The sequence below is a fragment of the Lynx rufus genome, unplaced genomic scaffold (assembly GCF_022079265.1).
Source record: "Lynx rufus isolate CCGP_SWC_20201006 ecotype Redwood Valley unplaced genomic scaffold, mLynRuf1.p SCAF_2, whole genome shotgun sequence".
In the NCBI taxonomy this organism is placed as follows: domain Eukaryota; kingdom Metazoa; phylum Chordata; class Mammalia; order Carnivora; family Felidae; genus Lynx; species Lynx rufus.
The window spans coordinates 80022532-80094620 of NW_025814834.1; the positions used below are offsets into that span (position 1 = coordinate 80022532).

General features: G+C 38.8%; 2 protein-coding genes across 4 annotated transcripts; both read left to right on the forward strand.

Moving 5' to 3' along the window:
• Window positions 1–2690: 2690 nt before the first annotated feature.
• NMI (N-myc and STAT interactor) lies at window positions 2691–21613 on the forward strand. Of its 2 annotated transcripts, XM_047083953.1 has the most exons (9): window positions 2691–2734; window positions 3025–3185; window positions 9132–9220; window positions 9931–10026; window positions 12521–12683; window positions 17040–17146; window positions 17234–17420; window positions 20024–20130; window positions 20881–21613. In XM_047083953.1, the coding sequence occupies exons 3-9, from the start codon at window positions 9137–9139 to the stop codon at window positions 21064–21066; spliced, it is 930 nt and encodes a 309-aa protein (XP_046939909.1). In that variant the 5' UTR covers window positions 2691–2734; window positions 3025–3185; window positions 9132–9136; the 3' UTR covers window positions 21067–21613. The 2 variants fall into 2 exon arrangements, with proteins under 2 accessions (XP_046939909.1, XP_046939910.1); XM_047083954.1 differs by lacking the exons at window positions 2691–2734; window positions 3025–3185 and adding an exon at window positions 3744–3831.
• A 5197-nt stretch (window positions 21614–26810) lies between these two features.
• On the forward strand, window positions 26811–38552 carry RBM43 (RNA binding motif protein 43). 2 transcript variants are annotated; one of them, XM_047083952.1, is made up of 4 exons: window positions 26811–27264; window positions 33355–33571; window positions 36471–36559; window positions 37342–38552. In XM_047083952.1, exons 1-4 carry the CDS (start codon window positions 27097–27099, stop codon window positions 38089–38091), a joined length of 1224 nt encoding a protein of 407 aa, XP_046939908.1. In that variant the 5' UTR covers window positions 26811–27096; the 3' UTR covers window positions 38092–38552. The 2 variants fall into 2 exon arrangements, with proteins under 2 accessions (XP_046939908.1, XP_046939906.1); XM_047083950.1 differs by lacking the exon at window positions 26811–27264 and adding an exon at window positions 30547–30882.
• The last annotated feature ends 33537 nt before the right edge of the window (window positions 38553–72089 follow it).

A 72089-nucleotide genomic window follows, 5' to 3' on the forward strand; every position in this document is an offset into this window, starting at 1 on the left:
GTAGCATGTCCTGAACCCCATCATTAGCAAAGCATCACTCAAATTGTACCATTAGAAACTCTTTAAGATTTTATTTTTTTTTTAACTTTTTTTTTTAACGTTTATTTATTTTTGAGACAGAGAGAGACAGAGCATGAATAGGGGAGGGTCAGAGAGAGGGAGACACAGAATCGGAAACAGGCTCCAGGCTCTGAGCTGTCAGCACAGAGCCCGACGCGGGGCTCGAACTCACGGACCGCGAGATCATGACCTGAGCCGAAGTCGGCCGCCCAACTGACTGAGCCACCCAGGCGCCCCTCTTTGAGATTTTAATAGCTGCTTCATGAAAAAAAAAAAAAGGATTTAGTGGTCAAATAAGTTTGATAAATTCAAGATTGAATAAAGTTAAACTTTTTAATTTGTAGTTTAATTTCTTCCTGCAATACTTAAAACTCTTAATTTTTTTTTAACATTTACTCATTTTTGAGAGACAGAGTGTGAGTGGAGGAGGGGCAGAGAGAGAGGGAGACACAGAATCTATAGCAGGCTCCTGGCTGCACAGAGCCAGACGTGGGGCTCGAACTCACTGACCGCGAGATCATGACCTGAGCTGAAGTCGGACACTTAACCGACTGAGCCACCCAGGTGTCCCAATACTTCTTAAAACTTAATGTGCTGATGTGCATTGTGAATCTCCAAAAGTGAATCCAGTATGCAACATTTTTCAGTCATATTTGGCCATAGAATTCTTTCTTCTCCAGGCACCATAGAACACAGTGTGGAGACACTTGATTTCATGGCCGAGGGTAAAATATGATATCGATGTCATCACATATTAGTTGCTTGATTTTCATCACCTCTTTAAGCCTTAGTGCCCTCATCTGCACATGCAGGTAATACCCGTATCTCATATTATTGGCAAAATAAAAAGGGTTATAAAATGTCCAGGAGTTCTCTGTAGATGTTAGCAGTTATGATTGTTAATAATAATATGTCCACAAGCTGACTATGTTCATCGTTCGAAGTCCCATCACTTTGCAGGGGACTGGATCTGAAGACTGTTACACATGACTCAGCTTTAGTATGCAGGTGGCCCAAAGGCTCCCCTACTACCTGTATCTTTTGCCCTTTAGCAGGATGAGTCAATATTAGATCAGTCTTACTCTGCTTATCATCTTCTTATGAAAAACTAAAATAAGATCAAAGAAGAAATGGTTGCTGTTTCCGATTCTGTGTCTCCCTCTCTCTCTGCCCCTCCCCCGTTCATGCTCTGTCTCTCTCTGTCCCAAAAATAAATAAACGTAAAAAAAAAATGAAAAAATAAAAAATAAAAAAGGGGCGCCTGGGTGGCGCAGTCGGTTAAGCGTCCGACTTCAGCCAGGTCACGATCTCGCGGTCCGTGAGTTCGAGCCCCGCGTCGGGCTCTGGGCTGATGGCTCAGAGCCTGGAGCCTGTTTCCGATTCTGTGTCTCCCTCTCTCTCTGCCCCTCCCCCGTTCATGCTCTGTCTCTCTCTGTCCCAAAAATAAATAAACGTAAAAAAAAAAAAAAAAAAGAAGAAATGGTTGAACTCAATAACCTCTAGAGTTCACGCTCTCTAAAATTCTAAGGTGGGACAGAAATAATTCTCAAGCTGCGACAGATGGAGTTTTTGTACTTTCTAGCTGGGCTGATGAGCACAAAAGTCCTTGTCATGCACTAAAGCAACTTTATTCCCATTGTATTCTTGACATAAATGAATTCGATTTTTGTACATCTGTTATTTTCAACCACTGTGTCGATTGTTATATATGACTGTATAGTGCTATATAACCTAGAATGTATGCCTGGAAATCGTTTTGATACATCTCCTCCTGGACCTCTATTTATGAGCAAGTGCAGCTGTGGGATGGTTCTTTGTGTAGGATTAAGAAATACGGCAGTTCTTGAAATAAGCCAGATGTTTTTGTTTTCAAAGGAAAAGATCACACTTAGTGAAGCATTTATTTACAAGTTTCACAACAAAACAAAAGATTGTAAGAAAGCTTTCAAGGGACATGGGTCACAGAAACCAAGCGAACACCACAGCTTTTTCCCAACTTCATAGCCTAGAGGACATTGCAAAAGACACACAAAAATTGACCTTGTGCTGGCTGTAAATATTTATAGATTGAGATTATAATGACCAATGACTTATCGTGAGAGTTACTATCTTGAAGAGAGACTTCCACTTTGACCTTATTTGGTTTCTATCTACTTTTCCAACAACATGTCCAGGAATATACACATAAAAAGGGCTATTTTTAAAAATACATCCTGAAATTAGTGCTTATGCAAACTTCAGGAACACTTGGCAGACAGACTCCTTTCAAACAAAAGCAAAACAGCCACTTTTTAAAAAATTGAAGTATAGTTGACCTACTATATCCTATTAGGTTCAGGTGTACATGACAGTGATTTGATAATTGTATACATTACCAGGAAATGATCCCCGTGATAAGCCTAGTTACCACCTGTCACCATACAAAGTTATTAACGATATTATTTACTATATTTCTTGTGCTGTACGTTATATCCCTGTGACTTATTTATTTTATAATTGGAAGTTTGTACATGTTAATCCCCTTGACCTACTTCACCCAACCCCTCTGTGCTTTGGTACCTGACAGTTTATTTTCTGTATCAAAAGAACCACGTCTTAAAAATCGAAACTGAAAATACTTACAACTTGTGAGTAATTCATCATTGGAGACACCACATTTGGTATTCCAACAGTGGTTAGTTTTTTTTTGTTGTTGTTGTTTCTCTTTGTTTTTGTTTTTCTTCGCGTGAAAAAAGGTGATTTCATTAAGCCTCGGGGGACAGGACCCAGGGGCAGAAAGAGCTGTGGGAACAGTGGTTACTTTTAACGAAAATCTCCATATGGGCAACAATTTCGTCTGTCTTTTCCTTCTCTTCTCCTTCCCTCCCTTTCCCTTTTAACGTCTTTTGCTTTTTTTTTTTTTTTTTTTTTTTTGCGGGGGGGGGGGTGACGGCGGGGGGGGGGGGTGGTTGTTTTTGGTTTTAGCAACCAAGCTGTTGATCCGAACTACGAACTACGAGCATTTGGGAATAAGGCAGCCCTTGCGTGCGACCCCGGGACTTCTGGCTACGCTCCTTCCGCGCTCAGCCCGGTGAAGTTTCCGGAAGGGCGCCCTCGCTGGGAGCCGCGTCCCACCGGAGAGGCGGGTGAGTGGCGCCCTGCCCCCCCCCCCCCATCCCCATCCCTGCTCCTAGAGAGGCCCTGGATGGGGAGGGAGGCGGGTTCCGCGGGTCCCGGGGCGGCAAGGGTGGAGGCGGCCGGCAGCGAGCCGAGGGGTCGCTACGGTGGCACAGCCGCCAGGGTGCGTGCAGGGCGGGGGTGAAGCGGGCCGCGGCTGTCTCACCACCATCCCCTCCCCCGCTCTGGCCTCTGACCCCGTCCTCTTAGTTTGCTTAATTTGGGAAATTGAAACTTAAAATGGTTGGTGTTTCCTCAGTGTTCCTGTGAGAGTGTCTCGATGTAGTTCTTAGGGGAACTTGATTCCTTAAGATTTACTCTCCTTGTCAGGTGCAGGGTTTGGCAGTTGTGCCTCACTTTTTGGAATATGCAAGGATTTTCTTGAAAGAGATCCAAAGGAAAGCACGCGGTTTTTCTGTCTCTAGAACGGCATGAGTTTGTTTTGTTTTGTTTTGTTTTAAACTATATATGTGTACCGCCATTGTATTAAAAACGACTTCCTTTCTTCCTTCCCCTCATTTCCTGTCATTTGCTGCGGGGCAGGCGTATGGAAGGATTCCATTCTATCAGGCCTGGCACAAAGTGATATGAGTATATTAGGAAAATAGGTGGTAGGTGAGTGGTGATGATTTGCATTGGATTTTTCATTCGCTGTCGTAAGAATTACCATAGACTTAGTGGCTTAAAAATCGCAAATTTATTATCTTGAAAGTCTGTAGGTTATTGTGCTAAGTGAAATAAGTCATACGGAGAAAGACAGATACCATATGTTTTCACTCTTATGTGGATCCTGAGAAACTTAACAGAAGACCATGGGGGAGGGGGAAAAAAAGAGGGAAGGAGGGAGCCAAACCATAAGAAACTCTTAAAAACTGAGAATAAACTGAGGGTTGATGGGGGGTGGGGCGGCGGGGAAAGTGGGTGATGGGCATTGAAGAGGGCACCTGTTGGTATGAGCACTGGGTGTTGTATGGAAACCAATTTGACAATAAATTTCATATATATTAAAAAAAAATAAAGTCTACAGGTTAGAAGGCGAACCTGGATCCCATTGGGCTAAAATCAAGGTGTCTGCAGAGTTGCTTTTCTTTCTGGAGGCTTCTGGGTGAACCTGTTTTCTTTTTTTTTCCCCCAGTTTCTGTATGCTGCCCTCCTTCCTTGGCTTAGTGATGTTCTTTCTCCATCTTTAAAGGCAGCATCACTGCATCTCTCTGAACATTATTCTGTAGTCACATCTCACTCTGACTCTGCTCTTTGGCTTTCCTCTTTTACTTTTAAGGGCCTTCATGATTATATTGGCCCCATGGATAATCCAGAATGATTTTCATATTTTAAAGTCGTCTGATTAGTGACCTTGATTCAATCTACAACCTTAATTGTAATCTGACATATTCATAGATTCTGGGGATTAGGCATGGGCAACTTTGAGAGGGTCATTATTTTGCCTACTATCTGATGGTATAAAAGGAAGCCTATTACTGTACATCCCACTAAGCAAAAAGGGGAAGTATCCAGACACTAAATATACCAAAAAAAGTTCTGGGAGTATTATGTAGTAGACCATTTATATGAGTTAAATATATTGAGAGTCTTTATTACAAACTCTTAAAAATATTGATTTTAAAAAAAGCAGTCAAACAAATAATGTTGCCATTTCTGCTTTCCGGAAATGTAATAAGAGAACTTCACATGTATGGAATGTCCTGAGCAGAACAAATACTAGTTAAGATACCACAGTTGTCAGTGTGTATTCTTATATTGTGCTCTGAATGGATGCAAGGAGGAGTGGACATGGCCCTTGGCCTCAAGGTCATAAACATCTAGTCATGGAAAATGACACAGGCATACAAATAATTAAAGCTCTCCAAAAGAGATAAGAGAGGGAGAAGTAATGTCCTTTAGGGGAATCAGAAAAGGCTTTAAAAACTTGGGGGAAATTTGGGATGGACCTTGAAGAACAGTAGAATTTCATTAAGGTTGAGAGGAGAGGAAGTATATGACATATTGAGGGACAGGAGGGAAAGGAGGGACCTTCAAGTGTTCAGTATGGTTAGGGTGCTTAGTGTAGAAGTTGTCTGAATAAGACTAGAAAGTAAGTTTTGGTTAGATTGTGTAAGACCTCAGATGACTGTTGAGTCTCATTAAAAGGATTCTGTAGTTGGTGCAATAGGGAGCTACTAATATATTTTGAAACCATCTCATACTTATAGAAAAGTTGCAAGTACAAAACAAACAACTTTCCTTTTTCCTGAATTATTTGAGAATAAGATTTTAACTTCAAGACCCATTGCTCTGGAATTCTTGAATATATATTTCCTACACAAAACATATTCTCTACCTAACTAAAATTCAGTCATCAAAATCAAATTAATATTGATACATTACTGCCATCAAATCCTTGGATCCCATTCACATTTTGACAGTTGTACTAATAATATCCTGTGTAGCAAAAAGGCCCAATTCAGAGTCATGTACTGCATTTAGTTGTGATGTCCCTTTAGTCTCCTTCTGTCTGGAAGAGTTTCTCAGCCTTTCACTGGCTTTCATGAGCTTAACACTTTTGGAGAGAACAGGCCAGTTTATCTAATGTTTCCTCATACTGAGATTCAGATTACGTATCTTTGGCAGGAATATCATAGAAGTCATGCTGTGTTCTAAGTGCACCCTATCAGATGGCAGATGATTTTGGCTTACTTCATTATTTACTTTGTTTATTTTATTATGGTGGCATCTGCCCGGCTTCTTCAATGTAAAGCTACTTTTTACCCTTTGAAATTAATATGTTGTATGGAAGTATTTTTTAATTTTTTTAACCTTTATTATTGACAGAGAGGGGGGGAGGGGCAGAGAGCGAGGGAGACAGAATCTTAAGCAGGCTCCAGGCTCTGAGCTGTCAGCACAGAGCCCGACATGGGGCCTGAACTCACAAACCGTGAGATCATGAGCTGAAGTCGGACACTTAACCGACTGAGACACCCAGGTGCCCCGGTTGTGTGGAAGTATTTTGAAACTAACTGGATGGTCTTTTTCTTACCAAAATTTCAATTTATGTATGTATGTGTGTATGTATGTATGTTGGTATGGACTCATAGATTTTTAATTTACTCAGTGGACATTTTTTTATGCTTAATTCATAATGATACTCAGTGTCATTATTTATTTTTATGCTTTATTTAGTCCCAGATTTGGCCAGTGAGAACCTCCTCAAGCTGGGTTTCATGTCTTTTCGACATGCCCTCATCATTCTTTGAGCACTTCTTTGCTTTCTGGCAACATTAGGTGCTTATTTTGTATTTTTCCTGTCCCAGTCCTGGTATCAACCATTTCTCTGAAAATCCTTGGTTCCTTGTAGTGGAGGATGGTATCAGAAACCAAATTCTGGGGGCTAGGTGTACTCATTGCTATTGTCTTTTCTTCCAGGCCCTCTCAGCAGACAGAGCTAGGTGTATATATACAGATAGATATGTACAGCATGTATGTATCTTTCTGTCATTCTGCCTATGGATATCATGAGATTACACTGATATCTCCATTTCTAATCCATAGCATTCATTCTAGTTTTCTTTCTATATTTATAATTACCTTCCCTGGCAATGAAAAACCTGGCTCCTTTTATCTTCTGTATATTTACTTACTTGAAAAACCCCCTTTATGTATGTTTGACCATTGGAAGCTCCAGGCTTATCTTGTATATTTCTTGTCCCATAGGTAGAATCAGCCATTGTTGCAAGGAGCCCTGGTTCTGTTTATTGGAGAATAGATTAGAAACCAAGATCCAGGTGCTACGTGATTCCCTCTGTTTTTGGAAACTGCTAGTGTTCACACTATTTTTTTTTGCCAGTCTTCTATTTTATTTAATTAATTAATTTTAATTTTTTAAATTTTTAATTTTTTAAAAAAATCTTAACATTTATTTATTATTGAGAGACAGAGAGAGACAGAGCGTGAGCAGGGGAGGGACAGAGAGAGAGGGAGACACAGAATCTGAAGCAGGATCCAGGCTCTGAGCTGTCAGCACAGAGCCCGATGTGGGCTGGAACTCACAAACCGCAAGATCATGACCTGAACCAAAGTCAGATGCTTAACCGACTGAGCCACCCAGGTGCCCCTAACTAATTAATTTTAAAATGTTTATTTATTTATGTTGAGAGAGAGGGAGCAGGAGCAGGGGAGGGGCAAAGAGAGAGGGAAAGAGAATCTGTGGCAGGCTCCCTGTTAGGGCAGAGCCCGATGTGAGGCTCAAACTCACAAACCATGAGATTATGATTTGAGCTGATACCAAGAGTTAGATGACCAACTGATGGGGCCACCTAGGCCCCCCAGTCTTCTGTTTTATTTTTAAGGAGGGATAAATATTTTTCCTGTTTCTTCTACAGGAGTAGTGAGAATTTAGCTCTTGAAATTTTAGAGGATTATATTATATCACAAACTGGTTTTTAATATGTTTTTAAAGCAATAAAAATAGTTGTTATATTATTCCTTGTCTCAATTTTGATCTGGGACTTACATCTGGTAAATTCATATGCAGGCAAATGTTTACTTTTTTTGTGCCATGGATTCCTTGCCAGTCTGATAAAGCCTATAGGCCTTTAAATTTTTTTTTAATGTATAAAATAATATATAGACAATTACAAAGGAAACCAATTATATTGAAATATGATTATCAAAATATTTAAAAAAGCAAATTTTTGATATAGTAATATACATCAATATATTACAGCATATCACAATACCTAGTAATGAGTTTAGTAGCTGCCATCATTTTGAAACAAGGTTAAACACAAACATATTTCAGGACTTCTGCAACAGTTACAATATTTCATGAAAATATTTGTGTCCTCTTGGTGACTTTTGTCCAGGTGCTGCAAATACTGTGTGGCTTGTTGCCTTATGTTCATATCTGAAGAGAGATGTTTCAGTGAGAGGTTGTTAGAAGTAAAGATGTAATTTTTGGGGCACCTGGGTGGCTAAGTCAGTTAAGTGACCAACTTTAGCTCAGGTCAGGGTCTCACGGTTCGTGAGTTTGAGTCCCGTATCGGGCTCTGTGCTAAGAGCTCAGACCCTGGAGTCTGCTTCAGATTCTGTGTCTCCTCCCTCTGTCTCTGCCCCTCCCCTGCTCCTGCTCTGTCTCTCTCTGTCTCTCAAAAAATAAATAAATGTTAAGAAAAAAAAAAGAAGTAAAGATGTAATTTTTTTCCTATTCAGGTGTCTGGACAGGGGAGGATTTGTGAAAATTCTGATAAGAATTTCCGTACATGCAGAGGAAGGGTGTTTGGGGCCTTTCTACTCCATTTACATTTGGGGAGTACAATAGGAAGAATTAGATAAATCAAAATCTTTGAAAAGACCAAAATAGTAATCTTTTAATATGGGGCACCATGTTATGATTAAGATGTGAACCTCAAAGGAATATTAATACCTGTTATTTTCTTTCCTTTTTAAAAAAATTTTAGACTTGTGTTTTTTTCTTTTAAGTTTATTTATTTGTTTTTTAGAGAGAGAGAGAGAGATTGAGCACACACATGAGCAGGGGAGGAGCAGAGAGAGAGGGAGAGAGAGCTGTGAGTGTAGAGCCTGATGCAGAGCTCGGCCTACTACCATGAAATCATGACCTGAGCCAAAAATCAAGATTCAGATGCTTAACTGACTGAGCCACCCAGGCACCCCTGTTATTTTCTATCATTGTGTTGAAAAGCAAAGGATTTCTAGACCCCTTTTATGTCTGTATAGGTATGAAAGTTATTTGAAATATAGGCATTGTTCAAATATAAGCCACATGATAATAAAAACTTTGATGATAGGGAAAAAATATAACAAAAATACATTTCTTCTTTTGTAAAAGGATAAAAGTTATTTCTTCTTGAATTTGTGTATATGTATGATTTTTAAAATATTTACTTTTTTGTAATAATTAGGAATCATGGCAGACAGTGGAAATAACAAAAGCCAAGTTCACGAGGAGCTTTGGTTAGAGGAAGAATTTATGAAAGATGAACAAAGAGAGGTAAAAATTACTGGGTACTATTAAAAATTAATTTATATCTATTAGTTTTGCAGTGAGGCATGTTTTGTATGTTTTTGTCCAACATTACTTTGAATTTTTTTCAAAAATTTTATTTCCATTATTCAAACCTTACAAAAAGAATCGTATTTCTGTTCTTTCTCTTACAAGGCTTACAACATTAGCTGTTTTCTTTCACTCCCTTCCTCCTTTTTTTGATTTGCACCCAGAAGTTAAGAGCTTTCTTAGCAATTATCTGATGAGACCCATGAGGGGATGGGGGTTCAGGTAGCTTAAGCCACTTACCCAGGGCCATATGTCTGGCATGTCAAGGCAGCTGTACTGTGGGAATCATAGCAAAAATTTTTTAAATTGCCTTTGAGTAACATATGTCCACAATTACAGTGCAATTTAAAAGTCATATTGTTGTCACAAATAGCCAGGCAAGGAGTTACACTGAAATGAGATTCAGGTCTGGGTCTCAATCCTTGCCCCACTATAAAAATGTCTGTGACCTTAGTCTAGTGTGAAAGGTAGTTTCCTTGTTTGCATGATGGAGATAATACTACTTGTCAGTGGTAGGAGAATTATTAGGTGATAACGATGTCTTTCTTTGCCTTTATCAAGATGATAGAAATTTAGCTTCTTTAATTTGTTTAGAAAAATGAAGTCAGGAGCTGTTTAATTTTTTGGTGCTGTTTGATATTTTTTAGAGATTAATTGATAAAATTGCAAAGGAGAATACTCAGTTAAAGGAGGAGATTCAAAGGCTTGAGGCCGAGTTACAAGAGTCCACCATAAACTCCCAGGTACCTCTTTATTTTGTATATCACATTCTTAACGGACACCATTTTTCCAAAAAAACAATTTAGTTACACAGAATTCACTTTTAAAACACTGTAAACATTGATGGCACCATTGTTTGTAATAGCCCCAAACTGAAAACAACTCAACTGTCCCTTCCCACTAGACTGAATTATTAATTTGGGGTGTATTCACACAATGGAATACCATACAGCAATGAGAATGAACAGGTCACAGCTATATGCAGCCACATGGATGGATTTCATAAACACAATGTTGAAGCAAAAAACATAAAAGAGGATATACCAAGTGCTTCCATTTATTTTTATTTTTATTAATTAAAACATTTTTTTAACATTTATTCATTTGTGAGAGACAGAGACAGAGCACGAGTGGGGGAGGGGCAGAGAGAGAGGGAGACACAGAATCCAAAGCAGGCTCCAGACTCTGAGCTGTCAGCACAGAGCCTGACGTGGGTCTCAAATGCATGAACTGCGAGATCATGACCTTAGCTGAAGTCAGGTGCTTAACCCACTAAGCCACTCAGGTGCCCCATATGCTTCCATTTAAATAACGCATAACAGCAGGATGTTAAAAGTTAGCATCCTGGTTGCCCTTGGCGGCAGGTAGGAACTGGAAGAGAACCCAAGAGGGCTTCTGGGTGTTGGTCATGTTCTGTTTATTGATCTGGGTGCTGGTCACATGTGTGTGATTGTTTTTGTAAAATTTCATCTGATTGTACGTTTCTGATAATACATTTTTTTATATTTATGTGTATGTTTTTAAATTCTTTTTTATGTATATGGTAATGCAAAACAAAACAAAATGGTCATTATCAATCACTTTGGGATCAAATTCTTCGTCTTCTCACTAAGTGCCTTTATTGTTCTCTTCATCCAAGTAACTTAAATGGATTTTCACAGTTTAAAAAAATTGGACATATATCTTCACCATTTAAATCCTCTCCTAAATTTTCCTGTATTTGAATTAGACATAACTTTCACTCCTTTTTCTCCATGACAACTCATACTGTTCCTTTAAACAGTTAAAATGCTTAAAGCATTGTCATATTTTGTTTCTGAAATGGGGGATAGGATATTGAATATCAGGAAGTGGAGTTCCCCATGTTTATGAGACTTATGGGACACTGTTACAATTGTAGTTACTTCTCAGACTGGAGATGAAATCAGCCAGTCCTGTCACTCAAAGGATCTTGGGAACCCAGCCAGCTCAGCTGATACAGTTTACAGAGGACTGAAACTATGGTCCAGAGAGCATACATGAGTTGCTCCTGGCCAAGTGTGCCCAAGACCAGAATCAGGCACTTTCATTCCAGAAAGCTCTCGACTTTTCAGGGTATATTGGGTATTTCCACATTATTGGGAAACACTCCGCCTATTATCAGACACTGCCAATTGTTTTGAAACTGGACTTACGGAAATCAGAGATTCTACTGAAGTTACATGTGAAGATATAGAACAAATGTGAAATTAGGTCAAATAATTCATTGAATATTTCTAACTCCTTTGCAATAACACACAAATTTTCTTTCAGCATGTAAAATAATCATGGGAAATAGAAATGCAAACAACAGATTCATTTGTGCATTTATGTGTAGTTGTATATGTCTGTTAATCCCAATGATTTTAAACAGATAAGTATAACCACTTAACTTTATCCTTCAGATTATGAATCTTGTTGATAGTGTCCCTTCACATTTTTATAAATCTAAGTTTGGTAATGGTTAAAAAGTTGATGGGCACTGTCCGACTTCGCTCAGGTCATGATCTCACGGTCCGTGGGTTTGAGCCCCGCGTCGGGCTCTGTGCTGACAGCTCAGAGTCTGGAGCCTGTTTCGGATTCTGTGTCTCCCTCTCTCTCTGCCCCTCCCCCACTCAAGCTCTGTCTCTCTCAAAAATAAATAAACGTTAAAAAAATTTTTTTTTAAAAAGTTGATGGGCAGGTGTTGGGGAAGGGGGAATTTAAATTTGACAATTATTAAATCATATAATTTGGGAGGCTTTCTTTTTGGATGAAATTATCTGGGTTTGCTATTAAAATAAACTTAGTATATATGCAACTCTAATTTATAACACTTTGCAATGAGAATAAACATATTGTCTTATGATTCCCTTGTAGGATACCCTATTATTGGTATAGTTGTTTAAAAGGTACTTATCTACAGCAATGATGTAGACTTTAGAATCGAACACCATCCAATATTGGCTAGTTTAAACATTGATTAGATAAAATGAGAGATTATATACTTATAATTTCATCTGGGAAATAATATTAAAGGATCAGCATCTGATTACTTTACTGAGTACTTACCTGGGAAGAAGTAATTACTAAAGATATTCACTAAGACCACACTTAGCATTCTGTGGGGTTCTGAAATCAGTGGAGAATGAATTATTGGATGATCAAATCACATTATGACAGGAAGGGCTTAAGTTATTTCTTGTCTTGATTTTAATCAAACATTTCTGTTTAAATTAGATTAAAGAGGATATTCCTGAAACAGAGATGAAATTCACATCTTTAGAGAATCCTGAGAATGACAGCCAGTTTTTAAATGTCTCCTGTTCATTTCAAGTGAGCTCGCAAGTTCTTTATGAGCTACAGAAAGGACAAGCACTTATCACCTTTGAAAAAGAAGAAGGTATGAGTAATGTTCAAAAATTCGATCATGTTACTTTTGGAAAGCACAGGCACTTTCAAAGAGCTTTCATAGATATTTGGCTATTGCTTTATAATTTTAATATTTGTCATTTCATCTCATCTCATAGTAACACCTTGGGGCAGGTAGGATTGTCCCCATTTTTTGATGAGAAAACTCAGACATTAAGAGCGTTGAGTGGGGTGCCTGGGTGGCTCAGTCGGTTGGGCGTTCGACTTCAGCTCAGGTCATGATGTCGCGGTTTGTGAGTTCGAGCCCCACGTCAGGCTCTTTGCTGACAGCTCAGAGCCTGGAGCCTGCTTGAGATTCTGTGTCTCCTTCTCTCTCTGCCCATCCCCCGCTTGTGCTCTGTCTCTCTCTGTCTCTCAAAAATAAATAAATAAATGTTAAAAAAAATAAAAAAAAAAGCGTTGAGTATGATCATTTGTTCAGAACATGACTCTGGGACTCAAGGTGTTGTGATGTCCAACACTAGTGTTTTTACTCCATCTGCTACCTCCAAATACTACTAGTAATACTTTATTTTTGAGAGAGAGAGAGAGAGAGAGAGAGAGAGAGAGAGAGAGAGAATTCCAAGTAGGCTCTATGCTCAGTGAGGAGCCTGATGCAGGGCTCGATCCCACGACCCTGGGATTATGACTTGACTCAGGGTAGGAGCTGAAATCAAGGATAGGACACCCATCCAACTAAACCCCCAGAAGCTCTCCCCCCTTTTTTTTAAAAATTTTTTTTTAACCTTTTTTTTTAATTTTTATTTTTGAGACAGAGAGAGACAGAGCATGAACGGGGGAGGGGCAGAGAGAGAGGGAGACACAGAATCGGAAGCAGGCTCCAGGCTCCGAGCCATCAGCCCAGAGCCTGACGCGGGGCTCGAACCCACGGACCGTGAGATCGTGACCTGAGCTGAAGTCGGACGCTTAACCGACTGAGCCACCCAGGTGCCCCAACTCCCCCCCTTTTTAACTAGTAATAATGTTTTAAGGTAGTAGAGCTCTACATGGTTCTCACAGTTCTTAAAGACATCTCATTTTATACTTACTTGACTCTGTGAAAGCAATATGATAGGAGAATTACTCTTTGCGTCTTATAACCAAGAAAACAGATTCTCAGGTGTTTAAGTGACTTACCTAAGGGCACATGACCAGTGAATGGAAAGAGTCCAAGAGTCTGAGGTTTAGGAATGGGACCTGATGTTTGCTAAGTCTGCCATGGTGTAGGACTCTATTCTCCTTAGTGAGGAGAATCTGGCTTTGTATGCCAGATTTTCCCATTTCTAGAAGTGTGATTTTAGTTGGGTTCTTCCTAAATCTCAGATTTTTATGGCAGTGGTAGTACCTATCTCATGGGATTTGCGTTGAGTATTAAATGAGAAATGTTGGTAAAATACTTAGCATGGTATCTGACACATAATAATAAACATAATAAACACTTCATAAATGTTAGCTGTCATTATTGCTACTTGTTGGGAATTTTCCAGATAAGGAAAGATAAAGAACTCACTCAAGGTTCATACTGTTAAAAATTGCAAAGCTGAGACCCACGTCCTTTCTCCTAGACCAGCAGTCCTCGGAGCAGGCCACTATGCTGGGCCTTCGTTCTTGTACTTGTCACATTATGGGGTGGGGCCAGATGGTCTTAAGCCCTTCCGGTGCTCAGGTTCTGAGAATCTATGGTTATAACTCGTGTCTCCGTACACCTGGTCCATCACCATAGTCTGCAAATAAATGTTAAAAGGAAAGACATTCTAGCAGGTTAGCATAGGCACATGCTGTTCGTTCACCATGGGTCCACCCTGGGTCTGCTTCTACAGATGAGGGTGCCAAGAGCCCTGTGTTGGCAGTCGGCAATGGTGATGGGGATATAATCAAAAGATGGAAGCGAGGATTTGGGAGGCAGGGATTCTGTGCAGGAATTACCTGGGAATGCTGGGAATAGGGTTCTCTTCAGAAACAGTTGCATCGCTGTTTCCACTCTTGGCCCAGCTCTGAGGTCTTGCTCCCCTGGGACAACTTTGGGCTCATACACAATTAAACAGAAGTTGGCTTTTGATAGTCAGAGTCACAAAAGCTGAAACGCAAGTGGTCCCTTTCAGCTGCGTCAGATCACCAGATGTTGGAGTTTGGGTGGGGGGGTGGGGTGTGGAAGGGAAAGAACATCATCTAACTGTTACTTCATTGACATTTTCTGTTATTGTTGCCTGTTGCCACTAACAAGAACGTAAGTTGTAATTCAAGTTATCCAGTCATATCTCAGTACAATGAGTGTGAATTCCCACAAGACAACGCCCTGCCTTTTAGCCTGTTTCCCTCTTCCTTCATCTGTGGTGTGTATGCTGTTCAGTTGTCATAAACACATGTGAGATTTATAGGACTGGGAGTGGGCATCTCTTATCTTTGTGACAAATTAGGTTAAGCAGCTCTGTATTAACAGTTGAGGTGTTACAAACTCTCATATCACATAATTAAAAATAAATACACACCCACATGCATTTTAAACTGAACTATAGTTGCTGTCTGGAGTTTTAATTTTTGGCATAATTATATTACTGAGCCTCTCCCATTTGCAAAAATAAATTAGATTTGATAGTTTTGTGATTGGTATAAGCTATCATCTTTTTAATGAATGATCTCCAGGGCATTTTAGCAAAAGTAAAATTCCTCATTAAATATGGCAAAAAAAAAAAAAAAAAGATTTGTACTTTGATATTCAAGCCCGTGTGGTCTTTAATATGGAAACCTTAAGAAAGACAAAAATGAGAATTTATTTCTTTGGTTTTTGACATATTAAAGAGAAGTGACAAATGATAAATAAGATTGTCAGAATGACACTGACACAAAAGTTTTTCCAGCTTACTTAACGTGGAAGAAGTTTCTGGCTGTGCCTTAATGCACTAAGGGAATTCTCTGGTCATTCTGTGAACCGTGGAGAGGAAGGGTGTGTGGCTGTGCTGAAATAATATATGAATTTCTAAAGAATCACCAGGCTTATCTCTTTTTTTTTAATGTTTATTTATTTATTTTTTTTGAGACAGAGGAGAGACAGAGCATGAACGGGGGAGGGGCAGAGAGAGAGGGAGACACAGAATTGGTTACAGGCTCCAGGCTCTGAGCCATCAGCCCAGAGCCTGATGCGGGGCTCGAACTCACGGACTGCGAGATCATGACCTGAGCTGAAGTCGGCCGCTTAACCGACTGAGCCACCCAGGTGCCCCCCCTTTTTTTTTTTTTTTAATGTTTATTTATTTCACCAGGCTTATCTCTTAAGAGCTGAATCTAGAACTTGATGAGAATTTCTTTTTTTTAATTTTAATTTTTTTAATGCTTTTACTTATTTTTGAGACAGAGAGAGACAGAGCATGAGCAGGGGAGGGGCAGAGAGAGAGGGAGACACAGAATCTGAAACAGGCTCCAGGCTCCGAGCTGTCAGCACAGAGCCTGACGCGGGGCTCGAGCTCACGGACTGTAAGATCATGACCTGAGCCGAAGTCGGAAGCCCAACCGACCGAGCCACCCAGGCGCCCCGATGAGAATTTCTACACTATCATTTGTTTCCAGTTTTACTGAGAAATAATTGATACATATCACTATGTAAGTTTAAGGTGTACAGCATGATGCATTGATCTACATGTACTGTGAAATGATGACCACAGTAGGTGCAGCCAACATCCATCTTCTCATTTATGTGCAATGAAAAGAATTCCTATAGCTACAACAAAAAAAAAAAAAGGAAAAAGGATTTTTTTTTGCTTGTCATGAGAACACTTAGGCTCTACTCTCTTAACCCCTTTCCTGTATACTGCACAGCAGTGTTCGCTGTAGTCACCATGTTGTACATGGCATCCCTGGTACTCCTTCATCTTATAACTGGAAGTTTTGTCATTTTTGCTGATGTATTTTGATATTTTAACGTTAATATATTTGTTTGTCGCTTTGGTGGCAAGACCGTTATCACTTAGAAGCCCTAAGAAAATTAAAAAAAATTAAATCCTTTATTTTATTTTATTTTATTTTAATTTTAAAAAAATGTCTTATTTATTGTCGAGAGAAAGAGAGACAGAGCATGAGCGGGGGAGGGGCAAAGAGAGAGGGAGACACAGAATCCGAAACAGGCTTCAGCCTCCGAGCTGTCAGCACTGAGCCTGATGCCGGGCTCAAACTCGTGAACTGCGAGATCATGACCTGAGCCAAAGTCGAACATTCAACTGACTGAGCCACCCAGTCGCCCCTAGATCCTTTAGAATTCAAGAAAATTTTAAATATTTAGGATAATTTGTTCTTAACCAGAAGTGAAAAAATTTATTGAAATATTGGAAATTAATACTCCCAAATTATTTTTCAGTTGCCCAAAATGTCATCAGAATGGGGAATCATCACGTGCAGATAGAGGATGTAGATGTGGAGGTTATGGCCAAGCCAGTTCCATTAAATTCGGGAGTCAGATTCCAGGTAACACGTTGATTAAAGCTTTTTAGAATTCTGTTAGATGTGAGCACTTTTCTCATCCATATTTCTGAATATGAAATGATTTCCCAGGTTCATGTAGAAGTGTCTAAGGTGAAGATCAATGTTACTGAAATTCCTGATGAATTGCCTGAAGATCAGATGAGAGACAAGCTAGAATTGAGCTTTTCTAAGTCCCGAAACGGAGGTGGAGAAGTGCTATGCGTGCAGTATGATAAGCAGTCCCGGAGTGCTGTGATTACATTTTTGGAAACTGGAGGTATTCACACATGTAGGAAGTTAAAAAATACTCTACCATTTATATTTATGTTTGCCATTTCTTAAAAAAATTTTTTTTAAACGTTTATTCATTTTTTGAGAGATGGAGAGAGACAGAGCATGAGTGGGGGAGGGGTAGAGAGAGGGATGAAGACACAGAATCTGAGGCAGGCTCCAGGCTCTGAGCTATCAGCGCAGAGCCCGATGTGGGGCTCAATCCCACAGACCGCAAGATCATGACCTGAACCCAAGGTGGACACGTAACCGACTGAGCCACCCAGGCGCCTCTATGTTCTGCCATTTCTGAAAGTATTCCTTTGCTACTTCTTCTGTTTGGAATTTATTAAGTAGAATAATAATAGATTTTTAAAAACCTTTTAAAATGGTGGAGTCCTGAGAATGATTTCTGTGAATGCTACTGAGAATAATATTTCAAGCACATCAACTTTGTGCATTCTCAGCACATGCCAGGCAAAGAGCCAGGTGTTCTATACATGTGTCTCCTCTTATCCATAGCACAATTCTGGAGACAGGTGTTGTACCCATTTTATTGATGTGGAAACTGAGTCCTAGGGAGGGTAAATAATGAACCCCAAATTATAGTGAGTATGTGGCAGAGAAATTTAGAAATACATATGTATAAACTATCACTTCCTATCCCACCTATTAAGATGGACAACGGTCTCTTAGTTGGAGGGAGTAGATTCCAGGGAAGGCAAGGCATGAATGGAAAGAACAGTGAGACATCTGTTCCCTTTTTAGGTAGAAATGGAGTTTTTACCAAATCATCTGAGGGGGCTTTACATTCTTATGATTAAAAATATACAATTTGGGATGCCTGGGCGGCTCAGTTGGTTAAGCATCTGACTTTGGCTCAGGTCATGACCTCACATTCGTGGGTTCGAGCTCTGCATGTGGCTCTGTGCTGACGCCATGGAGCCTGGAACCTGCTTCAGATTCTGTGTCTCCCTCTCTCTCTGCCCCTCTCCCATGCACGCGGTCTCTCTCTCTCTCTCAAAAACTAAACATTAAAAAAAAATACACAATTCTACAGCAGCTGCTTTTGTTAATAAGTTCAAGTGATTCTCAATGTAAAAATATCTTGCTCTAGTTAATCCAGTTCTTAGGGTTTCTCCTGGGTTGGCATATGTAAAAGAAAGCCAGGTATACAATTTAAAAAAAACATTGATTGATTGTTTATTTCATAACAAAGTAATACATGCTTTTTAAAGAAACTTGATAATAAAGAGCAGGGGCTCCTGTCTCGCTCAGTTGGTGGAATGTGCAACTCTTGATCTTGGGGTTGTGGGATCGAGCCCCCTGTTGAGTGTAGAGATTTACTTAAAAAAATAAAATTAAAAAAAAAAAAAAAGAATAGCATTAACTTAGTAAAACTGGAGACATTTCCTTAAACTTGCCTTTCTCCTACTATTTAGTTAGTTATGGTTACTTGAGTGGCTTTCTAGATCTTTCTGGAAATCCTGGATCATATGGTAATTCTATGTTTAATGTTTTGAGATGACATACTATTTTCCACAGTGGCTCTACCATTTTATATTCTTACCAGCACTGTACCAGGGTTTCAATTTCTCCACATCCTTGCCAGCAGGGGCCTGGCCTCTTAACCACTGCACCATATTGCCCATCCAACATGGACTGGTGAGAGGCGAAAAAGCATACATAGTGATACGATATTCTTAAGTACTGTTTCTGTTAAACTTGATGCAATCTGAAACATTATTTTTTTCCCCTCCAGGAGAAAAATGCTGCTCAAAATAAATCTGATTATTCTTTGTGCTGGAGAAAACTGATGAATTTTTGTTATTTGCCTTCAGTTTCTAGATAACGATCAAATCCCTCCCCTCCCTTGGTTAACATCATTATATCAGCTTACTGAAAAATATCATGTATTAGTTATAGGACAACTAAGTAATTTTATATAAAATTTTATGTATTGTAGTAATATAGTAATTATATATGTGTGTATACATGTATATTGTAAAATGTATATATACAGGATTCTTTTTTTTTAAGTTTCTTCTATTTTGAGAGAGAGAGAGTGAGTGTGTACAAGCAGGTGAGGGACAGAGAGGGAAAGAGAGAAAATCCCCCACAGGGCTCAAACTCATGAACTGTGAGATCATGATCTGAGCCTAAATCAAGTGTTGGATGCTTAACCTAGGGGAGCCACCTAGGCGCCCCTATATACAGTAATCATAGTTTTCAATTATACTTCTTGAGAAACTGGAAGACTCACAGTCTTGTTAGGATGGGTGGGCTACTTTTTGCATATGGTTATTGCATTTTATGGAGCTCAAAGTAGATCTGTCTGAGGACATCACAAACTTCTGCATTGACTGATTGCGGTGGATAGTTCAAGACAGAAGATCTATTTAAACCCCATTATTGTTTGGTCTTATATTTTCCAAAATTCTGTACTGCAAAGTCTTTAAAGTGGACTGTTGAATTTTTTGTAGAATTTTTAAAAATGTAATCACTAAATTCACTATTTACTGTGATGTTTCATTTGAAGAAAGTTTTAACTTTGGTTAAAAATGTTTATGATATTAAAAAGAAAATAATTTTTTTAAAATTTACTTCTAGTTGCTGACAAGATTTTGAAAAAGAAAGAATATCCGCTTTGTATAAATCAAAACTGCTATAGAGTTATTGTTTCTCCATACATAGAAACAGACTTGAAAAATTTTCAGGTAAAGTCATCTCTTTCCTTCATTTTGAGAACTTATTGCTTAACCCCACCTCACCAGAAATAAAGAAGTTGTGTCTGTTACTGTTTGAGACTTATTAGTGAGCAACATCAAAATAGTTTCTTCAGATCTGCTTGGTGCAAAATAAGTGTGTCTTTTTTAAAAAATATTTTAGTGTGAAATTATACCTTATTTAATTTATTACACTCTTTTTAAAAACTGAAAGTACTCAGGTAATGACATAATATTTTTGTATATGGAGACATAGCTACATATCTTTCATGTGTCTACTGTCATTGGGCATTAAAAATGATTCTTCCTGCTCATTTTCTCTGAACTCATTATCCATACCCCAACCTCCTTTTTTCTGTTCCTACTTAGGTACTAAATGGCACCCCAGTCTTACATAGTCCACCAACCTGAAAGCTACAGCTCATGCTTAATTCCTCATTTTGCTTCACCTCCAACATTCATTTGGTCATTCAGTCTTGTTACTTCCACCTCTGACTACTTCTGTCACTATGGTCCTTCTGTCCATAGGGATGCCCTTCTTTCCTCCATTTGTCATAATGCTGCCTGAGTTATCTTTCTGAAACTCAGATCCGACTTGGATATTCTGTTGCTTGAAAAGTCTTTCTGAGGCTCCTTGTCTCTTCTAAGATAAGGTCTGAAGTATTAAGCAGAGCTTATAAAGTTTTGCAATTCAAATGTCTTAGAAAAGTTTCTATTTATCTTTTGTATTTTCCTTCTTAGGCATTTTCAGGAATATCTAGGAGGACAGTGCTTCTCACTGGAATGGAAGATCTTCAGATGATGGATGAAGAAATTTTAGAGGATTTAGTTAACATTTACTTTCAACGGGAGACGAATGGAGGTGGAGAAGTAGAAGTGGTCAAATGTTCTCTAGGTCAGGCTTGCATAGCATACTTTGAAGAATAGAGGCATGGAATTAGATGAATATTAGAGCTTCTGAGCCCAAAGCACTGTCCATGTGTGACAAAAATGAATATCCCTTTCCTTTAAAAAATTTCCTTCCTAAAAAAAATTTCCTTTAAAAAATTCCTTTCCTTGAATTCTTAAGTGTCCATTTATTCTTAGATACAAAAATATATTTCCATGTTTTTGAATTCTTGTTTCAAACTCTGCTGCATGCTTACAAGTGCAGTAAATGTACTGTATTAAAAAGTTTTGTTTGTTCATAAATGATGTGGACAGGTGCCATGTCCATTGAAATCAATCATAAGTGATGCCATTGTCCCCCTGCTATGTTGGCTCATTCTGTCGTGGGCATGTGGGCCAATTCTCTTTTGGCCCCAGGTCCACCAACATGCAGACTTCACTCAACATTTCCCAAAGAACTGTTATATTCAGCTGTTTGTGATTTCTGTAGACTTTGAATTTCAAGGAACTTCAAGGGTGATCATTTCCCTCTTTCCCATTGTATAGCATTTTACTCCAGAGCCCCAAAGATATTTTTCAGAGCTGAGTGTGGTCTTTTTATTTAACACTTTCTTCTCCCAGAGTGTCAAGGGTCCCCTGATTCTTTCCAAGACACCTTCGTCAAATAGAACTTGTAAAGGCCATAATTGTCTTTCCTTTACACTTGTAAGGGGAAGAATAAGCTTAAGGGAATGACATCCTTAGAATAAAGGGAGAGGTGAATGCAAAGCTAGGGACTCCTCACTTATCATGCTGGATGCCGGGGAGTGCCTGAAGATGAAAGCACGTGCCTTTGAGTTTGAGAGAGACCCAGTTCCTTAGCATCCCATTGTTTTAAGTTGTAGAAACAAAACAGTAAAATGCAAGGTTTCTATTCAGAGAAGGTAAAATTCTTTTTGGTAAAGAACATGTGAACAGCTTTTATCCTAATATGGTATGTTTCATAAGGAGCCAATGGCAGAAGTAAGTTTATATTAAAATGCTGGCAGAAATAAAAAGCTTTAGAAAAAGATTCTATGCCTAAACTTAACTCATGCTGCCTGCCATCTAAAATAAAGGAAAGGGGCACCTGGGTGGCTGAGCCGGTTAAGCATCTGACTCCTGATTTCAGCTCAGGTCATCATCTCATGGTTTGTGAGTTTGAGCCCTGAATCGGGCTCCATGCTGACAGTGTGGAACCTGCTTGGGATGCTGTCTCTCTCTTTCTGCCCCTCCTCTGGTCGCAGTCTCTCTCCTTCTCTCTCAAAATAAATGAACTTAAAAGAAGATCTCGTTGCTTTCACATTTCTCTTTAGAATGAGAGATGGTGCCTAAAAACTGGAAATTTATAATAAATCTTCATATTCACTGTTTTAGGGGGAAAATGTCTCATATATCAGTTCTTTGGGAATAGTAAGCTTATTTCAAGCTCAAAATATTGAGAAAAACTTGAAGAACCTTATTTAATTTTCATTGGTACAAAAGGTATGATTTTTAGCCTGTGGCAGACAGACAATCAGAAAGAATGTTTTCCTAATATTTAAGGCAAGGTTTGGAATAGTCACTTTTGTTTCTTTTGGGAGCATTTCTTCAGCAGCAAAATAGATAATTTCATTCAATTCTAAATATTCACAATTTTTTGATAAATGTTTTTGATAAATGTTACTTACCATAGAAAATCAGACTTGGGCTCCTTTCACCAATTCCACCCTTGTGTGATCTGCCCAGATCTCAGAAATCAACCATTGGCTCTCCTGTCTATTTTTAGAGTTTTAGAGATTTTACAGGAAGAAAGTTTCCTTTGAGAATTTGCCAAAAGATATCGACTCTTGCGTATTAAGTTAGGAAGCCTTAGATTGTCTAGGAAGAGATAGCTCTACTTAATGTGTGAAAAGACACTGTCAGCATATAAGTCAGGAAAGATAATTATGTGAAATCATGAATCCCTCTTGCCCTTTGTAGATTTATCAGTCAGGATAGCTTAGGTTCTGTTGTATTAACAACCTCCCAAATCTCTGAGGCCTAATGAAACAAAAGTTTAATTCTCATTCATGTTGAAAGTTCAACACAGGTTGGTAGGGGGAGTCTTTTGGTCCTAATCACTTAAGGCCCCATCTCAAGACATGCTTCCCAAATCATGGAGGTGGAGAAAAATGAAGTCTGCAGACTCTTGCACCAGCAATTAAATGTGGTAATTTAGAAGTGCTGATGTCATTTTGTCTCACATCTCATTGGCCAGAAATAGTCATATGACCTCACTGAAAGAGAATGGAACTAGAAAATTATATCTTGTAAAAATGAGAAGAACCAGATATAGTTGAGCCAAAATATCAATGAATGTAGTTTTTCCTGTCCTAGAGATCATCAATATTTGTTGTTTTGTTTGTTTGCTTATAGTTTTTTCAATGTTTATTTCTGAGAGAGACAGACAGACAGAGACAGAGACACTGCACAAACAGGGGAGGGGCTGAAAGATAGGGAGACACAGAATCCGAAGTAGGCTTCAGGCTCTGAGCTGTCAGCACAGAGCCCAACACGGGTCTCGAACTTGCGAACTGCACGATCATGACCCGAGCTGAAGTTGGATGCCCAACCAACTGAGCCACTCAGACGCCCCTGATCATCAATATTTGGATCATTCTTCTTCATACACAAAATGCACTCACACCAAAAAGTTGCCCTAAGTCATAGCATCAAACTCAAAAGTGCATGAACTCTAGGCGGTGTGTGGTAGTTTTTATAACAAGTCTGAATGTTACTCCTCTTTATCCAGAGACCCCCCCCCCCCCGCCGGTATTCAGTAGTGGAACTGGAACAAGATAACTGCAATAAACTCTCTCATTTGGAGAAAGAGATCAATAGGAGACATATAGTGGCCTCTAGGCCAAAGCCATTCTGCCATCTCCTTGAGTAGATATATACTCCATACACCCTGGGTGTGGAATTTTGATTAGGCCATGATTCCACTCTGGAAATTCTTCTCTTGCTCATTGTCCTCATAGTTGCTGGACATTCTTCTTTTTCCATTATCCTCCTTTACCATATATAGAATATATCCTTCTTGGAAGCTGAAAAGCTTGCTTACTGTGTACACTGTGATCAATGTGATCAATGTTTGGGACCAACGTTTTTAAAGTTTTGAACCATTATAGTCTCTTTACTCTGGCTGGTGGCTAGTTGGCTGGTACAGTTCAAAAACTTGGTAGGCGGCTTATCTACTTTTTGGGGTGAGCTTACCTGTGCTAACAGCCACACTGGCAGCTTTTTCTAGACTTCTTACAGTTGCTGTAATTCTCCACTTTCTTCCCTGTTCTTTTCTCTCCCTATCTTTACTTAATTATAGGTATCAGGCCACTTTTAGTTTCTTTTCCCTTAGCTAGTTCGTCTAGTTGAAAGGGTTATTGAATTCAGAACATTAATTGTTTGTTGTTGCTGTTGTTGTTGTTCTGAGGGACCTTAACCTGTTCAGAGATCCAAAGCTTGATTTGATCATTGATTTGAGCCTCCCAATAAAGCAGAGTTATAATCAGTCTTTGTTACTCAAAGGTGTTATCATTTGGAAATGAGCAGTATTTTTCCTTCCAATCCTACAAGTTCCCATATTTCTGGACTTTCTCTATTTACTTTCATTCTGGCATTCAAAATGGCTGATTCTTTTCTAAGCTCATTTCTTTTTTATATTACTTTGTCAAATGCACTCAGTAGTAACAGACATATGCTACGAATTTTGTTTTTCACACCCTGTTTCAAAAAAAACAACAAGCTAATTAGGTACATATCTGCCTTCCAAGCTATCACATGTGACAGTTTTACCAAATGTTTTCCACTATATAATATGGATCGCCATCCTTCTAATCTCTGATAATTATTTTCTAATCACTTGCCAATTGTCCCTAAACCAAAGCCATGTATTTTAGATTGTGTTGTGGATTGTCTCCCCCATCCCCCCCCCCCACTTTTGGCTAAAGCAATACTCCACTTCAGAATACCAATTCTGTATCAATCAGGATAGATTACATGATACTCATGTGCCAAGTTATCTCTAAATTTCAGAGACCAAAACACAAAATTTTACTCCTTGCTTATGCTACATGTCCATGATGGGTCAACAAAAAGAATGCTCATGGTAAACACTCAGGCACCCAAGCTAATGGCAGCCACCATCTTTATTGATGTATAGCATACCAGAGGAAAAGAGCTGTGAAGGGTCTTGAAGTGGTAATTAAATTCTTGGTCCAGAATGACCCTTTCATTCTCAACCAGAACTAGGTATATGGCCCCACCCAACCGTAAAGGAGCTTGGATGTACAATCCTATCATATGCTTGGAAGGCAGAAAGCCAAAACTGTACAGTAAATGGCATTAATGATATCTGGTTGGTATTGAAAAAAAAAAGATGCTCATACTTGAAAGATACACAAAATATAATGAAAATAATAAAAATTGTCAAAAATTCACACCCACATAATGGTAACATTTTTATGTCCTCCTTTCCAATTTTTTTTCCTAACCATATATCACATTTTATTTTGTGAACATACCCTATTTCTAGGGTTACTATTTCCCTATTGTAGGATATTAAGATTGTTTCTAGTTTTTCACATGTGTATGTGCTATGATGTGTATACATCCTTTTATATCTTTTAATATAAATCTTTTTCTGCAGTTCTGATCCTATTTCAAGGTGATAATTACTAGGTTCATAGGGTGAAGGTTACAAATTCTTTTAAGGATCATGATGTGTATGGATACAATTGCTTTCAAGAAAGGCAGGCATTGGTCTATATTTTATTAAAAATGTAATAAGGACTATTTTGTTGCTCCCCTTTCAGCATTGAGTACTACTCCTTTAAAAGTGACTTTCTTTTTATGCTGTTTTTAGAAATCTTCACAATGTATGCTACATCTTTTGAAATTAGATAATTAACAAGATAGAGGTGAAATATCGATAATGGGTTTTGTTTTTGTTTTTTGGTATCACAAAAATATCCAGGAAAGTGTCAACCAATTTGATTTTACTTAAGCTATGATTCAGAGAAAAGTACAGTGAGATGGGAGGCCCCATAACTGGGGCTGTAAGGGATTAAAATATTTTTTTGGATGCAGTTTCAGTAATAAGCTGCTAGAATTATTTTGGCCACATTTGGAGTCAGGCTTCCTCAAGGATTGTTTGGCACTTTAGGGGAGGAAACAACCCTCCTAGAGTCCTTGGCTGGATCTGGAAATTAAACTGACAACGCCAGATTAACAGGAGAAAAGCACAGAAATGTATTTAATATAAATTTTATGTGATGTGGGAGCCTTCATAAGGGATGAAAACTTCCACTTGTGCACTGTAACTTCAGTTCTTAAAGTGCAACTGCTAAGTGTTAGGATATGTGCATTTTCACACTTCACTACATTTTGAAAGGGGTCAAAATCCTTAGAAATGTTTGCACCTGTCAATACTTGCAGCAGTATGGATTCTTCCTCACACTCTGGCCAACACTGGGTATTACTGCACTTTTTAATTGTTACCAACCTCATGGTGGAAACAAGGGATCTCATTATAATTTCAATTTGTATTTCTTTACTTAGGAGTGGAACCGAGCTTCTTTGTATTTGCCAGCCATTTGCCTTTCTTCTTCCTGCTGTCTTTGACTTTGAAGCCATGTATGTAGATTACTCGTGTCCCCCTAGGTGCCAGACTCTGAAGTCCGAATGGCTTGTGCAAGGTCAGCTAGGTTGACAGGGACCGAGCGCTTTTCAACCCGTGCCCTGTGCACCTGGCCGCCGCGCGACTGGCCCTGGGCTGGTGGGGGGAACAGGTGTGGCGTGGTGAAGAGTCCCACGAGTGAGGGGCTCACGAGTCCCACGAATGGGGGCGCAGAAAGGACGGTCCAGATTCCACTGAGCGCGGGACAGACACAGCAGCGGGAGAAGCCCCGGAGTACTGCCGGGGATTCCTTCTGGCCCCTCTCCAGCGTGGTTTCAAAAGTTATGGGACTACAGAGGCAGCAGCCATCCCAGGTCTGAGCTTCACCCGGAGGCCAAGAGGCGCAGAGCAGCGGGATGCGGTGGAGGGGCAGGTTTTTTTTTTTTTTTTTTTTTCCACATCGTCTCCAGGCCAGCGTCAACAAAGAACTGAAAGCAAAACCTTCTTCCGGCCAGCCTTGTGGCCTGTGCTCCGCTAGGTTTGGGCCCTGCAGGCAGCGGAAGGCGCGTCTCTTCTCCGCCATGGCAAGTTACTTTTGTTCTGGCTTTTACCAGTCAGTGTCTTTCCCGTCCCGTTATCACGGTCCCAACAGGAGCGCGCGGAGCCGGGCGGGCGGGGGTGAGAGGCTGTCGCCCGCGGCGCGCGGGGAGGCCCAGTGCTGGCGGAGAGCCACCTGCCGCGGAGGCCAAGCCTCCGGCAAAACTTGCCCTGACTTTTCTGCACCTGCTCCTGTGGCAGTGTCGCGCGCGCTTGAAATTCATAGCAGGCTGTGCGAGACAGGCACAACTCCAAAGGGACAGAACGCCACGGCCGCCTCCCTCACCCAGTGTCTCGTAGTCAGGGACACAGCTGTCTCGTCGAGGAGTAGTTTCGCAGGCTGTGTTTGGGCTTAACTGTTGCCTCCCACTCCTCCCACTCCTTGGGGAACAAGAGCGGAGAAAATTACCCAGAAATAGAGGCCGCTGTTTCCTTTTGAAAAGGGCCAGCAAGAAGGATTCGAGCCAAGGACTCAAGTTGGGAAGGCATCCTGATGTCTTGTCTGCATTAGTGGGAATTCTCTCTGGTGGCCTTAGTTCTTTTTCCAGGCACAAAGGGCTCTGTGTTTTCGCCATCTGTGCTGGCTAGCAAGAGCAGTTAGCAAGTTCAAGATTGAGCCTTCTGTGTTCTTTCCATCAGGCGCTTGAAGGCAGTGGCAGGGCCTTTAGTTATTAGGGTCCCGGAAATGCCAAAGCAGTTGCTAGATTCCAGTATGATTTTGTTTATTGGTAGCAGTAAAGGCAACGTCAATGAAAATAACTGATTTTTTAAAAAAAGAAATATACATGGATGCAAGGAATGAATCTAATTATTTCTGTCTAGTGCCTTACTTACAAAAACAAAACTAACAGTTTTTCTTTATATCTTCTGGCTTTCTGACACTATGGTCGGAAGTGTCTTAAAATATATCATTGATACTGGAAAATGTCATCACCTTAATACCTCTTGGCCAAAATGCTGGTCTTGCTTCAAAATCCTGTATCTCTGTGGTGACTGTTGCAAGAGCTATTTTCAAGACATCTCTTTTTCTTATTGCTGGACAGAAGAGGTTAATAGCTGTCAGGGAGAAGTTCCTTTAATTTCAAGGATAAATTAAATGCAGACACTTGAATAAAGAAATAATGGTGTTAGTATTGATGAGGGCACAGGTGGAGTAAGATTTCCTGAATTTAAATTTATTGAAAGTTTTTCTTTGACGTTGATGAAAAGCAAAAAGGAAGCTAATTTACTAGCCATTTAACCATTGAGGTTGGTGTGGACTATTAGAGCCAGATGTTGTATACAGACAAATCTCCTGTGAAGTAGAATTCCTGAAAAATCTCTTGTCATTTCTTTTCCTCTGCTAGGAAGAACTATTTTGGGATAATTATGTCATACCAGTTGGGACTAGGATGGAGGAACACATATATTTTTACTATTTCCTATGCAATCTAGTTGTGAATATTTGAAGAAACTATGTTTTCCTCCATTAAAAGTATCTTTTGTAACAAATACTTGATAGATTATTATGAGTTTCATTTTTAGGAGACACTTTGTTTTATATGTCTCAACATGAGCCATTTTCATTTCCTATTCCCTTTGCTATTCCCTCCTGTCCCTTTGCTATTGTTGTGAACTCTTCTTTTGCATTTTTAAATTAAATTTGACCATTAATTAAAATTTGACCTCAGCCTTCAAGGCTTTTCTTTCATGAAGCTTTCTTTGACTGCTTTAGCCAGAGTTAATCTTGCTTCCGAATCCTGGATGGTATCTATTGTATATTTTAGCATTTTATTTTGGATGGTCTTGTATCCTTCTCAAATCGTCTGTTTTCCTGTGTAGAGAAATATGTCTCCTTTTGTGTGCCTACCAAGCTCTGTTGAAATGATGTATTTATGTGTCTGCCTTTCTCATCCCTCTCTCATCCATAAGGTAGAGGCCTTTATTTTAAATATTGGTAATCCTAAGGCCTATCCAAGGCTATCCCCACATAATAAAGCTCAGTAAATTTTTATGGGGGAACCAAATTTTAGGGCACGGGGTATGTTTTATTTCTTTGTATGTGTCATCTATGGTACCCATTATATTGCCAGACATAGAACACATGCTTAGTTATTACTGTATTTGTTAACTGATTAACTGTATTTTGTATTACTGTGTTATATTAACTGTAGTTGTATTACTGTATTTGTTAATTGACAAGACACTATATAGTCTAAGAAATTCAGTGTACACTGTGAACTTAAAAACACTTTTTCATCAGGTGCATTTTTGCCACCTGATTTTAACACTTTTTTTTTATTTTTAGTTTTTTAATTAATTAATTATTTACAACCAAAATCCACCAATTTTTTGAGAAAACGTAAATGCCATAAAATGAAGTGCAAATATCACCAAGTGAAAGAATCAACACCTAACAAAAGAATTACTAGAGCACACAGATGATTTTTAAGTACCTTGCAACATACTACTCAACACTTTTTAAAAAAATGTTTATTATTTATTTTTGAGAGAGAGAGAGAGAGAGAAGAGAGAGGCAGAGCATGAGTGGGGGAGGGGCAGGGAGAGAGAGAGACCTAGAATCCAAAGCAGGCTCCAGGCTCGTGGCGCTCTAACTCACAAGCCATGAGATCATGACCTGAGCTGAAGTTGGACTCTTAACTGACTGAACCACCCAGGCGCCCCTTGCCACCTGATTTTGACAACTACTAGCTGAAATACCAAAGAGATGCTGAGAGAGTATTATATCCTGGGGGCAGGCATCATTGACTTTCATCATTTTCTGTTGAATTCCTACTATGATACATGAGGATTTCACTTAAGTAATATCTGCCTTTTCCTATCTTCCAAGTTTGAAAGTTTTAATATTATTTAAAAATTTCCTATGGCATATTTTTTTTTTTTAATGTTTATTTTATTTTTGGGACAGAGAGAGACAGAGCATGAATGGGGGAGGGGCAGAGAGAGAGGGAGACACAGAATCGGAAGCAGGCTCCAGGCTCCGAGCTGTCAGCCCAGAGCCCGACGCGGGGCTCGAACTCACGGACCGCGAGATCGTGACCTGGCTGAAGTCGGACGCTTAACCGACTGCGCCACCCAGGCGCCCCTCCTATGGCATATTTTTATAGCTTCCATAATATTCTTAAAATTTTGATAGAATGACATGCTTTTCAGTAGTGTAAGAGGAGATTATTTTTTTCTCAACTTCTGTTAGTTCAGCCTTTATTCTTAAATTGGCAGGGTTGAATGTTTCCATTTTATTCTGTAGTCATACTTAAATCTTAGTATTTCAGAGACTTAACAAAATTAGTCTAAAGTTGGTTTAAAAACCAATAGGAGTTTTTACATTATTATGCAAATAGTAAATACTGTTTATAGCCGTGCCTAGTACTGTGCTGTGATTACTTTTTCTCCTTTTAGTCCAATGTCATGTGTATTTTTCCTTTTCCATTTGACAGGCAAATGTTCCCAGCAGCAGTGTCAATTGGACTGGCAATTTTTGGTACTGTATAAATTAATTCAAATCGTGCCACACTTCAGTTTGCTTATGATCTTTAGGTTGGAGTCCCTTCAAATGCCAGAAAGCAGTGGAGACTTGCTATAGGTGCCAGCACCCATACTAGCAGGTCAGATTCTCCCTAAGTGTTCATTTAGTTTTTTTTTTTAAGGTAAAATAATCTTTAAGTCATTTGCCCCGGCCCCCTTCCACCCCAGCCACAGGTTGTCACCCAGCTGCCTTCACTATCCTCCAGTGTGTGTGTGTGTGTGTGTGTGTGAGTGGGTGTGTGTATGTGTATGCAGGGAGGGTGAGGAATGTGGAGAGACAACTGGAGAAGTTGTTTTGCCACTAGTTTTTCAACTGATCTTTCTGGTTTTGGTCCCTTTTTTCATTTCTGTTGTCACCTTTCCCGTGAAACCCCCTTTCCTTGTTCAGGGTTAGATCCTTTTCTCTCTCTTATCCTTCTCATACTTCTATATATTTTCAGTCTTCCAGAAATGTGTCAACTGGGCTTATTCTCCTTTTTATTCTTATTCTTTACTTTTATTGTTTTACTTGCTGTTGGGATGGACAGGATGCTGTGTACTTAGACTGTCTTCTTGACCGGAGGTCAGAAATAGCTAGCTTACACCCAGCGAAATCCTATTCTGAGTACAGAGTCCTCTGAACTGACAGCCCGACACATCTTTGTGATCTGTTAGCCTTATGAGATATCCTGTCTTCCCTGGAGGTAATTTAGGATAGATTAAGTCTGAGCTGTGTTATAATCAGGCTGGACTACCTATGTAAGCACTGAGAACAGCTGATAGGCCCACTTCCCTAAATGGGCTGGGGAACAAATCAAAACATTGAAACCAAAGCCCTTTACCTGAATAATGTAAGAAGTTCGAAGAGAGTGAGCTCAGGGAAGGGTCTACTTGCAGTTGGTGCTCTGTGCTCAGCATAGTGGCGGGGTCTTCAATAGCATATGCTCTTAGTTGTTGAATTCTATCTCACGTATGTGCCTGAAGGCAGGATTTACTTCACTGCAGCCCCACTGTTATGGCCAGGGTTTTATTTATTTATTTTTTATGGGGCCCTTTTTTTCTAATTCTGACCAAAAAAAGTAGGGGATGTGTTTCGTAGTGGGTTATGTGCTTTGGACTGTACAATTGAGAAAACATCTAGCCAGACACAAATAGACACTTTTCTAAAGAAGACATACAGATGGCCAACTGGCACATGAAAACATGCTCAACGTCACTCCTCATCAGGGAAATACAAATCAAAACCACATTGAAATATCACCTCACACCAGTCAGAGTGGCTAAAATGAACAAATCAGGAGACTATAGATACTGGAGAGGATGTGGAGAAATGGGAACCCTTTTGCACTGTTGGTGGGAATGCAAACTGGTGCAGCCGCTCTGGAAAACAGTGTGGAAGTTCCTCACAAAATTAAAAATAGATCTACCTTGTGACCCAGCAATAGCACTGCTAGGAATTTACCCAAGGGATACAGGAGTGCTGACGCTCAGAGGCATTTGTATCCCAATGATTATAGCAGCACTTTCAACAATAGCCAAATTATGGAAAGAGCCTAAATGTCCATCAATTGATGAATAGATAAAGAAGATGTGGTTTATATATACAATGGAATACTACTTGGCAATGAGAAGGAATGAAATCTGGTCATTTGTAGCAACGTGGATGGAACTGGAGAGTATTATGTTAAGTGAAATAAGTCAGGCAGAGAAAGACAGCTACCATATGCTTTCACTCATATGTGGATCCTGAGAAACTTGACAGAAGACCATGGGGGAGAGGAAGGGGAAAAAAAAGTTACAGAGAGGGAAGGAGGCAGACCATAAGAAACTCAAAAACTGAGAATAAACTGAGGGTTGATGGGGGGTGGGAGGGGAAGTGGGTGATGGGCATTGAGGAGGGCACCTGTTGGGATGAGCACTGAGTATTGTATGGAAACCAATGTGGCAATAAATAATATATATATTGTATATATATATAAATATATATAATATATAATATATAAATACTACACATATATAAATTATATATAATAAACATATAATATAAATATATAATATAAATATAATAATATATAAATATATAATATAAATATAAATTTATTTATAAATTTATAAATATAAAAATATATAATATAAATATAAATATATTTAATATATATACATTGTATATATAAAGAAAACATCTAGCCATCTTCAAACTACCATATTTTGTGGTTGGCTTGACTTGTTTTCAAACTTAAATTTTTACAATGTGTATTTCTTGATCTCTTCCTTTGTGATTGCTATTACTTTTAGGCCTTTCTAAAATCAGGCAAATATTAACTAATGTGTTCCATTTAGAAAAAAAAATTGAGTTCACTTTTTACATTGTACCCCTCAAATTCATGTGGGGTTTATGTTGGTATATGACGTGAGGCAAGGATCTGTCCTTTTTTTTTTTTCAAGTGTCTGATCAGCTATACTAGCACCTTTATTGAATAAAATATCCTCTCTTCCACTGGTGTGTGATAATGGCTATATTAAGGAGAATCTTATTTTTGTATTTAAAGAGTATCCTACTATTGTTCTTACAGGCATCAGTTTTGAAAGGCAAGGACTCCAAAGCTTCTGAAAGAATGGTTGAAGTTGCTGGTCATCCGCTTGGCCTTTTTAATGATCAATTACTGACCACAGTAGTGAAGACTCACTTTCAAGATATTAAGAATAAAGGCGGAGTTGTTGAACATGTGATATATCCAACAAGAACCAGGGGCAAGGGAGTTGCAAATGTGACATTCAAAGAGAAAAAAGGTATTTCCAAATCAAATTTTGTAATTTTAGAAATACTTCTGTAATGAAATCAAGAATTGAATTTCATTAAAATGATTCATGGGATTGGTAGAGTTTAAAGTAGCATTTTGAAAATATTATTCTATTCTGAATATATTGGTACAATATTGTATTAACAAGAATGTATGTGAAAATGGCTCATGATAAAGTTGTTAGCAACTGCCAAATTCTTGAAGACTTCTTTCTATATTTAGAATCTGTCTGGATCTTGGGATGAAAGTGATACATTTTATTGTAGAAAACTTGTAAAATACAGAAAAAGAAATGAAGCCCCCAAGAATCTATAATCTCACAAATATGATAACTCTGAATTTTCAAGTGGCTTCAGCAATATAGTCATACCATTAGCTTCTCTTTGTTCAAACCTACAAAAAGATATTCTGATATAGCATCACCTTTATCACCGGTAAAGTTGGATTGGATGAATAGCTTGGATCTGAGATCAGATTGAGCCATTCTGTTCCTATCCCATCCCTGACATAGGTGAGGAGGTTGGATCTGCAGGGGATATTCATCCCTCCAGCCTCATGGAGAGGGGCAGCCTTCTTTACAGCTTAGTAACTGGCAAAATATATTGCCAAAGAAAGATGAGTCTCCATGCCAGCGTCTTGGAGGTAAAATACTATATGGGGTTAGAAGCAGAAGAGAACTTGCTTTTCCTGAGGGAAGATAGGTTCTAGAGAGAAACCTAAGACTATAGATTATAGCACCTTTACCTGTCACCATAGTTAAATCATTCCTTCTCAATGGGGATGTTATGGTAGGGAGCATGGGAAGGGCTCCTTATTATTTCTCTCAGGGGATTGTTGTGTTTTTGGAAGTTAATATTTTAAACGTTCAACTGGTAACATTGAACCAAAGAGAGAAAGGGAAGGCTCATTCATTCATTTGTTCACAAATATTTTTGACTGCTTATTATTTACCTGGCACCATTCTAGGCCTTCAGGATACGGCAATGAGTGAAGCAGGCAAAATGTTTTCTTTCATGAAACCTACATCCGTGCAGGTGGACAGATAATAAACTAGCAAATAAATGAATATATAATATGTTGGGTGCTTGATTAATTTATATATTTATACATTATATATTTATCTTTATGTTTATACATTTATTTGTATATATTAACATGTAATGAGTGCTATGAAAAATATAAAACAGAATAAAGGGATACAATGTGATGGAGAGTACTGCTTTATTAGATAGAGTGGGTGGGGAAGTACTCTTTAGGTGACATTTGAGCAGAGACCTGAATGAAATAATGGAATGACTCATGCAGATAAGGGGGAAGAACATTCTAGGCTAAGGGAAGGACTAGGAAACATTTTCTGAGAGGGTAGCATGCTGGGCATTTTAAAGACAGCAAGGCAGGGGCGCCTGGGTGGCGCAGTTGGTTAAGCGTCCGACTTCAGCCAGGTCACGATCTCGCAGTCCGTGAGTTCGAGCCCCGCGTCAGGCTCTGGGCTGATGGCTCAGAGCCTGGAGCCTGTTTCCGATTCTGTGTCTCCCTCTCTCTCTGCCCCCCCCCCCCGTTCATGCTCTGTCTCTCTCTGTCCCAAAAATAAATAAATGTTGAAAAAAAAATTAAAAAAAAATAAAGACAGCAAGGCAGCCTGAGTGGCTGGAGTGGGGTGAGCAAGGGAGAGAGGAAAAGGAGATGTGGTTAGATGGGTAGCTGGGGACCAGATTATGTTAAACAGCCTATAGGTCAAGGCAAGGTGTCTGGATTTTATTCTGGGTGAGATGGAAAACCATCAGTGGGTTTTGAGCAGATGACTGATAAAATGTGACTGCCCTTTCTTCGGTGGTGGCTCTGGCAGCCACGTGGAGAGCATGAGTTCCTGGTCATCTCTGGTTTTGACTAGGGTGGTAACAGGGCTGTTGACTGGGAACTGGTGGCCATTCAGGATTTGCTGATGGATTAGGTGTCATTTTCTGAGATGTGGAACACTGGAGGAAGAGTACTTTTGGAAGGGGAATAGTTATCAAGATTTGAATTTTGGTCATTGAGGTGTTTATTAGGATAATAAAGTAGAGATTTCCACTGGCAGATGAAAGTGGAGGCCAAAGAGAATTTGGAAATGATGCATTAAAAAAATCTTTTTTAAATGTTTATTTATTTTTGAGACAGAGAGAGAGAGAGAGAGAGAGAGAGAGAAAACATGAGTGGGGGAGGGGCAGAGAGAGAGGGAGGCACGCAATCTGAAGCAGGATCCCGGCTCTGAGCTGTCAACACAGAGCCTGACGTGGGGCTTGAACTCACAAACCGTGAGATCGTGACCTGAGCCGAAGTCAGATGCTCAACCAGCTGAGCCACCCAGGTGCCCCAGAAATGATGCATTTAGTGATAGTATCTAAAGTGGTGGGATTGTTGAGATAAGTCTGGGATTGGGTGTATGTTTGCAAAGAGGTATAAGTCCTGAGGCCTGGGGCATGCTAACATCTAGAGAATGAGAAGAGAAGGAGAATTAGCAAAGGAGACCGTGAATTAGAGGAGAACAAAGACAGTGTGGTATTCTGAATTTAAGAAGGTGAAGTCTCCTTATGGCCATAATTAATAGAGGGAGGATTTACTTTTAGGTTTTTGTTTTCTATTCATATATACATTCATATATATACACACATGTATATATATACACACACTTGTGTGGTTTTAAAAATATGATTAGGATCAAATGTACACATGAAATCAACTTTAATCTGTTAAAGTAGAAGGGAAAACTATTTAAGTGTTGAATTTAGAGGAAAATGAAAAAAGAATCTTAGGCATGTTGAATAATAGAGTTGAACATTTCTATTATTAATAATTAATTATTAGTGTGTCAGGCTGCAAACACTTCTGATGGCAGTGTTTCCACTTAGGTGCAAAGAATGTCAGCAGAAAACAGAAACACTGTCAGGCAGAAAAGGTTGGACCTGCTCAATTCACAGTCTCTCATTTTGGTGAAAAGGTAAGGTGTGATGCCTACAGTCCTGGATCCTGTTTCTTCTGTGTGTTCCCTACACAGGAGACACAGAGCACTCTCATCTCACGACTCCTACAAAAGGAAATGCCAACTTGCTAACCTGAGTGCTAAACGCCAAGCCTGTGTCTTGAAATTTTTGGTTTATTGCCTCATCTGTTTCATGTTCCTATGTGTGCCTTTTGATGCTTTCAAAGTGACGCAGAGTTTTTATGCTTATATGGAGGATGTCAGGTAGATACCTAAAGACTTATTTTCAGGAAGAAAAAAAAGTAGGATGAACATTAAAAAGGAGCTTCAAAGAGGCAGGAAAGGTAGAATTAAGAGGAAAAAGTTAAAATTCATTGGTCTGAAACTATTCACTGAGAAACGCAGGGTTCTGGGCCGTCATCTGATGACCTTAAGTTGGAGGACTCTCCAGGGGAACTCCTGTCCATAGAGAAGAACCAGAACATTGTGTATCTGTACCTCATAACAGTGTATGGATTTTGCTTAAGACTTTGGTTCAAATAACATTCTGCCTCTAAAACATATTTGACTAGCTCTTTTTGGGAAATGCACTGAGGGACCGGGAATCCCAAATTGAACATTATGGCCTTGATGGGGTTGTGAGATCCCTGCTGTGGCGCGAGAAACTAGTCTGTGCTAGGCAGGCGGGGTTTGGTTTAGGGCAACTGCTGTAGAGATGGAGAAAGTGGCAGGAAAAAATGTGTTTATGTTGTCCACTCCCCTAGACAGTGCTGTTTTCATTTCTCTCTGTTTAATTTTAGGTCTTCAGCTCTGTAAAAGCTATCCTCGATCTTTCTGTTTTTCGGAGTCAAGTCATTCTAGAAAGTCTGGTAACGGACCTGACAAGGAAAATCCCAACTTTATCCTTCAGTCCTCTGGAACCCAATGGAAGAGTCTCTGTGCAAGGGTCATTTCTGGATATCCTGAGGCTTAAAGAAACTTTGCTATTAAAAGCAAGTTCTCTTTTAGAAAAAAACAGGAATTTTATCAGTGAGGAGAAGTGGAACAGCCAGGGCCCCAAAAGGGATCTCCAGAGAGGCAGTAACTCCTCAGAGTCACCCGGGTCCTCAGTACCTGAGACCACTAGGAGTGGAGAAACACTTGTTCTCGATACAGATGTATTCCTTTATCTGAAAAAGAGCAGATTTTATGAAAGCACATTGAAAAAATGTCATGTTTTCTGTCAGGAGAGAGTGGATGGTGAAATCACCACAATCTGTATAAGAAATGCTCAACAATGTTCTCACCCAAACAATGCAAAGCTTGTGAAAGCACTTATTGAGGAATATTCACTTGCTCTTCACTTTGAGCTTAAAAAAGAGACACTTCTTTTGAAAGGAAAGGAGAATAGAGATAAAAGAAGGATTAAGTCGGCCTGTGAACAAGTAAGTTTGAGGTACCCTAAGGTTCTGATTAATTTTTACGAGACGCACATTGATATTATAGGATCTTCTTCTGACACATATTTGCTTAAAAAAGAGATCATGAAATTAATAAGGCTAAAAAGTTAGGTAATAAAATCTCAGCAATAGTGATAGTGGCAGTCACTCTCCCTTACTGAGCAGAGGTGATGCTGTGTATGATGCTAGTTTTACACACATTAGTCATTTAATCCTTACAACCATCCTTCATTGTAGGCATTGCTATCCTCGTGTTCTAGGGGAAGAACCTAAGATTTGGAGAAGTTAAAACATTTGTCCGGAGTTATCGAGCAGGCAAAGAATGGGGTTAAACTTGGCCTATCTGACTACAAAGATAATATCTAAGTCTTAAAACTTTGAAAAAAAAAATCTCATTAAACTTTGAAGAAATCTCACTTTCCCTGCAACCCCAAATTCTTAGAATGTACCTTGCTCATCTCAAAGTAAACAAATGTGATTGTGATGATGTGAACTGTTTAGATCAAAAGAAAATCACAAGACAAATCTCTCTCTATGTTTTCATTTTTCTTAGCCATCTAAATCCCAAGTATTTCCATCTTTTATTTAAAAAAATTGTTTTTAAGTTTATTTATTTTGACTCTACACTGTCAGAGCCTGCTTGGGACCCAGTGTGGGACTCAAACTTATAAACCTTGAGATCATGACCTGAGATGAAATCAAGAGTCGGAGGCTTAACTGACTGAACCACCCAGGCACCCTGTATTTCCATACTTTAAGATACAATATTTCATTGTTGTTTTTGTCAATGAGAAATTGCTCTTTACATCAAGTGCCCAATAAGATGTCTTTAAATTTAAAAAGTGCTTCATTTTTATTTTGCTCCTAGGAGTTTGTCTCAGTCTGGGTTCAGTCAGGAGAGAGAAGGCACGCAGTAATATGAAAAGGGAAAGTTTAATATAAAAAATTGTTAATTGTAATAGGGGATTGGAGTAATGAGGAATTGGCTAGGAAGAAATAAAGAGAACTCTAAAAAACATAGGAATAGCAGATTTAAGAAGAGTTTAGGTAAAGCACCATGGAAGAGTCCCCCTCGCCCCCCATCCCAGGACTGAGACCTTGCTGGAGGGTTTGTGCCAGGGGATCTTGCTGGAAATCCGTCCTCTAGGTTGCTGGAGGAATCTGTTCAGAGGAAGTGTCTCACCAGAGACATTCCATTACAAAATGCGTTAGAGTAGCTGGGGTAACCTGCTAGTCACTGGGTGCTAATGGCCACCGTGCACTTATAGGGCCTGGGGAGGCCTTGTGTGCTGGCGGCTGGACACCGGAGCAACTGTCCATGCTGCATGAACCTGATGTTGGAGAAGCTGCCCGTGCCGCAGACGTTGGGTATCGGGGGAAGTTTCTTCTGCAGAAAAACCGGATCCCTAATAGCCTGCCAGCTGAACAAGTTGGAGTAGGAACAAGACTTTTGTCCTGCAGTGTCTCTCCAGCGCCCTCTACTGAGAAAACAACATCCTATCAGCTACAGAGGAAAAATACTTTAAGGGTCCCAGATCCATTTTCACAGAGAAGGCACATAGGATGAATTGAAAGCAGAGTCAATAAGTTGATAACTGGCAGAGTTTAATGAGATACCTACTAAAGCTTTCATTACTATGACAAATTTAAAATCAATAGAATAGTCTTTTTTTTTAAGGAAATAGAAGTTTATTGAATCCACCGCAAGGGTGCGCAAGGGAGCCGCAGGCAGGACAGCAGAGGAGAGGCTGTGTGCCTAATACCAATAGTCTTTAAACAAAGAACTGGGTTGCAAAAATGATGCTCATTCCATATTCTGATAGACTTTGATTGACAAGTATAGATATGGCATCTTCTGCTTGAGGAGATTATGTATTTCTGACGTTTTTTACATATTGCTGTGTATTTTAGAGTTAGTTTAACAGCACTTTCCTTATAATATGCTACTTTGTGTAACCAATTTCTATCTTTAATAAAAACTGACATTTTTTCCCAAAGTGGTAGTAGTGACTTATTAAAATTTATTTTTGAAGGTTAGTGATGCCCAGGCAGATGGTGTGAATTCCATCTCGTTATCAGGCCTAAACTCTGTTGTATGTCTTCCACGGGGGGAAAAACCTATCATTTAAGTAGATAATAAGCTGATACTTTTCAGAGAGGCTGCAGTAGTGAACGGAGCCATTATCCAGAAGCTTCAGATCCAGATGGACAAAGGAGAAGAATGGGAGAAAATGTTCGGAGGTACTTGGGTAAGAGAAGCATTCAGGAATTCTTATTGAGCTCATCCTCTGGGACAATCCTTTTATGGGGTTCTGGAGACAACAGTGGGATGTAAGACAGCTATGTTCACTAATTTCTTAGAAGTTACTGCTTGGTCTGACAGAGAAGGCCAACAAGCCATTACCTTAGTGCTTGCTATAGAAGTAGCTGGGATTGGGGCGCCTGGGTGGCGCAGTCGGTTAAGCGTCCGACTTCAGCCAGGTCACGATCTCACGGTCCGTGAGTTCGAGCCCCGCGTCGGGCTCTGGGCTGATGGCTCAGAGCGTGGAGCCTGTTTCCGATTCTGTGTCTCCCTCTCTCTCTGCCCCTCCCCCGTTCATGCTCTGTCTCTCTCTGTCCCCAAAATAAATAAACGTTGAAAAAAAAAATTAAAAAAAAAAAAAAAGAAGTAGCTGGGATAGGGTAGAGGGGGTGTCAATTCTTTCCTGGAATATGTTAATAATTTTCAAGTTATTAGCATAATTTTCATAAAAAAGATAGTGAGCATGTGTCAAAGCTTTATTTACCTTATTATTGAGGAGTGAACTAGCATAATGACAATACTGTTTCAAAAAGAATATGAGTAATAGAATTTAAAAATCAGTAGCGTGTTAATAAAGATTGCTAAATGGGAAACAAAGCTGATCAATGTTCAATAGTGTTATAAAACTGTGATTTAGGGGTTGTTTTCTCTGCTAGCCAGAAAAATAATCACACTTTATCATGTTTTTTTTTTGAAGTTAAAATTCTAACTGTACAGAGTTGTAAAGTGTCAGTGCCCTAATCAATTGCGATAATTAAGTGAAACAAAGTTATATTCCCCAAAAGAGATGACCCACGAGTGGGCTTATTGGAGCATGTCTAGCAAGGCATTAAAGGGTCACATAATTATTTTTTGCCTTATTTCTGTGTTTTGAGTAATTTTCTTTAATAAGGGTCAGAAGAAGCTTCCCAGAGGCAAAGAGCTGATGGATGGGTGTTAGCCAAAGGGATGAGGAGGGAGGGCAAAACAGCACTTGGTTTGGTAGGTGAACACCAAGTTTAGGGATGCCTGACTTTTGACAACTTAGTTTTTTTTTTTTTTTTTTTTAGAATAACTTAAAATAATTGACAGCTTAGTGTTTACAATTTTATCTGATGGACAAGATTTCCTTGATTTGTCATTAGAGAGTCATACATACAAATGTCCAATTTCCTTTGTGAATTTCTTCATATAAGCCATGTTGGTGACAATGTATGGAGTTCCCAAAGACAGTAGTTTAAGAAACATAACTCTCCTGCCTGAATTTCACTACTCTAAGGCCATTTCCTGGTATAAATACTGGCCTATGAAATTAAAAACCCTTTCAACTCCAGTGGGCTCTGTTCTATACTCTCCACTGACCCCTTCTCTCTCATTTTTCACTTCTTCCAAACTGAGTGACTCTGGGAAATTTCCTTACCCCATTAGCTTCAGTGTTATCAGCTATTATTGTGAGTTTTTAGAAATTGTAGCAAGTAATACATATTCAAAAATAGTAGTTATTATTCTAAGAACTTGATAGTACCAACACCCCAAGGAAAGCTCCCTCTGCTTAGAATGTCTCATCTCAGGGCTGGAGCCAACATGTGACTCAAGCTAGAAAACCAAGAGTTGTTTAGACTTCTTCCCCTTCTCTCCACTACCTTAGATCAGGGTCATGTCATTTCTTGCCTGGTTTAGTGGGTTGAATAGTATCCCCTCAAAGTTCTTGTCTATCTGGAACCTCAGAATGTAACCTTATTTGGAAATAGGGTCTTTATAGATGTGATTAGGTAAGATGATATCTTACTGGATTGGAGTGGGGCCTTATCTGTTGTCCTTATGAGAAAGGGAGAGGACACAGAGACTCAGAGGAGACAGAGGAAATGTTCACATGACAATGGAGGCTACTGATGTAGCTATAAGCCAAGGAATGCCAAAGATGTCTGGGAACCACCAAGAACCGGAAGAGGCAAGGAAGAATTCTTCCCTAGAGTCTTCAAATGGATCACGATCTTGCCATCACCATGGTTTTAGACTTCTGGTCTCCAGAATTGTGAAAGAATAAATTTCTGTTGTTTTAAGCCACCAACTTTGTGGTAATTTGTTATGGCGGCTCTAAGAAACCAATACACAAGGCTTTTTTCAAATAAGTTCTGGAGAGCCTCTGAATCTTGCAGTTGGTTTTGTGTGGGGGTCCCTGTTGTGTACTCTACACTCAGCTTTCTTGTGACAGTATTTCACAGTACATTTAGTTAGTTGGTTTCTTATCTTCCTTTCCCACTATTGGCCTCTGTGAGGCCAGGAATTTTGTCTTTTTCTGTGTTATTTATCCTCTGTTTATAACAGTACTGGCACATAGTAGACATTCCATGAAGACTTATGATATGTATGAACAGTTTTTGTGCTCCACCCAGAATTTATACAGGGTTTTGTACTAAAATAAGTATCTTATAAATGTGTGTTCCTTGGTCTAAGAATTTTCTTTTTATACACTATTTCCACTTGCCAATATCATAATACTAACATTAATCTCTTACCCCTTTAGAATGTGTCCTCATTTCCTACTTGTATGATTTCCTTCAATGTAGGAAATTCTGGCAAGAGAAACTCAAATAAGTTATCCCTCCCTTTTTTATTCTTCTCATGCAAGTTGGTCAGTAATTATTCCTGGCAGGAAGGCACTAAGCATGCTCCCTAAAAGTACTTGGGATGGTTCTTTCCATTTGCATAGTTCCTGACTGGGTTTCACCAGTGAGACAAAAAGTCCCTTGTGATTTAATTAGATAGTTGTGGAGTTTTGCTGGGTTTGTCTACTCTTGTATCTGGAGGTTAATTGGGGGGGGGGGAGGAGTGGTGGTTCTCAATGTCTATAAACAGTCTACCCATTAGTGCTTGATATATTAAAATATTTAACTAGCAGAAAATACTATATAGCTTATGTATGTGTGTCAAGACTGTCCTGCAGTTAACGTATTTCTAGCAATACTGAGAAAAGCAATAGGAGCAGAATATGCTTCCTTTTGATTTTTTATGAAATTTAATCCTGGAAGAAATTAGTCTAACAACTATTTTATTGATTCAGATATTATAAGAGTATTAACTTCAAGAATAGGGTCTTCCAGCGGTTGGGGGAGGGAAGAGGGATATAGAATATAAAAATGGCTTTTTTTGTTGTTGTGGGAAAAACCAATTTAAAATAATATGTGATTTCAAGAAGGTAACAAAAAAAAAATGTAAAAAGGGTAGCATTTTCAAGGGATGTGCGTGAATATTGGGAAGAACAATTTGCTCCAGAAGAAGGTAGATGTTTATGGGTTAACTGTTTAAAGTTTATAAAAAATGTCAACCAAAGTAGACACCTTACCCTCCTTTCTCCCTGGCAAGGTGCCTCTTAGACTGAAAACCCCACAATTTCCTTCTCTCATTCTGTAAATGACCAAACATTTTGGATTCTATCTCCATACCATCCCTTGTATTTGCTTCCTCTTCTCCATTCTGTGTGCCACTTCTGTGATTAGCTCATATCTGAGTTGGTGTAATATTCTCCTAACTTACCTTCCTGGCTCTGCTCTGCCCACCCCCATGCCCTCACTCAGTTCATCCTATATGCCACTATCAGATTAATGTATCTAAAATGATTAGTGATATCCGGGAGGCTTGTGCTGTCTGGCTGGTGTTAATTGTCCTACCTTGAAATTACTTGCAACATTTAATCTTATGTTCTTTCTTATCTATTTACAGCATATGTTTTCTGAGAGGTATAGCCTACTCATGCTCATAAAAGATTAGTATTGCATCATATATTAACTAATATTTTGTTTTTTTAATGTCTAATTTTCAAATGAGAAAATGTCTTTTCCTTTTTTTTTTTTAAAAGTTTATTTATTTTGAGAAAGAGAGAGAACATGAGCAGGGGAGGAGCAGAGACAGTGGGGAGACAGAATCCCAAGCTGTCAGCACAGAGCCCAATATGGGGCTTGATCCCATGAACTGTGAAATCATGACCTGAGCCAAAAACAAGTGTCAGATGCTCAACTGATTGAGCCTCTTTTCCTTTTTTTACTAAAGCTAGTAAGCATCACTTATTCATGGGCAGCACTGTGTGTGGGAAGAACACTGCTTACATGGCAGTCATACAGCAAAGAGACTGAGAGCATGGGTTTTGTAGTTTTGTAGATCTAAGGTTAAATTTTAGGAACACTATTTGCTGACTTGCAACTTTGGGCCTTCAGTTTCCACATCTATAAAAAGGGAATAAAAACTATGACCTTACAAGATTTTGTGATAATAAGACAAGGTCCTTAGCCTGGGGCTTGGCCCCTTGTAGCAAATGGGAGCCATTCTTACCATTCTCTGTCACTCTTAGGGGAGAAGGAGTCATAGTTCAGAGTAGCTACAGTAAGATGATTTGAACAGTATTCTTTACATTTGCTTTTGCTTCAGGCCTTTATTAATAATAGGAGGCACATGGTAAGGAAGATACTGCTTGATGTTATAAAACATCTCTTCTAAAAGAGAATGCCCTCTGGTCTCCCCATGTGTACAGAAGTCGAACTGAAACAGGGTTCATTGTTTCACTGCATAATTTTGGGAGGGGATATCAGAATTATGTCTTGATGTTTTTTGTTTTTTTTATGTCTGGGAGAAGAGGGAGTGATTTTTGTCCAGGCTGTGACAATAGGTGACTCTACCTCTTGATCCCCAACAGGGCTGAGCTCTGGCTTTATGTTAAGAGACACTTGACTTTGTAGCTTTCTGCCTCCAGGATGACTTAGATTGGGTTAGATTAGATTCTTGTAGCTTTCAGCTTCCACCCTTGTAATTGGTGTATATGTATTCTTTTCATTTTTTTTTTTTTTCCTGTGGCAGGGGGACAGGAGTGTGATGGGGTGTACTTCTGCAGTTAGCTGTATGTTGTAAACCATGCCACACAGGAAATTTCTTTAAACCCTTTTAACTATTCTATTGTATCACATTGGGTGTAAGGTAAGATTACACTCTTTTTAAATATTTAAATGAATGACTTCTATCATTATTATTGTTTTTTTATTTTTTATTTATTTTTTTTTAAATTTTTTTTTCAACGTTTATTTATTTTTGGGACAGAGAGAGACAGAGCATGAACGGGGGAGGGGCAGAGAGAGAGGGAGACACAGAATTGGAAACAGGCTCCAGGCTCTGAGCCATCAGCCCAGAGCCTGACGCGGGGCTCGAACTCACGGACCGCGAGATCGTGACCTGGCTGAAGTCGGACGCTTAACCGACTGCGCCACCCAGGCACCCCTATTATTGTTTTTTTAAAGTTTATTTGTTTTGAGAGAGAGACAAAGTGCGAGTGGGAAAGGGGCAAGAGAGAGAGAGAGAGAGAGAATCCCAAGCCGGCCCTGTACAGTCAGTGTGGAGTCCAATGCAGGGTTCAAATTCATCAACTGTGAGTCCTGGGGTCCTCTCTTTCTCTAATTCTAAAAGCCCCAGGAATACTTACTCGGCAGAGAGGTCAGGACTGAAGGAAAGAAACCTGGTAAGCCTGCTCAGTTTACCACGGGAACCCATCCTGGTTAAGGATTGCCTCTATTGGTGTCATTTCAGTGTGCCACCCTAAAAAAAGAGGTAAACTGAGACCAGCGCAAATGACCAGAAATTGAGTTTATTCAGGAAAGGTGGAGGAATTGCAATTTGGGAAACGCATGCTTAAGGAGGCTGCAGGCTAGTCCCTTGTGGATTTGGGTGGGCTGTATTTATAGGCAAGGAGTGCAGAAAGGAGGAAGTGCAGCCAGAGCTCAAACAGTATTCGTATTGGCTTGAGGATGGGGAGAGATTTTTCGTGGCTGCTCATTGGTCAGGGGAGAAGTCTTGGTCTTCTGTAAATCAGGCGTTGGCGGGAAATCAGTTTCACTTCAGTTCCGTTTCCCTGAGGGCGCGTGCGTGAGATTCGTTTTGTAGCCTCAGGTTCCATTTTAAATGGAAACCCTTTCACCCGCGGGGTCTGTATCCTCCTGGCGCTCCAGCCCAGAGACTATCGCTAATCTGGTAGTCGTTTCTGCAGGTGAAGAAGGAAGACTCTCTGCCCGTGTTGTACTCAGCGGTGCTTATGCCAAGGTAGGTCAGCCCCTAGGGATGCACCTCGGAGGGACAGAGGTCTCTCCTCACAGATACAGCCTGTTGTCCTTATTTGATGGATTCTGGGTTTGTGAATTTACCCACTCGATAAAATGTATTTGTAGCCCCATTCCCGGACATGCACAAAAGGTAAAAAAATTTGAGTGGCGTGACTAGCTTGTTCCCAACATGTTCCCACGCGTGTTCCGGAACAGGGGGTGACACTTCTTATTTCAGCTCTCTCGCTGTAAACAGGTGTCCTTTGTCTGGTGTTTAGTGCCATGTTTTTCACGTTACTGAGCGATTTTGCTGTTGGGAGTGGCCCGGGGGGCAGTGCCGGAGTCCTGTCTGGCGTGTCTTAAGTGAGCAAGGCTGCGCCGTGCTTTACCGAGAAAATACTGCGCTGATAAACTTCATTCGGGCGTGAGTTACAGTGCTGTTGGACACGAATTCAGTGTTAATGAATCAGCCGTAGACATTAAATAATGCGTCTGGAAGCGGAAACCCACATAAAACAAGGTTACGTATTGAGAGGTTGAGGAAAATGTTGTGACCAGAGGCTTGGGGGGAATCCAACCCTGTTCTTTCCCCTCAGGGCGATGACTCCATATTACTAACTAATCGGTGTTCGCAGCGACTTTATAAGACATAACCACTGTGAGTAATGAGAATTGACTGTAGATACAGCCATTGCCCTCAGATATGCCCAAGATGCCAGGAAGAAGGAGCCAGAAATTGTCCTTCCGGGGGCGCCTGGGTGGCTCCTCCTTCCGTTAATGGTCTCTTGGTTTAGGCTCGGGTCATGATCTCACTGTTGATGAGTTCTAGCCCCAAAGGGGGCTCTGCGCTGACAACCCGGAGCCTGCTTGGTATTCTCTCTGTCTCAATGCCCCTTCCTGCCTTCTCTCTCTCTCTCAAAATAAATAAATAAATAAACAAAAAATTAAAAGAAATTGTCTTTCTGTGAGATCTGGAAGGACTAGACTGCCTAGTTTCCAAGGCCCTCTCTCTCTTGCTGTTCTCTAGGGGGCTGGCACTGAGAAGGGGTCTCTGGCTTCTTTATCACACTGCCACTAGCTGGGGTAGGGTGGTGGGGATGTAGTGTGGCGGGGGGAGGGGGGGCGGGGAAGAGGCGGGCGGTTAATAATCCAGGGATGTCATGGTGCAGCTCACCCTTGCCTCTCTTATGCAGCCTTCCACCAGCCCTACTCCTGTGGTGTCTCTCCTTTGGCCCCAGATAGGCGGAAGATTCCTCATTCTGGCTTCAGAGTGATTTGTAGTGGGGATATCTACTGTCTAGTTCTCATCCCTCCAACATATAATTGCAAAAATAAAACAATCTGACACTAGTACATTTCCTAAGCTCTGAGCTGTGCAGTTGTAGCCAAGGTCACTCTGATAGAGAGTGATATGAACACTAAAAACAGTTCTCTGTAGGTCCTGTTTATATCATTCGTAGAATAAAACCTGAGGCTTCATTGGGGAGTAAGGAGTAAATCAACACTGACCACAGTCAAGTCAGGTTTGAGCAGGGCTGGAGAATGAATTCATGTTTAATCAAAAGTGTATTGGATTTTGTTGTTGAACCTTAGCTTTTAGTGAAAAATTCAAAGGTGGCAATGTTTTGCTAAATTCGGTATTCTTTTGACACAGCTGAAAGATTTCTCACATGTAAAAGAGACCAGTGTTAAATAACTAAGTTACTGCTACCCTGAGAATTTCTGTATGAGTGACTTTGGGGGTGTTCACCCAGTATTTAAGAGATGGGGTGGGATTCAATTTATTCCCTGCCTCCTTTTCACTTTAATTCAGCTTTACTTCTTTCAGGAGTGCATTTTTAAAAATGGCCTGTCACACAACAATAAGGATTTTTGAATATAAATTGCAAAAATATCTTTAAAGCTTAACATTTTGGCAGCAAATGCATGCATATCCATATACTCATAGATGTGAAAATCATTCAAGGCAAATAAGTCTTGCTTAATTAGGTATATCTTCTCTTGCCCCACTTTCTTTTTTAGAATACCAATCTAGCATTTTGTATAATCAATTATTATTTTCAAATATATTAATTTAATATATGTAGATTATATATAATAGTGTCTATGCCCCCCTTTTCTTGCTACCTGGTGCTATGTCCTAGTCTTAAGAATTTTTGTAATCTGTGTATATGTATTCCTTTCATTTTATCTCTCTCTTCTGTTCTATTATTCATCCTTTTATGCAATGACAAAAGCAACTATGAGACATCGAATTGCTTTTAGAGAAATGCCTGGCTACCCCCCAAATAGAATACTGAATGATATGTAACAGTAGTAGTTTGAAATAAAGGGGCTATTAAAACAATGGGGATATCTTGGAAACAGCAGCAAGATATTCTAGAGTAAATGACGGTAATGCTACTTTGAGTGATGGACAATGACATCCTCCATGATAGGAAATACCATGAGGAACTGACTCTCTACTTGGCATTCAATAACTGTTATCTTTAATTGTTAAAATGAAGAGAATAACTCCCCTTTTACTGTTGGATAGTATGTTTTAAGAAATACGTGGCTACAAGATTATAGTATGGAACTATTTACATCAAGATTATTTTTCTGTTTTTACTTGGTTTGAGTTCAGAGACAGCTGCTATCTGAAAAAGCACTAGAGGGAGCCAGACCCCTTTCTGATGAATTCTTCTTTGTCCTCCAGCTGGATTGAGCACAACCTTTGACCACATATAGATCAGTTTGTAAACTTGTGGATTTAGTGCTCATCTCAGTCCACAGACGTGATTATGTGTGTACCTGAAATTCAAAAAACCACAAATTTTAAAGAGTCAACGGTTAGGCATTAGAAGGGCCTTATGAGACCTATTATCTAAATACAATCTATGGACCTTGTTTGGATCCTGATTCAAACAAACCAGCATTAAAAAGATGTTTGTGGGACAACTAGGGAAATTTGAACAGCCGCTAAACATTATATTATGGAACTGTTGTTAGTTTTATTAGGTGTGATGATGGTATCTTGGTAATGCTAAAAAACTCCTTTTAAATGCTATTAAATGTACACATGGAAAAATTTTGTATGAAATTATACGATGCCTATAATTCATTACAAAATATTCTACAATAAAGCAAGTGCGTGTATCTGTGTGTGTTAATAGATGAAACAAGGTTGACATCTTGCTAATTGCTGGAAGTGAGGTTCAGTATACTACTTGATCTACTTTTGTGAGTGTTTGAAATTTCCCTTCAAAAGTAAAAAAAAAAGCACAGATGGTATTTTCTTATAATTTATACTTATGGTCTAGTTTTGGATCATTTATGGTTAATGTGTATTTCTTAGATTACAAAGTCAGATATACAAGAAAATATCTTTTCCCCTAAAGGGTAGCAGATTATGCCACTCCAGACTGTGACTGTTGGAGTTCAAGACTTTCCACGTCAAATATGCTGCTATGGTATATTGATTATTTTGAGCTGAAGGTATCCTAAAAACACTAAATGCAGGGAGAGGCTTTCTCTGAACTCCACTATCTGCCTAAAGATATGTTTTCCAAAAGAAATCCAATTGTCATAAATCCCCACCCTGGGAGTTTTATCAGTCAGGGAAGATTGACTCTTGTCACAAGAGAGAGGACTAGAAGTTGTCACCATACCCAGATGGACCTTGTCACAAACTATCATCATACCTCCTTTATTTTCTTCTAAGGACTCCTTTATCTTTCCTAAAAATAATTTACTTTTCCCTGAAATGTCTACATGCCTCCTCTTGTTTCACGATTAATATGGTACTTAATCCTGGATTCTAAGCCACCTTGAGGATTACTTATTTTTTCCTGGTATTGCCCATAGATCTCATGTTAATAAACTTCTGTTTGTTTTTCTCTTGTTAATCTGTCTTTTATTACAGGACTCCCAGCTAAGAAATCAGAAGGGTAGGTGGAAAATTAATTTTCTTCCCCTATGCTCCCTCCTCATAATTTAATTTATATTTTGAGTTTCTATTCCAGTAGATATCAGAAATTAAATAACATTTAATTCAGAGTAATCTCACGTTGCACTAAGTCAAAAATTTAATTCACAATAAGCTTAGTCCATTCTGGATTTTACCACCCCCATCGGCACAGCAGGGTCTAAATCTAGTAATGAAAGCCAGTGAGTAGGAAGTAGTGGTGGTGAGGTGGGAACTGGTCCATGGTTGTCATCTCTCTAGTCAGAAGTCTAGAAGGACAACTTTGATCTTCTCTCCTGTCAGTTTGTCTGGCAAATGACAGCTGTGTTGCCCGACATGCATCTGCAAGGCCTCTCTTCAGTAGTGCCAGACCTCTCTTGGAGTGGGGGAGACATCCAGAGGTTTTCTTATCCCACTCTGGCTTTTTCAGCCCTGCCCACTTAGCCATATCTACTCTCCTCATATGTCACATTTGTCATGGAAATGTGGGAGGGCTGGAGGATTTCTCTAGGACACTTGCCACTTCCCTAGGCTGTATTTGGGGACAAAGACACGGGTGTCTTCTGCTTTCAAATTCCCTTACAAATCTGGGGGATCTGGGATATACTCAGAAGAGAGGGACATACACAGGTCACCTTCTTAAGGAAATACCACAATATCCAAAACATCTCTTCCTGAAGCCCGCTGTGTCTCTGTCTGATCTGGTGGGTCTTCTATAATGATTGCTTATGGCATAAACATGCCCAAAGTCCTTCAGAACTCTGGATGCAGAGAAGGGTCAGGGTTAACAGGAATTTTGAAGAACCATTTTAATCAATTAGTATAATAAAATGTTATCCTGTAGAGTAAGTTAAATTCAAAACTTATCACTTGCTTTTCATACAAAAATGAACGGGGAAACAGTAGTAAATGAATGGTGATCACGAATGTGGGTTCTGGGCTTAGATAGACCAGTGTTTTTTTTTTTTTTCTTGTTTTTTTTTTTTTTTTTAACAAATGTTTATTTATTTTTGAGAGAGAGAGAGAGAGATCATGAACGGGGGAGGGCCAGAGAGCGAGAGGGACAGAGGATCTGAAGCTGGTTCTGTACTGACAGCAGAGAGCCCAAAGTGGGACTGGAACTCATGAACAATGAGATCATGACCTGAGCTGAAGTTGGACACTCAATTGACTGAGCCACCCAGGCGCCCCACCCGGCCACCCAGCAGCAGTGTTTTAATTTTGCCTCTGTGTTCTTTAAGTAGGGATTAGGTACACATTTTTTATTTTTTAAGGCTGTTAAACCTCGATTTTCTTATGTATAAAGCAGAGGCATTAATATCTAAAACATATCTATATATGTAGAAGGTATACAAAGAGAGTTTGGCTCTTTGTATAGAACCAATAAATGGCAACCATTTTTACTAAGATTAACAAAAGTAAATAAATAAATAAATAAATAAATAAATAAATAAGGTCCATTTGCAATTTTTCCAACTGGTTGTTAAACCCTTCCCCTAGGACTTGCCAAGCTATTAGGTCAGGTCTCACAGGACCTTATGGGCATTTGGGTGCAGCTCCAGGAAACTGAAACTACTACAACCTAGAACAAATTGTCTTTCTGTTATTTACTTTTAGCTGTATAGAGCCTAAAGTCTTGTGGTATTTTGAGAAACAGCTGCTTAGTTTTCATTCCCAGTGTGGCCCATCCTTTACAAACTGTCAGTGGAAAGGAAGCAGATGAAAGGAGGAATTCCAAGAGTATAATATCACCATGGCCTCGTGAAACAGGGGGAAAGAGACCAAACAATTTATAGTGGACAAGCTTCCAGATGTTTATTGCCAAGACCTTCTGCTCAGAGTAAAAAGAAAATCCAGATAAATGCCATGTCTTTCTCCTGCGCTATAAGAAAAAGCAAAGTTACTTTACTCAGCTTTTTTTCTTTCTTTTGTTTTCTACCCTCCATTATGGCTTTGGTATTCTGGATAGAAGAAAAATAAAATAGCATGTTCACAAGTTTTGGGGATTAGGATATAGACATCTTTCTATCTATCTAACATAGTCTGTCCTTTGTCTCATGAAGATTTACTTCTGTCCAGAGGTAAAATACATTCATCTCCATCTCAACATCTCAAAAAGTGTCAACCTGTTATAGCATTAACTCAAAGTCCCAAATCTCATTAGCTCAAATATCCCACTTCTCATCAGGTGTGGGTGAGGCTCTGGGTAATTCTGAAGCACAATTAATTTCCATCTGTGAACCTGTGGAACTCAAGAAACAAGTTACCAGCTCCCCAAATACAATAGTGGAATAGGCATAAGATAATAGACATAGACATTCTAGTTCAAAAGGGGAGAAAATGGAAAGAGTGAAGAAGCCACCAGTTGCAAGCAACTTCAAAATCCAGCTGGGAAAACATTAGGTTTCAAGGCTGGGGAACAAACCTCTGTGGTTTGCAGCTTCACCCTCTGGGCTGGAGACTATGCCCTTGGTCGTCCTTCCTGCTCATGAAGGAGAGCAGGTGTTTGCAGATGAGTAGTTTTATCCATCTGTTTCCTGCTTGCAGAATCTTGGGAGCCTGACAACTTTCATTTCATCGTCTCTCTATCCCCTTTAGTGCAAGCTGACAGTGTTTCTACTGCTTTAATATTCTCAAGAATCTTGTGGATCTCCTGTGTATGTCATGGGGATTTACTCCATTAGATAAGAAGCTCTCTGCAGAGATTGCTTGGATAACCCAATCTCTGGTACTCAATTCCTGACTTCTGAGATAGTTGAGAGGATCCATGAGTTACATGCCTAATCTCTACAAAGAACTCTCTGGGACTGAACGTTCTAACTTTTTGATCCCTGTGAAGGTTGTTCATCTACACCCTCAGCTTTTTCTCCAGAGCGTGATTTCCTAGCAGTGACTCTCCTAATTTTAGTGTCTTTTGAGATATGGATAGGTTAAGAGTTTTTCAAATCATCTAGTCCTAATTTCTTTTTGGCTGAATGATTCTTCCTTCAACCTGTCTCTTCCCTCTGGTGTTTTACTGTAAGCAGCATGAAGAAACCAGGCCACACTTTCAACACTTCGCTTGGAAGTATCAGCTTTATATCCAAGTTATGATTTGTAAGTTTGCTTTCTACATACCTGCAGGATATGATTCATGTGCACTTTTTGTCACTATATAACAAGGACCACTTTTCCTCTAGTTTTAGATGACATGTTCCCAGTTTCTGTCTGAGCTCTCATTAGCACTTTTAATGTCCATATTTCTACCAACAGTTTCTTTGTGACAACTTAGGTATTCTCTGAGACTATATATATGTTTTCTGTACTTGGCTGTCTTTCTTCTGAGTCTTCACTTGTGGAATCATTAACATTTATATTTCTATAAACAGTCTGTAGGCGATCCAGGCTTTTCTGTCGTGCTCCTCATAAGTCTTCCAACCTCTCTCCATTGCCCAATTGCAAAGTCACTTCCACTTTTTTTTTTTTAACAGCTGCATCTGACTTCCAGGTACCAAAATTTACATTCATTTTCTATCGTAACAAATTGCCTAACACTATGTTTGTTGTTAAAACAATATTTATTATCTTACAGTTCTGGAGGTGAGTGTAAAATATATCTCATTAGGCTAAAATCAAGGATCATCAGGGCTGCATTTTTTCTGTGCTCCAGGAGAGACTATATTCGATAATTTTTCCAGCTTCTAAAGGCTTTCCATATACCTTAGTTTTTAACTCCCTTCCAGCAACCATGTTGCTCTAATCTTGGCTTCCACTGTCACATCTTCTTCTGTGACTGACTCTCCTATCTCCTTTCACTTATAAGGATCTTATGATCACATTAGTCCCACCTATATAATCTGTGATAATCTCTCTGCCTCAAATCCTTAATTTAATCATATCTGCAAAGTCCCTTTTGCCATGTAAGCTAACGTATTCACATGTTCTGAGGACTAGAACATGTACATCTCTGGGGGATTGTTATTTTGCTTGTCCGAGCATCTTAACTGTCTCAGGTTGGGTTCTCCTGACTCAGACATTGAAAGTCAGATTGAGATGCAGAGATTTTTAGGGATTAACACCTAAGGAAGGAAGCAAGAATGGGCAAAGAAAAAAGTTGGACTTTGATGCAAGTCTGATAAAACCTTGGCTAACTCCAGGCCAGTTGCTATCAAAGTTATCCTGTGTTGGGCCAGAATGGTCAAGGTTTTATACCCCCACCTTATTCATTCACTGAGTAGACAATGCCTACAGTGAAGTAGCTTTCTGCAGCTGAGGCACACTCTGAAAGAGCCAACCCTTGGATGCTGTCTGCTGATCGCAGGAGGAAATTCTTCCTTATTGGGAAATCTGAATCCTGCATCGTTGTACTTATCACAAGTATTTGGTCATGGTGAATGTGGAAGAGATTAGAAATTAGGCCCATAGTTCCTACATCCTTTGAATATTGAGTTGGAAGTTTCTCCTGTCCTGGGATAGTAGCGGTACAACTATCATAGTATTTAGTGCAGCCATTTAGCTTAGGAAAGAGCTCAGTGGGGCTCCAGGGACCAATGGCCTTCATGGAAGTTTCCCTCTACACTTAGGTCATTCCTTCTAGAGGTAGGTTGTTGGGGGAAAGTCTAGTTTATTCAAAGCCCTGGCCCAGTCTTCTGTCTTCATGCCAATGGTTATTGTCATCACCAAATTTCATATTGCTATTATTTATTGAACACTTGCTTTGTTCCAAGCACTGGACTAAGTATTTTACATGTAGCATCTTATTTAATCATTTCAATATGCCTGGTTCAGGAAGTAGATGTGACTTAAGTCAATGCTAGGCCCAGTGATCCTTCTTAGGATGTTATATCACAGCTCAGCAATAATAGATCCAACAACAGGTCACCATTTTCTTTTGCTCAGGTCTTGACATGTAACTACATGTCAAGTAGTTACAGTGTAACAGTATGTTACAACATGGAATGGGGGTCAGTGAGATCCATTGTTTGAATTCTAGAACACTGAGCTACCTTGCCATTCAAACAATTGTACTCTGTCCTGCTAAGTTCCACTGTTCTCTAGACGGTGCCGAAAGGTCTCATTCTTTTTAAATTTAGTTTTGGGCTCGTTGTTGGTGGGGTTGAGGCCAAATGAGAGGAGAGATTTGTCATGCTGTTTGTATCTTTAAATTCTGATTACATGATGAAAGTGACAGTTAAGACCATTAGTCTAGCAGTTATATGCAAAGCAACCCTCCTAATTTTTTCTGATGCTGTGAATTTTTTGTGTCTTTTTTCCTATGCTCAGTATTTATGGTGATCAAAAAAACAAGTCATATTATATGTCATATCATATATAAAGATATTTACAAACATGCTCTCATTTTATGTGTGATATGGTGTCCTTTTGAAGTTCTGGGCTCAGCAATGAAAATCTGTTCTACTCTTGTAGTTTTGTGTAACTAAAATTTAGACTCTTTTTTAGACGATGGGAGAGATCTATGAAAGACAAATTAAATCCTCTCATTTGTAATTTTGTAATTAAATTTTAAGGTTGCATGTTTGAAGTCTCTTGCATGATTATAGACTGCATGCATAATTTCTCTTAAGTGCTAGACACTTTAGAATTCTCTGAAATAATCTGTAACTTCCCAAAGGATATTTATGTAAACAAGATTTTGAATTCTAAATGTATATGGATTTTTAGTTGGTTTGTATCAGGATTTTGAGTTTTCTGGCAAGAAGTAAACTTGAGATAGTAGCTTTCTTATAGCTACAGAATTCTCTGGATAAATCATAAATGCAGTCCTTCAGAGAGGAGGTAGGCACAAATAACTACATGTGTGTTTGGTGGGACAAGACTTTGATAATTCTCAGTTAGTGGATCTTCTCTACATTACATAGGAGAAGCCTTGCAACTAGCCTTTCTGAGTTTAGGCTTTTGCTGTGTTTACCCTGTATTAATTTTGTATTGCTGCTGTAACGAATTACCAGCAACTTAGTGGCTTAAAACAACACATATATTATAGTTCTGGAGGTCAGAAGAAGCCCACAATGTGTCTTCCAGGGCTAAAACCAAGATCTTGGCAGGGCTGGTTCCTTCTGGAGATCTAGGGGGGAATAGGGGAGAATCCATTCCTTGCCATTTCCAGATTCTAGGGACTGCCTGAATTCCTTGGCCAATGGGGTCAAATCACTCTGATTGTTATTTTTCGGTTATAACTGTTTATCTGGCTTAGACCACCTTGCCTCCCTCTTTAAAAAAATTTTTTTAAAAATCTTTATTTTTGAGAGAGAGAGAGAGAGAGAGAGAGAGAGAACGAACAGGGGAGGGGCAGAGAGAGAGGGAGACTCAGAATCCAAAGCAGGCTCCAGGCTCTGAGCTGTCAGCACAAGCCCAAATCGGTGCTGGAACTCAGGAATTGTGAGATTGTGACCTGAGCCCAAGTTGGATGCTCAACCGACTAAGCCACCCAGGTGCCAGCCCCCCCTTTCCTCACCCCCTTGCCTCCCTGTTAAAAGGGCCCCTGTGATTGTATTAGGCCCTCCTGGATAATTCAGGGTAATTTCATGCCTCAGTTTCCTTAACATAATCACATATGCAAAGTTCTCTTTGCAGTGTATGGTAACATATACACAGGTTCCAGGGATTAGGAGATGGACTTCTTTGGTGGGCCATTATTCAATTTACCACGTACTTATTCGTACTGAGCCTTCCAACTAAAAGGGCTCCAGTTAGACCTCTTCAATGGCTTTCTACTTTTTCCCACATCAAATCCATACTTACTTTAATGTTGTTTAAAGGGTTTTCTATTTGGAACCATCCCTTCTTTCTCATTTTAACTTCTTCCTTGCATTTAAACTCTGTCATGATCAGGCTATACTTTGCTCTAAATACAGCAAAGTTAAACGATTGTGCCCTTGTTTGTGTTCTTTTACTGGAGATGCCGGTTCTTCAAACTGTCTAAATCCTACTCATTATTCAAGGTTCACACTCACATTTTGCCTCTTATTTGAGACTAACTCCAGTGACCCTGCTTTGTTTGTTTGTTTCTGTCTTTATGACCTTCTAAAGCATTTGTGGATTTTGTACACAACTTTTATATCTATGTTTATATGTACAATATCAGTATTTTATTACTTCACTTTATGTTTTCTTTGCATCATTTTGATCACAAATTATTTGAAAGTAGGAGAAATAATTTTTGAATATTGAATAACTCTTAGCTTGGTGCTAAGCACATGGTAATGCCAAGTAAATACTCACTGCCTTATTCAGAGTTTTCTTTTATTAGTCCATGGCTTTTAAAAACTTACATTTCCAGTGTCATAAAACAGATCTCAACTTGGTATCTACTGAATAAAGAATAGAGGATTCTGTATGGAGCTATTCCATAACCCACTGTAAAACTGGTTTTCCTCATTTGTGTTTTAAGACTTGTAATTTATAATCTTTTAACCACACTTTCTCAGCATTGTGATAAATGCTAAGTGGTATGCAGTGCATATGTTGCCTAGAGTGACTTAGCTTTGTGTATTATTGTGGTATTCCTCTGGTTTATGGAGGGCTCTGTCTATCCTGAGCAGATAAGGTTGGCATCCTACCATTAGAAATTGTTGCATTGGCCTCAGAGTGAGCCTTAGATACAAGGTGACTTTTGAGGGGCTTGAACATAGATGGTGGGCATTTCTCAAACTTAAAGTAATAGACTGTGTGGCTTTTGTGTTTGCTTGCTAGTAATTGTTGACGCATCTGGTGGAATTTTGCCAAAGACCTGTTTTCATTATAACACACCACCAAGAAGAAGATTGCGGATAAAGGGAAAATGGTCCCTTTTATTGTTAATTGTGGAGTTTACCAAAGAGGCTTTTGTTATTTACCAGAAGAAACTGATGATTGCTGAATGGCCAATTTGGCTTAGGTCAGTTTTCAATAATGTACCTATGAGAATGATATTATTATCAATTACTATTATTGCCTTCATTTTATAGATGAGTATACTAGGGGATGTAAAATCAAGAGACTGAACATTGATGAAGCTAAGATTTAAATCTAGGCGGTCTGACCTGAGGTATATTTTTTATCTTTATGCGAAACAGTTGATGTATGCTTATATTCACCTGGGGTAATTGGCAGACATGATTTATGAAGACCATAGACTGCCATATAGAGTACTGCAAGAAAATGTTTAAAGACTTGAAAGTATTGAAATAAAATTGATTCTTTTCTTGACTAGTAACATTTAAAAGGAAGGTACATCTTTTGTACATTAAGCATATTTTGTTTCTTGCTTCTGTTGCTATGGAAGAGAAGTAGGAAGGAACTTATTGGTTTGCTTCAAGGTAAACTTAGTGGTAGCACCTTCCCTGGAAGGAATTTATTGCCCAGATCTCCCAAGATGGTGTAAAGGGCTGTTAGCCTGTGTAGACAGTGTAGTTATTTACATAGTAATTGATTCCTAAGTATACAAACCATATATATAGAGTACTGTATATGGAATGTATATATATGGGACATACACACACATACATGTATAAATTTATTCCATAAAACTGTTTTGATTCATTTCAAGTAATTCATTTTTCTCTGTCTTGAAATCTCAAGTTAATGGAACTTTTCCACATATTTCTTTAGCCAGAAATACTCAAACCTTCAAAGAATATAAATATTGACTATAATGAAATTCCAACATGTTGCTTTTACGTGATTATGGATATTAAGTGATAATTAATTTTAACCAAAAGCATTTACCCATTTACATTGGGGTATCCTTTTCAGTAAAATTTATGAAACACTTAAGATGGAAAAATAAAAAGATTGACTCTTAGGGGTAACTACTGATGTCTGATTTATGCACTGTGAGCAAAATATGATACAGCGAACTGTACTGCTATAGATTATGGAACATTAGAATAATAAAAAAACTACATTTTAGAAAAAATACAACAATGCAAAGTGTCTTTTCAATTTTTCTTACTAGCTGTTAAACTCATCTCAGCCAGGGAGCATCTTTAATCATCATCAAATGAATAAATCCCTGCTGTTACTCATCTTGGAGCACAATTTGTAGGGTTTGCCCACATGACAAGCAGTGCCATCACGAACCAGTGCCTGTATTATTTATACTGTTTGCCTTTATGACTTTTAATTTATGGTCCATGTTTAAAACTACAGTTTATTTTTTCTGTTCAAAGAATTTTAATATGTATGAGATGTTTTTTTTCAGACCATTAAGCAACTTAGTATGTTGTGCTTCAGTTTCAGCTGTTTTTAAGAATTATAGTCTGCATTTTTGCTGTGCTTTCCAGGTTCTCCCCAAACGTATTTAATGAACACTATCATACAGCTTTTCTTTCTTTCTTTTTCTTTTTTTTTAAGTCCAGGTGATTCCAAACATAAGTCCAACAAATTTCATGAGTCTGATCAGGTATTTTTTACTTGGCATAGTAATAGACAGAAGAAAGAAATTTAATTATTTATATAAAGTGTAAAGTGAGACATAGAGACATAACAAGACAAGGCAATAGTAATAATTATTATTACTGGTCTTTTCCCTTTCTTAATGGTACCTCTTAATTAACAGAAATTGTAAAATTAAATGAAGCCTGGTTCACTGATATTTTTCTTCATATTTAGTACTTTTTGTGTTTCTTTGAAAAAAATCTTTGCCTGAGCTAAGATCAGGAACACATTTTGTATGTAATCATATGGGAGGTTTAGTGTGTTGCCTTTCACATTTAGGTCTATGATTCATTTGGAATGAATGTTTATGTATATATATGGTGTGAGGTGGAGATTGACATTTTCCCTCAGTTGATCTGGAATCATTTATTGATAACCTCATTCTCTCTATAGTATTATGGTGATATCTTTATTATAAATTGGGTTACTGTAAGTGTCTAGTTCTATTTCTAGATTCAGTTTTTCCATTGGTCTATTTGTCTGTTCTTATACTAATAACACATTTTAATTTCTTCTTTTTTTAAATATGATTTTAACCATTTTATTTTATTTTTTACTTTTTTGAGAGAGGGAGACAGTGTGTGAGTTGGGGAGAGAGGCAGAGAGAGAGAAAGAGAGAGAGCGAGCGAGAGCTTTTTTTTTTTTTTTTTTTAAAGAGAGAGAGAATCTTAAGCAAGCTCCACTCTTATCACAGAGCCCTGCGTGGGGCTTGATCCCACGACCCTGGGATCATGGCCTGAGCCTAAACCAAAAATCAGATGCTCAGCCAACTGAGTCACTCAGGCTCCCCCACACATTTTAATTTCTGTAGCTTTGTAGGATGTATTGATATTTGGCAGTGAAGTCCTTCTACTTTGTTCCTTTTCTTGAGTATGATCTTGGCTGTTTTATAATCAGGTTTTTAATTTCCCCTTACCTTATCCCTAACTGCTAGCATTTTGATTGGTTTTACCTTAAATCTATAGATCAATTTGGAGAGAATTGATATCTTTCTAATATCACATCTTCTAAACCATGTACATGGGTACTTCCTGCATGTAGGTCTTACTCATCTATTATCACATTTATTTTTAGGCATTTGATGTTTTTTGATGCTAGTATAAATGATATTTTTCTGAAGTTCATTGCTCAGATAGATAAATATTGATTTTATTTTTATTTTTTTAAATGTTTATTTATTTTTGAGAGAAAGGGAGAGTGGGGGGATGCGCATGGGGGAGGGGCAGAGAGAGACAGAGGATCTGAAGCAGGCTCTGCACTGACAGCACAGAGCCTGAAGTGGGGCTTGAACTCACGAACCATGAGATCATGACCTGAGCCAAAGTCTGATGCTTAACTGACTGAGCCATCCAGGCGCTCCGAAATATCATTGATTTTAAAATATCGACCTTGTATTTTATGACCTTGCTAAGCTCTTTTGTTATTCATATTTACTTTTAGATATCCATGTATTTTTAGACATTCTGGGTAGTAGATTTGTTTATAATTATTCTGTTCATGACATGGTTGTATATTTTTTAATCTAAGGAAACATGCCTTTCATCAATTCTGGAAATTTTCCTGCCTTTGTTTTAGTTGAATATAGCTCCTTCATTCCTTCATTTTTCTAATTTTTAAGTTTCTCTTTCATTTAGAGATATTGTAAAACTGCACATCATCAAAGACAAAGAAAAATCTGCCAAGCAACTTGAAAGAAAAAGATTAGTTTCAAAGGACCAATAGATCGATTGACAACAGATTTCACATTACCAAATAGAAGCCAAAAGACAGTGAAACAATACATTTAGAGTGCTAAGACAAGCTATCAACCTAGAATTCTATATTGGGCTAAACTTTCATTCAAGAGACTGTGAAATAAAGACAATTTCAAAGAAAGACTCAGGTAATTTAATTCTCCAGTAACATTACAAAGAAATCCTACATCATATACGTATGTCATGAAGATAGAGAATGAAGAATAAAACAATATTAGGGCAATAGGGAGAACATGTAACTACAGGGTAGGGAGATTTAAACAAATGTTGAGAGTTTATCATGAATAATTTTCTACCAATGCATTTGAAAACTTATATTAAAGGAACTATTTTCTAAAAAATGAGTTTTCAAATTGGATTAAAGAAGAAATAGAATACTGAAATAGATCAAGATTCATTAACAGCATTGAGTAAAATAAAACATTCCATATAAAAAAGTATAAAACACAGACCCAGATGGTGTAAGTGTGAATTCCAACAACCCTCCAGAAACAGATTACCTATATACAAATTATTGTAATCAATAAAAAGGAATATTCTACTCTCAAACTTATTTTGTGATACTTGTATAACTTTGATTATAAAATAAAATGTACCTGGACAATACAGGGAAAGAAAATTATGAACGTAGATATAAAAATACTAAAAATATCAGCAAACAAAACTTGCAAGTGCTTATCATGATGAAATATATCCCATCTAATTTGCTTTTACTCCAGGAATAAAAGACATTAACATTAGATAAAATGTAATTGCAAACCAGAAACTCTCCCTAAGCTTAAAAAAAATATGTCAAACTCACAGCGTGTATCCTGCTTAGTGGTGATACATTTGAAAAGAAAACAGACTGCACTCTACTGGGCAAACATGTTATTTGTCTGGGGTCTATTTAGGATAACTGAAGAATGTTCTCTTTTGTATCTCAAAGAACTATATATTTGAAAACTTTTGTACTAAGTGATAAACTGCAGTTTCTGTTAGAAGAGCTGTGATCTGCACAGGTAGTTTATTCTTAGGTATCAAACAGTTCATTCAAGCACTTCTAGGTATCAGTGCTAGGTGTTTGATTTTGACATTTAGACAAAGACAGACTGCTTATATTTTAGAGTATTCCAACTTAAATTCATCCTTTAATCTGATTATATGCACATTTCATATAGATCTTATCCACATATGCATATAATACACTGGAAAAATTCATAACAGAGGTATTACTATTAACTTATGTAACAAGATAATGACTGCTATATAAACATTATGCTGAGACTTCTGCCGTTGCATGCCACAAGCAAGAAATATAAAAGGTATAAGGATTGAAAAGCAAGAACAAATGGCTGGCATTCATAGATTATATGATTGTCTCTATAGACAATCCAAGAGAATTAGAACCTGTAAGAAAATTCAATAAGTTTTACTAGATACAATAAAATTATAAAACAGCTAATGGCATTTTATTCAGAGACAAAAAGCAATTCGATAATGTAATTAGAATAGAGATCCCATGGACAATGGCCACAAAAATGATAAGGAATCTAGGAGTAAATTTAACAAAAGACACTCAAGACCTACCTCATTTCTGAAATTATAAAACCTTATTGACAAATATGAAGGGAAATCTAAATAAATGAGAAGCACTCTCTGTTTATGGATGAGGTTACCCAATACCATATGACAGCCACCCCTAAATTAATTTATAAACAATGGAATTTGAATGAAGATATCTATAGTGTTATTTTCTTTCTTTCTTTTTTAATGTTTATTTATTTCTGAGACAGAGACAGACAGAGAATGAGTGGGGGAGGGACAGAGAGAGAGGGAGACACAGAATCAGAAGCAGGCTCAAGGCTCTGAGCTGTCAGCACATAGCCTGACGCGGGGCTCGAACTCACAAGCTGTGAGATCATGACCTGAGACGAAGTCGGTCGCTCAACCGACTGAGCCACCCAGGCGCCCCAATAGTGTTATTTTCTTTTTAATGAAACTTGGGATCCTGAGCCAAGAAAAACTTGAAGAATATGTATGTCAGCCCTGCTACCACATATCAAGAGTTAATAACTTTTAATATATTAAGTATAGTAATTAAAATAAGTTATAGATACAAGGATAGATAGACTTTTGGAAGAAGGTTAAAAGCCCAGAAATACATCCATATAAACAGAGAAACTTGGTGTATTTATTCATTCCATACTTATTAAGCACTCTCCTTTTTGCTAGTGGGGGCTTCTTCAAGTTGTCTTCCAGGTTCTTTTGATATGATTCTAGCATTCATTGGCAGCTTACTTACTATTGACAACATTTTCCAGACTCACCTCGTACATCTCCTGCTCCTAACCTGGAATCAGCCATTTCTCCAAGAAGTCCTAATTTCTCTTATGGGAAGTAGGATTGCAAGGCCACCTCCAAGTGTTAGGGATGCTCATTGCTATTGCATTGATAAGTGTTTCTAGGCCTTTTCAGTTAACAGAACAAAAAATTAAATGTATGCTTTATATACACATATGTATATGTATTTAATATGTATTACTATATTATATATTACAAGTATTATATGTATTTAAGGATAAAAACCTCAGTGTGAATTCACACTGATACTATCAACTGAAATTCAGGAATACATGATTTTTACTTATGTTTTCCTATATTAAATCTGTGTCTCCTTTGACATTGGGAATCATGGTTGTTAAGGACACGAGGGATGGGGAAATTACAATGTCATCATTACAAGATTGCTTTATCCTCCATTATATACAGAATCATCTCAGAATAATAATTCTAATACAACCACTGCCAGCGTGATCACAGAAAACCCTTAGTTTTCTTGTAAATATTGTCTTTGCCTTTTGGGGTTTGTTATATTTGGTTTTGTTTGGTTTCAGGTGGGGATTTGGGGGGATTCAGATCTGTGTTGCTGTTTCCATAGCAGTATGTACTAGCACAGAATTCCCTTTTGAAAGTTCTGAAATTTCCTTGGGGAATTAAACATATGTAAAGAGTAATCCAGTTGGCTGATTACTGTTTAGTCCAGTCTAGAATGTACTTCAGGATTTATTTCTAAAGGCCACTGTATTACCATGAGTCCATGTGGTGGGCCTCTCCAGACTGACTAATCCTGGAAATTCCAGAATAAGGTCAAGCAAACTATAATAGCAATCGGGGGAATGTCTTTGGAGTTGTGGTCAGAAGAGGGACCAACATGTGGCTTGGAAAGGTTTAATTTAGTCAGTAATCTTCAGCAACCCTTCAAAACTACCCAAATAAAGATACAATCTAAGTTAAAGCAGTGTGATTGCTATCTAAATGCAGCATAAAGAAAAATACCATTGCTTCCATTCAACCAGACTGCTACTTCTATGGAGAAATACTGGACTGGCATTTGTGATAGTGGACTTGTATTGTGTTTCAGTAGCCCGTCACTCGTTCCCCCTACATGAGCATAAGCACACTAATTCCTTTTTTGTTGTCTTTTTTTTTAAATCAATTTTTTAGAGCAGTTTTAGATTCACAGCAGAAGTAAGGGGAAAACACAGAGACTTCTCATATACCACATACACCTTGCCTCCACGCATGCAGAGCCTCCCTCATCAACATCCCCACCAGAGTGGTACATTTGTTACAATTGATGAACCTATATTGACACATTCTGGTCACCCAAAGTCCCTAGTTTACATTATGGTTCACACTTAGGTTTGGACATGTCTCCATCATTAGGGTTATCATACAGAGTTTTTTCACTGCCCTAAAGATCTGTGCTCCACCCATTCTTCCTCCCTCCCTCCAACCCCTGGCAACCACAAGTCTTTTTATTGTCTCCATAGTTATACCTTTTCCAGAATGTCACAGAGCTGGAATCTTACAGTATGTAGCTTATTTCCTTTTGAAGAATTATCTCTCCTCCTAGAAATTTTCTGCCTTTAGGGGATTGTCTACCCCCTAGGAGGTGACTCTAGCTAAATTAATCAGATTCTTGTGGAATTTCCGTTATTGATTGGAGTGATGCAGAAAGGTTACAAGATGGTAGGAGATTATTCATTCCAGTGATAGTATTGTGATGAGAATGCTGTTTATTTCCCTTTGCCTGGGAGCTTCCCTGATTCTTGATTTTTTTTTCCAGCTTGTTTCTCCAATCTTACTGTCAAATTTATGTGTTCTCTGATATCCACTTAATATGTTAATCTTCTGTTTAGAGTTGGTTTCTTTTATAACAAAAAATTGTATCTGATTCAGCGGTGATCCCTAGAGTACATTAGAGATGTTCAATCTATTTAAATTGCATTCCTCCTTCTAATCATTCTTCTGATCCTCCTTTCTCTGCTCTATTGAAAAAAATACTGACTTTATTTATTTTTAAATTTTTTTATTTGAGAGAGAGAGAGAGCATGGGGGAGGTGCAGAGTGGGAGAGACAGAGATTGAGAGAGAGAGAAAGAGAGAGAGAGAGAGAGAGAGAGAGACTGAGAGACTTAAGCAGGCTCCTTGCTCAGCGCAGAGCCTGATGTGGGGTTCAGTCCCATGACCCTGGGATCATAACTGAAATCAAGAGTTGGACACTCAAACGACTGAGCTACCCAGGCACCCCCCAAAAATACACTTAATGATTTGCTTATTAATTATGTCCATTGTCTGTCTCCTCCTCTAGAATATAAGCTTTATGAGGACAAGAATTATTATTTATTATTATTTTAAATGTTTATTTTTGAGAGAGAGAGAGAACGACAGAGAGACAGAGTGAGAGTGGGGGAGGGGCAGAGAGAGAGGGAGACACAGAATCCAAAGCAGGCTCTAGGCTCTGAGCTGTCAGCAGCTTAAACTTGAACTCACAAATGGTGAGACCATGACCTGAGCTGAAGTCGGACGCTTAACCGACTGAGCCACCCAGGCGCCCCAAGAATTCTTTATTTAAATCTGCCTTTTAAAAAAATTTTTTCATGTTTATTTATTTTTGAGACAGAGAAAGACAGAGCATGAACGAGGGAGGGTCAGAGAGAGTGAGACACAGAATCTGAAGCAGGCTCCAGGCTCTGACCCGTCAGCACAGAGCCTGACACGGGGCTCGAACTCACGGAGTGTGAGATCATGACTTGAGCCAAAGTCAGACGCCCAACCGACTGAGCCACCCAGGCGCCCCTAAATCTGCTTTTTTGAACTGTGCATTCCAAGTACCTAGGATAATTCATGGAACATAATAGGTACTCAAGAAATGCTTGTGAATTTAATTAATAAAGTTTCTAAGCCACTGTTTTTTTTAAGTCTATTTATTCAGAGAGAGAGAAAGAGGGGGAAGCAGAGAGAGAAGGAGAGAAGGAATCCTAAGCAGGCTCCGCACTGTCAGCACAGAGCCCAGCTCAGGGCTCCATCTCACGAACTGTTAGATGATGACCTGAGCCGAAATCAACTGTTGGACCCTTAGCCGACTAAGCCACTTAGGTGCACCTCTAAGCCACTGTTTTTTAAATCTCTTGATTGTCTCTGTAGGAAGCAATGCTTAGTTCTAGTTCATTGTTAAACATTGGCATGTTTTTGCTTCAGATGGTTTTGGTACGTTATCCCTGTGTGGTTGGGAGAAAATGTAATTACATGGAGGACAGTAACCAGCTGGGCTCCACCTCCAAAGAAATGAACAAAATCCAAGGGCTCAAATGGTTAAAGTTCGACATTGTCTTCCAGATCTTGATATGGAACATAAACCCATTTTACTTTTTAAGGGAAATTTTTGAAATATTAGTGTCACAATAAGGTAAAACTATATTTGATTAAAGGACTAAAAAATAATGCATTGATTTTAATAAAAATGTAAAAAAATTCAAAATTGCACTTATTCCAACTAAATGACATTGTACCTAGCTGAGACTAAATGTCCTAATCAGAGGGAGGATCTCAGGTTGACAAAGACGGCCAGGAGAGGATGGCTAGTAAGTGATTTGAGGCATGATTATAGAAACTAAGCTCACATTGAGGTTATTACTAGAATGTTACAGTTGATAGTGGAGGGTAAATTGAACAACTCATCTGGACAAGGAAGGGGAATTAGTACTTATTAAGCAAGTCTTTTGTTTCACATAAGCTTTCCATATATTATTTTACATATGGCTTTCATGTTTTTTTTCACATTATCTTCAGAATAATCCCATGTCTTAGCACCTTTATTATTATTATTTTTTAATGTTTATTTTTGAGAGACAGAGAGAGACAGCATGAGCGGGAGAGGGCAGAGAGAGAGAGAGAGACCCAGAATATGAAGCAGGCTCCAGGCTCTGAGCTGTCAGCACAGAGCCCGACTCGGGGCTTGAACTCACGAGCCGTAAGATCATGACCTGAGCCGAAGTCGGACACTCAACCGACTGAGCCACCCAGGCACCCCAGCACCTTTATTTTTTAAGAAAAACTGTGAATGAGAAAATTTAGTGAACTTACAGTTGCACACCAAGAAAGTGCCAGACCCTAAGTTTAAATCTAAATTTCAGGTTTACCTACATCTCCTACTTTTTCTACTGCATCATCTCTGACACAAGAAATTGAATCTGAAACTGGAAAACAAACCACTTTCTGTGGGTAAAGATGGTGGATTGAGTATGTGCAACAGCTACCGCTCTTTTGTCAAACCCCAAACCTTTTAAAAACAATAGTAGGTTTTAAATTTTGCTTATTAATTTTTTTTAAAAATATTTATTTATTTTTGAGAGAGAGACAGAGCATGAGCAGGGGATGGGCAGGGAGAGAGGGAGACACAGAATTAGAAGCAGGTTCCAGGCTCTGAGCTGTCAGCACAAAGCCCAGCATGGGGCTGGAACTCACAAAGTGGGAGATCATGGCCTGAGCCAAAGTTGGATGCTTAATCGACTGAGCCACCCAGGTGCCCCAACAGTTTTTTTAAAGACATAAATACATGAGGACAAGAGAGCAAGAGAGGAACAACAAAATTTGGGAAAGTGATAAGTAGATGGAAAAGAGATAATTGACTAAGCAGACTTAAGATAACTGAATCCCACACTGGCGGTCAACAAAGTTGAGTAACAAATTGATTTACCCTGTTGAATCATCAAGGCTCAAGACTTAGAGCTGAGAGCTGTGTAAATTCAAGGTGGGCGGTCTGATTCTGAAGCGGTAGGCTCCCCAGATCCACATCCAACTCCACAGCGCTGTACGGTGACCCGCTTCTTTCACATCCCGGAAGACTGAATATACATTCTCTGGAGAAGGTGATGCATAAAGTCACGGAGGATCCCAAGCACATTTGAGGACAGGGGCTATACTGAAAGCTTAGGAAAGAGTTAAAGTTTGCATACTAAATAGCGAAGTCACAGACTCTCTTTCCCCACACACCTCACAGAAAGCTGGCAGCCAGGTCCTTAACCTGTAGGTGAGGAATTTGGGTGATGTTCTCTGGGGATCTAAGCAGCCCAAGGCTGTCTAAGAGGAAAGATCTAATGACAACATCAGCGATTCTTTTATTTTTTTAAAATTTTTTAAATGTTTCTTTATTTTTGAGAGAGAGAGAGAGAGAGAGAGAGAGAGAGAGAGAGAGAGAGACAAGCATGAGCAGGGGAGGGGCAGAGATTGCCCCTCCAATCCAAACCAGGAGCCAGGCTCTGAACTGTCAGCACAGAGCCTGAGGCGGGGCTCGAATCCACAAACTGTGAGCTCATGACCTGAGCTGAAATCAGACCCTCAATCAGTTGAGCCAACCAGGTGCCCCTCAACATTAGGGATTCTTTACTGAAATGGTTCACTTCATCAGAACTGAAGCCCTTGTGAGGCGCCTGGGTGGCTCAGTTGGTTAAGCATCTGACTTTAGGTTTAGGTCATGATCTCACAGTTTGTGGGTTTGAGCCCCACATGGAGCTCTGTGTGGACAGCTCGGAGCCTGGAGCCTGCCTCGGATTCTGTGTTTCCCTTTCTCTTTGCCCCTCCCCTGCTCGCGCTCTGTCTCTCAAAAAATAAATAAACATTAGAAAAAAAATTTAAAGTACTGAAGCCCATGCAAACTAGCCCCCACCCACCTGTGCTCAGAGCTTCTAATCAACATTTAAAAATTAAAAAAAAATTAATTGTAAAAAACATATAAAATTTCCCATCTCAACTATTTTAAGTATGTAGCTCTGCACCATTAAATATTCACACAGATGTTGTACAATATATTCCCAGAACTTTTTCACCTTGCAAAACTGAATATATCCTATGAACGACTCTGGCAACCATCATTGTTCTGCCCCTGTGGGTCTGACTACTTTAGACACTTCTTAGAAGTGGAATCATACAGTATTGTTTTTTTGGTGACTGGCTTATTTCACTTAACATGATGTCCTTAGGGTTCATCCATGTTGTAGCATGTGACAAGATTTCCTCCTTTTTAAAGTCTGAATAATACTCCAGTTTCTAATAATTTTTTAACATTTCACTCTTAAATATGTGCAGGAATGTACAATTACCAGGCATCAGAAGAAAGTGTCTTGCATGAAAGATTGAGAGACACAAAAAAACATCAGACTATTCAGAGATAAGGTCACTTTTTAAAACCTATCAATTAAAATGTCAGAGAATAGAAGATATAACACAGGAAGCAATAATGGAATAGCTATTTTTTTTTAAAGAACAGTAAAAACAATGAAAAAAACAAAAAAAATTTCAGGAAAACTCAATGGTGGAAATATCAAGCTGAAGATATTTCTCAGAAAGTGGAGAAGAAAAAAATGAGAGAAATGGATGAAAATGAGAGAAAAGATGGAAAATGAGAGAAATGTCAATAGGTCAGAAAATCGAAAATACAAAACAGTTCTAGATAGAACAGAGAAAATGGAGGGGAGGTAATCAACAAAATAAAATACAAAAATTGCCCAGAATATAAGGGAGTGAATTTTTTAGTTGAAAGACACATTATAGTTCCTTGCAAAATGGCACACCATCATGATATCTCAGGACAGCAAGGACAGTAAGAGCACTTTGTAATTTATAGAGTGTTAAGAGATTTAGAAATTAGAATGACGTCAGTATCACAACAGTGTGGAAGCTAGAAGACAGTGGAGAAAGGTCTTCAAAACTTTGATAGAAAATGATCTCCAATTTAAAATTCTATACTCAGCTAATTTATTAATCATGTATCTAATGAATATTAAACTTGTGAGGGCCAAGTCTCTACTTTATCATTTCATATGCTGTGTGCTGTCAGAGAAATGAACATAAAAGAAGATAGGTCACTTGTCTGTATTTCCTTTTTGTGTTGTTTTTAAATAAGCTTCTTGCATATTTCAGATTTACAGAAAACTGTAAAGAAAGTACAGAATTCCCATTGCCTCCCACCTAGTTGGCTTTGCCATTAGCATCCTATATTAGTATGGCACATTTGTCACAATTTGTGAACCAGTGTTGATATGTTATTATTAACTAAAGTTCTTACTTTTATCAGATTTCCTCCATTTGTCCCTAATGTCCTTTTTCTAATTTAGGATCCTGTTCGGGATACCACATTACATTTAGACATCACATGTCCTTAGGCTTCTCATAGCTATGATCCTTTCACAAGCTTTCCTTAGTTTTTGATGATCTTGATAGTTTTGAGGAGTACAGGTCAGGTATTTTTTAAATGCCTCTCAGTTGGAATTTACCTGATGTTTTTCTTATGATTAGACTGGGATTATAGGTTTTTGGAAGGAAGACCACAGAAGTAAAGTACCGTTCTCATCACACTGTATCAAGGGTACATAGTATTAACATGACTTATCACTGTTAATGTTGACCTTGGTCACTTGGCTAAAGTAGTGTTTATCAGGTTTCTCCATTGTAAAGTCACCCCTGCTTCCCACCCCCCCCTTTTTTTTTACTGTACTCATTGCAAGGAAGTCACTGTCTGTAGCCTACACTTATGGGGTGGGAATTAGGCTCTACCTCCCTGAGGGTGGAGTATCTATATAAATTATTTGAAATTGTTCTGTGTGGTAGGTTTGTCTTTTCCCTTCTCATTTATTAATTCGGTAATTTATGTTAGTATTAATTCCTGGATATTTATTTTATAGTTTAGGTTATAACCCAATAGTACCATATTTATTTTGTTGCGTATTTCTTTTTGTAACACTTATTTCAGAGATGCTGTGTCACAAAGACCCAGAATGTTCCAATTGTCTTTCTTCTAATCTATAGCCTTTAGTCTAGATCCCAAAACAGATGAAATTGATGTACTGAAAAAATGCTCTCCTACTTGTACACAAGTCACAGACTTTTATTAAAATAAATGCAGTCAGCAATGAAATGTTAGCAGTGAAAACCATTCTTTGGAAAGCATAGTGCCTGTGGAGCTTACGATCCATTCACTTACTGTAATGCCATTTCCCCTGAATTAAGTCTGTTGAGATGAATTTATGTTGTAGTTAACCTGAGCTGCTATAGAACTTGAGCCATTAAAATGCCTCTTACTGTACTGATTATCGTTTGACTCCTACCCTTGTCAATCAATATATGTAAGGAAATGTGTTTTCTTTAATTTTGAAATGACTTTATAGCAGAGAATTATATTTAGAGTTACATACAGCTTCTTCAGCAGGTTTACAAAAAATAATTTTCAAAAGATTTAGATACTAAATTTTGAATATTTCTCTTGAAAATTTATTTGTTTGAATTTTCTAATTAGTTTCTCCGTGATCT

Bases quoted from the DNA above. Each gene is read 5' to 3' on its own strand.
- NMI (XM_047083953.1), top strand. From the start codon at position 9,137: ATGGCAGACAGTGGAAATAACAAAAGCCAAGTTCACGAGGAGCTTTGG. The intron at 12,684-17,039 runs GTATGAGTAATG...ATTATTTTTCAG, and splicing joins CACCTTTGAAAAAGAAGAAG to TTGCCCAAAATGTCATCAGA. The intron at 20,131-20,880 runs GTAAAGTCATCT...TTTCCTTCTTAG, and splicing joins CAGACTTGAAAAATTTTCAG to GCATTTTCAGGAATATCTAG.
- RBM43 (XM_047083952.1), top strand. From the start codon at position 27,097: ATGCGGTGGAGGGGCAGGTTTTTTTTTTTTTTTTTTTTTCCACATCGT. The intron at 27,265-33,354 runs GCAAGTTACTTT...TTGTTCTTACAG, and splicing joins CGCGTCTCTTCTCCGCCATG to GCATCAGTTTTGAAAGGCAA. The intron at 36,560-37,341 runs GTAAGGTGTGAT...GTTTAATTTTAG, and splicing joins TCTCTCATTTTGGTGAAAAG to GTCTTCAGCTCTGTAAAAGC.